Genomic DNA, 72,089 nt, shown 5'->3' on the forward strand with positions numbered 1-72,089 from the left:
GGCTTTGCTCATTGTTCATTCCCCATAACCTGCTGCTATCCTATGAATTTCAGGGTACCTTCCTAAAGACAATGTGCACCCAAATCAAAGTACAGAATTTGGTCCAAACTTAACCACAGGTGTGCAAGGATGGACATGGCTTACTAATAGTGGAAACACTTATGAGTTTCTCACCATATGCACTAGGTCACATCCATATCATCTATGTGGCACTTCTCTGCCTTAACTAATCCCTGTGCTGAGAGGACCTGGGGATCTGGCCATGTTGAGAAGGGAATATAAAAAATTCTGTCCTTATCTGCTGTCTTCAACATAAGAGGTAGAGGAATGGGGGTGGGAATGCAAAGAAAAGGATATTTGATCAGTCCTGCTATGGGTGCCTGGTTTAGAACCTAGTCAGATCTATCCCTGGAATAGGAGGTTCCCAGCAGTCTTACTCTTTCTGATGCAATTAACTTGTCAAAGAATTCCTAATGGAGATGCTATTCTCCTTGTGTCAACAATTAGTTTAAGCAATTTCCTGTCTCAGTCAAAGTTCCCTGTTGTAAGTAGGCAATTACTCTCTAGTCACTGACACGGTGAGAGGTCTCCTTGCTACTAGAGGTTTTGAGCCTTATATTGCTGTTTGTGTACAGGACTGATCTTCTGTTGGACATTTTGAGCACAGTGTCCCCTTAGGCTCCTCTCAACAAGTCTGAGAGTTAGAGATAAAGCTTTTAGTTTTAAAAAGTTGAATACTCTCCATTCCTAGCCACTTCTCCAGACAGACTGATGACCTGAGCCGGCTATCCAGCCATTCAGACTAGCTTCCACAGTAAGTAAGATTGCAGTGGAATTTGAGAGGACACATATAAGACAATATCATTGTCTGCCTGCCAATATAGATACTAGAGAATTGATGAGATAATCAGGGGTATATAAACTACACACACATGCTCTCAGGAACCAACACCACAAAGAATCTCTGAAACACTCATAGGAAACCATAATCAAGTCAATAGCTCTAGACACAAACCATCATTCCTAGCAGGTGAAGAAATTCTCTGGTGGTTAAACATCAGACAGTGAAATGGCACTCTGTATCGTGACATAACAGTCTCCCAAAAGCAACAGCTTCCTCTGTGATACCTTCATTTCCAAGTGGATAATCCTTTCAAACAATAACGGAATCCTTTCAATTTTGTTCACGACTGTGACCATATGTCAAGACACCCTCAGTGCCCACTGGCAAAGGATTCACTGCTATGTAACAGCAACTCCCACCAAGCCTGACAAATTCACTACACCTAACACATTGCTGTCATGATATATATAATCTATAAAGACTTGTATCTATTTCTTACTTATCTATGTAAAATATCAAATGAAAGACAGTAATACACCGGTCATCAATACTGTGAAATGTACGTATTAACGTTGTATAAGGAATTATGAATTCTTACTGATATTATGCTTTAAAGTCTGTAACTAAACAAAGGGAGACAGGTTTTCTTACAGAAGAGGGAGGACAGTTATCTCCATGTCTCTAATGTAAATTGAGCATGGTGATGCCAGAGACAATGGACAGTTCATTTGCATCAAAGTGAAACAGGAGAAGAAAATTAGCATGAGGATGTGAAATCAGCAGGGGAAGACATAAGCGTCTGAAACCCAGGGGGTCATTTGACTACGGTGATAAAGACAATAAACTTTGGGAATGTAAGGAGAAGCAAAAAGAAATGTTGGTTATCCATTACGGAGGGAACAAAGAGGTAGTGCTTTTTCATTCCATGAACAGTGGATCCCAGGCTGTGGGTTGTTGAGGCAAAGTGGCTGGAGGTGAGTAAACTTCCCTAGACTAGGATTGTAACCTGTTAAATTTTAGTCACTAGAAAGCATGATTATACTTTTGTTTTATTTGTAACCATTTTCTGTTTCTATTATCTCTGCATAGTAACACAAACCTCTGTTCTTTATTAATAAACTTATTTTTGTTTTATTATAAATTCATCTCTGTGCTGTTATATTCAAGTGAGGTGGGCATCTGCAGCTGAGCCAACAGGCTGATGTGTATTCTGTCTCCTTGGCGACAGCAGCTGTGGTATTTCTGTGGGCATCCAATGACAGGGCCTGGATACTGGAAAGAGACGCTTCTGGAGAGTTTGGGAACTCCCCAAAGTACACACCCAGGATTAATTTGCAAGGTAAAGTTAGGAATGGCAGAGTCCTAAAGAGTTTGTGGCTAATAAACTGTTGTGGCAGGGATCTGTCACAGAGTTCAGCACCAGCAAATTCCTCTTTTGCTAAGGCAGTGGGGTAACAGTGTGACTTACACTTCTAGATGCCCCAAGAAACCTTCACAATGACAAAACTGTTGCTGTAGAAAGAGAACTGTGGATTTTCTGGCAGATTCTAAGGATGTGTGCTGTGAACTGCAGTAATTAAAAGTTCCTTGGTTCTGACTTTGTGCTGTTTTGTCTTAATCCTATTTTTTAGTTGGTGCATTGCTATTATCATTTTAAATTACCTACAAAACCATCCAACATGAAAATGTCAGCTAATAAGACCAAAGGTTTTTTCGTAGGGGCTTGTGTAACCATTTGCTGGAACAGAAGAGGATTGCTCGAGAAAAAGAAGAGGAAAAAATATAGACTTGGAGTTAGATGAAGCGTAATTATTTTAATATTTACCTTACAGTGACAATAAAAAGCCCAAGTCAGGAACAAGAAAATTTTGCTAGGTGTTGTACAAAGGTATAAGACGACAGGCCCTGCGCTAAAGAGCTTATAATCTAAGGCAACATACAAGAGATGGGAAGAGAAGGGTACAATCAAATAGTTTTATACCCATTTACATTTCCAGATTTTTTAAAATAAAGTGCAATTACCCCCATTTTCCAGTAAACCCTGTTCCTGGGGGGGGGGGGGGGGAGAGAGACAAAAAAATTACCCTTGTATGAATTACCGTATCTTTTTCAAATGTAAGGTTACATGGGTAAACTTGCCCAGTTACTTTGCTGTAACATGCAAATTCATACCCTATTTATGTATTCTCCAATTCCTCTTACGGGGTCCTCCATTATCCAGGCCCAGATTCTGCAAATGGTTCAGTGTAGTCTGGGTAATTCTCTGGGCTTCAGCGAAGGAACGGGCTCTGAGAAGGCAGTTGTCCAAGCAGGAATATAACATGATACCTTGAGAGCACAAATGGGCCACCACTACTAAGAGGACCTTGGAGAATACCCTGGGGGCTGATGAGAGGCCAAAAGGAAGTACTGGTAGTAGTCTTGGCCTAGCGTGAACCTGAGGTATCATCTGTGACTCAGCATGATGGAAACATAAAAGTATGCATATTGTAGGTCAAAGGCTGAGAACCAACCTCCTTTCTCTAATGCTGGAATAATTGTTGATAGAGTTAACATCTTGAATTTCTGGGGCTTCATATATCTGTTGAGAGCTCTAAGGTCCAGTATGGGTCTCCAACATCCTTTTTTCTTCAGAATTAGAAAGTAGTGAAAGTAGAAGCCTTTGCCTCGTAGATGTGCTGGCACAGGCTCTATGGCTCGTATGCTGAGATGGTTTATCTACTGATGTAGCAGATGCTCATGAGAAGGGTCCCTAAAGAGGGACGGGGAAGGGTGTTTGGGAGGGGGAATGGAGGAGAAATGGATGGCATATCCATCCTGGATGATCCATTCCCAGGTACTGCGGAACAGGGTAAGGTGGTCTCCAAAGGGATGGGTGGGTTTTCCAGCACAAGATGGCAAGGAGAATGTTCTACAGGCTCATTGACCAACCGTCAAAACTGCCTCTTTGAGGCTGAGGGCTGGAAGGAAGTTGTTTGAGATCCCAACTGCTTTCACCTGGGGAAGCTAGGCTTCTTCCTCCACATTCCTAAGATCTCTTAGATAAGGTACAGGGATGAATACTGAGGGTATTGTGATGAACAGAGCTTGAACGGTGGCTGAGGGCTGTACTTTCTCTTGTAGGCCAGAGTATAGATCCTGAGGGACCGAAGTGTTTCCCTAGAATCCTTCAGCGTGTGACGGGATGCATCGGTCTTCTTGGTAAAAACCTTCATCCCTTCAAAAGGAAGGTCCTCCACCGTAGTTTGGACCTCTTTAGGGAAGCCAGATAAATGAAGCCATGGAGCCTGTTTCATCACAATAGCTGTGAAAATCAGGCATGCTGCCATGTTAGCTGCATCTAGTGCAAACTGGAGGGATATTTTAGCTGCCAGTTGACCCTCATTGACCATGGCCTTGAATTGGTCTTTGTGAGACTTAGGAAGTTGTTCAATAAAGGAACCAAGTTTCACGACATTTTGGTAGTTATATTTTGCTAACAAGGCTTGGTAGTTTGCTACATGGAATTGGAGGGTGGCTGATGAATATTCTTTCCTACCAAACAGATCCATAAGTTTCCAGTTTTGGTCATAAGGGGTGGATTTGAAATGGTGCTGATGGCCCCTCGAGTTAACTGTGTTCACAATGATGGAATTGGGAGGTGGGTGGGAAAAGACAAATTCTGTCTCTTTTGCTGGCACATAAACACTTTTTGTCCATGTGAGTGCATTTTGGTGGGACAGATGTGGGGGTCTGCCCTATGAGTTTGGCTGAGTCCAGGAGTACCTCATTCATGGGGAGGGCCACTCTGAAGGAGGTGGAGGAATGTAAAATATCCACCAGGCTGTGGTGAGACTTGGTTACCTCCTGCCACCTTCTCTGCCAAGTCCTGGAATAATTTGAAATCATTAGCCGTTAAATTGTAGTGGGACCAGGACCTTAATTTCATACTAGCCCAACCATCCATCCACTTCTTTTTAGTGGCAGTCTCTAAGAAAACAGTTACTTATTACAGAATGATCCAAAAGCTGTTCATCTCCTCCCATGTTCTAATTGCAAGTCATAAACCTCGCAAAAGAAAAAAAAAAAGTCTTCTTTAATTTAAACTACTGTTACAATGGATAACAATCCAGAAACATGTTACATTAAATTGCTAAGGGAGGTGAGGTATCCAACAATGGTTTTCAGAATAATAAAAAAAATAATAGGGTCTATCAATTAGAGAAGTGCCACTCTGAGCCTATGTGCTGGCATGCCACAATTTTTTTTTTTAATGTCTGGCATGATGTTTTACAAACTAAACTCAGCAAGATTACAATTCTACCAGAAGGTGCTTCAGATGGTTTTGCTAATAATTTTGATCAGCTGAAATAGAGAAAAAACATCATTTCATTAATTTGGCTTTTCAAAAAACTGTCAAATCTAAGCAGGGCCATTAAAAGACCCCTCCTGAAAACACCCCCTCAACCCAAAAACAAAACTTTTTTTGCTTCCAAAATAGTCTGTAAAATCAGCCTTTGTTTCCAAAACTAACTTTGGTCATTCTTTGTGCATTTCCCTCACTAGAAGGAAGTACATGTATCTTCAGAAAATTCATTGAAAGCTGGCATAGCTACTGCTGCAAACATGTAAGTGCTAACCACCATATATTGGCTTTTGTTTTAATAGCCTTTTAACCAACTTTGTTAATGGACTGAATGCAATTTAGATATGGAACTTGGCTAAAACGTAGCTTCAATTGGCTATTAAAATTTAAGAGCCAACTAAGATAGCTAATTACAAAAAAAAAAGCTCCAGTGATAATGCTAAGCAGAATTAGTAATAGCAAATGACAGTCTGTCTAGTCTTATTCCCAAAGGGAAAGAAACTCTTAACTGAGAAGTCAACCAGACAATGTGCAGAAAACCTAATTGCATTACTGGTATTATGGCATCCCAAGTCTGGCAGCTCACTGGGACAAAACAGTGAGTAAAGTCTGTCAAACTTTACTCATGAAAGCAAACGGCCCTTTTTTACATATCAGTTGCAACAGATTGCAGGAATTATTTCATTCTGGGATGTTGGACTTTACTGGGAAATATTCCTGCAAAACTACCAGTAAAAGGTAAGACCATCAAGTCAGCATCTAAAAAAATCCTGCATCCATCCTGAATTAGATTCTCCCTCCAGATATTTTACATTAGGAAAAAACAACAACGATCTGTCTGCTAAATGTTCAGCACTAAAAGTAGTATTCTCTGCTTCATTATCAATATCCTCATTACACCATCAGCTGAAGTGCAGACTAGTTCTCCTGTGAAGATTTATCATGTATGGTGGCCACTTTGAAACATAGGTAGTGGAGTCTTTAACATTCCCTACTCAAGTGTCTCCTGCTGTGCCTGTAAATGTCAGTCCAGTTTTTTCACGGCTGTGCGCACAGATTAGAAACAGCAGGAGAGCTTGGGAGTATGACTACAATACCAGTAAGGACACTTGTCTTCATGGCACTGCTCAAGTGATTCTTGGAATGTAGGACCCTGCTGTTTTCTAATATTTACACACAACTGGAGTCATCAAGAGCAGTTAAATGCAGTCTAAAGGCAGCTTGCTTCCTTTGTGTTACAGGTTTTATATTCAAATGGGATGTCAACAAAATCTACCACCCCACTCCCTCAACTAAGTGGTATATTTTCCCCACCTTTTTGCCATCCAAGCGTAACTATCACGCTAATTCATCACAACCTTCCACTTAGCTTTCCACTACTGTCGTCCACACTTTAAGCATCATGTAAGTTTACATGTAGCACCTAGTGAGATTCTTGACCTCTGATCATGCTTTTGCAGTCTAGCTTTTTTGTGACCAGACAAAAGCAGAGGGCCTGCGAAGTCTGGAGTCTAACTTCACTTTAATCTTTTCAATAACCACCTCATCTCAGAGACAATTTTTGTTATCAAGAAATTAGCACAAAATAATATATCTTAATAAAATGTCTTCGTAAATGTAAGTTTGGTCTTGCTAGTATCAAATGGAAGCACAGGCCTTGACTGCTGTGAAGGTATGGAAGAGAGATCTGGCATATCAATAAAATCCGCAAGTGTCTCATTCAATTTTTTTTTTTTTACATGTTCAATAATCAATAAAGAATAAATACATGAATAAAGCTAGTTCTACACACACCAAAATAGCAATGGGATCGTAATTTCTATTTTCTTGCTTGTAATATTTCTCTGTAGGGATTTTTGAGTGCTGTGCTTTTGAATTATTACTTTAGCTTTCATTTTAACTTTTGACAGTAACTTTAATTTGAAAAAAAGTTTGAAATGTGAAGGCTACTACAGCCTCTTACCTTCACTTCTGGAAAATAGCTCAGTAGACATTGAGGGGGAAATCTGAGGCAGCCAAATCATTAACACATGGTGGTACTATACTTGGAAATCTCTAGCCATGTTTCCATAATCCCTATGCACAGCAGAGTTCTAGGAAAGCCTCATGTTTATTTCTTGCCTCAATGCTTTGGTAATGCCAAGTAAGAAGGCGGTAGGTGTTCTTCCATTGGTCTATTTAACAACCTTGTAATTTTAAAACATCAATTTTCTTGTTTTAGAAAAAAATCTGGTGGATCAGCTAATCAATGAACACTTGGCACTTTGTATGTTAACATATCCATTTATTTCATTGTATGGGAAACCTGGATAACTACTTTATACAAGCACTTAAATTGCAAGAATAAATTGGAGATATACAGCATGCTATTTTATTTGTTCATAACTACTACTTAAGTAGTTTATCAAACTTTGCACATCACCATTAAGAGAACTTTTCTGAATTACCTCAGTGCAAAAAAAGTGTTAATTTTCAGTATGAAGCATACCATTTATTCCATTTTTCCAAAAAAATGCCTCATGAAGCCAAGAATTACCACAAGGAAGTTCAGCATAACAGTGGTGCTTTTTAAAAAAACTGGAATTTCAAATGAGAATGTCATCTCATCTATAAGCAAAGGTAAAACATCATTCTGATGTGATAAGTATGAGAGCCAAGTTTTTATTGGAACGTGGCTAGCAGATGAAAAAATGAATGTGTACCCTCTTTTGCTTCCCTATGATATCAAAAGGAAGCCTGAGGTGTGTTTGGTGGCTGGGGCAGGGGAGGTTACATTAGAAATTCTGGTCTTGCCTGCTCACTCTCCTGGAAGAAAATGGATAACTGAAGAATTGATATAAAGACAAATACCATTCTAATGAAACTTGATTAACTAAAACTCACATATATTATGAAATTTAGACAGGTCAGAAGATGGTTTTCAGCAATGCACAAACTGAACACAGTTTAGCTATAAGACGAAACAGCTAACATGATTGCTGAAAACTATGTTCAGACTGTTAAATGTTGTGTGTAAGCCAGGCTTGAGAATGGAAGGGATTTTTATTCACCATTTAAATTAATTCAAACACTGAATGATTCAAAAATCCCTTTCCCTCCCCTCCAGTTAATGCTAAGTCCAAAAAGTCTTCATAAGAAAAACAGGGAAGGCCAATTGAGACATCACTATTTTTAAGATAACAAGAAGCAGAAAAAAATCATTTGAATACAGTTTCAGGTTTTCTTGCAGAACCATAAAGGAGCAAAAACACACTATTTTCTCTTCTCTTCAGGTTACCTTCAAAAGCATGAAAAAAAATATATGCAAGTAAATACTAAAACCAACCTCATTTCAAAATTTGAAAACTTCTGCATTTATAGGTATTCAATTGTACATAGAGTACACAAATACACTTTAATAAAACATTTATTCTTCAAACCAGGTATAAACTGCAGCAGTCATTTTTCAAATCCTGTAAAAATAAACATTAAAAAGGGAAGCAAAGATTCCAGTGCTACAGTAACCAAACAAAGCGAAGCAAAAGGAGAAGAGCACATTATTCTGATTCATCTACTTCACGACTCTCTTTTTGGTTCTTGTGCTTTTTGGTGAGCTCTTCTTCAGTGTTTTGGTGGCCTCTGAATCTGTAGTTTTTTAAAATGGAATAAAATTGAAGTAAATTACCTTTACTTATTAAAGATAGCAGGAAAGTTTTATGAGATAATAGTTTACATTATTAGCATTTTTAAAAGATAAAACCTTAAATAAATAAGTTTGGATATACACAACAAATAAAAGAGCTCTCAATCCCAGTGTGGGCACTCTTTATAATCTCTTTAAAAGTACACAACATACAATTAAATACAACTCCCACACTTATTCCCTGACTCCATCAATTACTTCGCAATACTCTGGTAACAGAAAAGGTAACAAACACTGCCATCTAAACAACATTCAAATTTCCAGACAAAATTCTTTAGTGCCATTTTTTCTTTTTCATAAAAAGTTCAGTCTTAAATGACAGAAAAAGGCAAAGATGTTTTCTCAGGCAGAGGCTCTAGCTACTGTTTGAAATAAAGCAGAAAGCAAGCTGGACAACCTGCCTGCAGGATGTAAAAGGAACGGAACTTGATGTAAAATCACTGAATTCTAAGTGACACCTTTCTGCCTGATGGACAGAGGTCAAAAGCAACACTCGTGTGTGCCAGTAGTAGTCACATGACCGGAAAATAAAATAGAAGAAAAATAAACATAGGTTATCTTTTACAGAAATGCAGACACCAACCAAAAATCTATATTGTTTCAGCTTTTAAGTCTCTACTAAAGCCTTTTCTAACATGGCCCTGCCTTCCTCCCTGGAGTTCCTACAAAAAATGAACTATATGCTTCTGAGGCTTTTTAAAAAAAAAACAGAATTACCCACCTTGTTTCAATTCTGTTGACTGCTTACTGTTGCATGTGTAATTAAACTAGGTAGACTTGGGCTTGTGTTCACTGGTAGTCGTTTTCAGAGAATAGCTGATCGCTCATCAGAAAAAGCCAGTGTTATCAAATAAGGTAGCTTTGTCAGCCCATGAACTAACCAAATGGTCTGCCATACTGGATCAGAGCAGTGGCCATTTATTTCAGTACCTTGTCTTCTAACTGTCAATACCAGCTGCTTCAGAAGCAGGTGCAAGAAATTCTGACGTGGGAAATTACGGAATTACCTGTCCATATGTATCCTTCTTTTCTACCCCCCTCAGTTAAATCCTGGAATGAGTTTATATCCCTTCCAAACTTTTCAAAAAAGATTGGACACATGTTTAATGAGAACATCAACGATGACGATAGGTATATTTTGTAACCTACAAAGCTCTTAAACTTAATGATTATCTTACAAGAAATAAGTTACACGGGATGAATGTTCTGTAAAAACCAGTTCCTTTTATTAGTTTATTGCCTTTTGATTTCACAGAGGTTTTCTTACTCTTGTATTGAGATGAATGGTAAACAGCAGTGCATGAAACACCCCTTCCAGGAGGAAAAAAATAAACTGATCTTTACCCTTTCAGTGGCAGATACTAAAATCCTATCCCAGCTTCAGCTGAGCTGCTTTCTTTACATGCAACACTCCATTATTCAACCGAGCCCCTTACACAGAAAGAGGGATGAGAAATGGGAATATTTTCTTCTGCTCAAAGAAAGGACTGGAGGATGGAATGCTACAGAGAGGAGCCATCCATCCATATATCTAGAAAGGGCTCTCCCAGCATGAAGGTGTTAAGTGAAAAAAATAAACCTTTTGGTTTTGGAGAGAAGAGTAATGAGTTCTCAAGTGCACTTCTCAAGGATTTCTAAACAAAGCAAAACAAGGAGGCAAGAAGAAGTTTCTTTGCCATGAAGTTCTAAACACCTATCTCATAAGACCCTAAACGGGGGGGGGGGGGGGGGAGTACATACTGACAAGAGTATGATTCATTGTCATAGCAGATTAATAAATGTAACATCCAAGAATGTATCTTGCTGTAACATTTCTGAAGAAACTGCAACACTTTTCCTGAAAATGTACCATAGGGAAACACCCTGCACTGATAGTAGTGACTCAGTTGTGAAATGCAAGCTGGTCCCAATCAAGGACAAGGTGTCTAGAACGTAGAATTGAATTAAGCAGGTCTGAGACATGCAATTGTACAGGAGGATACACTGCATGTGCAAGGGAAAGCCAGATGTTCATATCATCACACATTCTGTTCTCTCTGACACAAAGGCAACAGGTACTGAGGGCACTGGACAATTTTAAGGAGCCCTAAGATGTATTAATGGTGTTTGTATGGAATAGACACTTCTAGCAGAAAACTTCCAGCTGGGAAAAAGACTGAAATGGGATTGAGAGCTTGCACAGGGGAGCTGAGGAGCATTAGCAATATCCTTTTCCCTGGGTTTCTTGGGGAATCCTTTATCTTGGACCATGATCAGAAATGGTCCCACCAGGGAAAAATGGAAGGGAGCTGAAGAGAAGAAAGTGAGACCCACAGGGCTTTTATTTACTTTTATATTTGGGAAGGAGAAACAGGAAAAGGAAAAGGAGGCAGTAACAACAAAAGCTGAAGGAGCAGGCCTGGAGTCAGGTACCAAAGACTTAGGGAGAGCCAAAGCCAAAGAAGCACTGGACCCAAAAACAGCACCAGAATTAGATTTATCACTGGAGACTGACCAACTGCAATCAAATCAATAGGGCAGAAGGAATACGGATCTGTGGTAGAGCCATTTTTCCTTTAAAGAGAGGGAGTACAAGACATATATGGTCCCCTGAAGAGTTCTCCCCAAAAATCTTCCTGCAAGGAGAGCCTGCACAATTAACAGAGGAAGCCTTGAGGGGTGATGCTTCTCCAAGGCTCTTTAGGCATTGGAAACTGGTACAATCAGAGTAGGCTCAAGAGACTGTATTTAGTCTTGTCTCCTCTCTTGTGGTCATCTCCTAATGCTTTTAACAAATTGCTACAGGAAAAAGAGGAACTAGATGAAAGATGAATTAACTCCATGATTCCAGGAGAGGAAGAAGCAAAACTAAAGGGCTGAGGAGTGGAGTCTGCTTTTCATTGTTCTTTGCTTCTGTGTTTCCTAGTAGGTGATACTGTAACACAGGCAGTCTGGAATTTTTCACAAGGTGAGGATGTCGGGGGGGAAAAGGAGCAGTACATAAACAAACAACACTGTATGATTTCCTGATCCTACAGCGGTATATTCCATAGGAGTGAGGTTGAAGTTTCAAGTGTTTTATTATAAAATGAACTAAAAATATGAAGTTGCTTAAATCAAACTACTTTTACAATTGTAAACCAAAACCTGTATTTCAATTATTTTGTTGAAAACATCCCAACAAACAATTCTGCATACTCGCATATATCAATAACCACACATAGTACCTAATTTAAAAAAAAAAACAAAAAACCAACCCTTCCATCAGGCAGTGAATTCAAATATATTGATTAACAACATCTTGAAAAGGTTTCATTTCACTGTAAGTCCTTCAGTGAGTCAGTGCAGTATTCCCCACCCCTCAACAGTAAATTTCACTCCCAGGACCTTAACACCAGGTTCAGACTGCAAGTACTGCAACACCCACTAGGCGTACTGCAATATATCTTTTGGCCACAAGACAATTACTGTTTAAAATAGAGAGATCGCTATTAATTTATTATTACTATGAAACAATTCAGCTGAATGTGAAAAAATTTCTATTACACAAAATATTGACGGATGGAAGATTCTCAGAAGTCTTGCTTTATGTTACAGGATCAGATCATATGCAAAAAAACTATTATTAATTTTGAATAGAAGGTAAATACAAAAAGGCTTCCATATTTTATTAGGTCCAACAAGAGTTAGCTATGTTCTCTGTTCTAAATTAAACTGAATTAAGTCATTAGTGTCTTAGAGAGTGCTTAGAATGAGAGGACTGATAAGCAAACATATTTTCCCAAAAATACAGAGAAAGCAGACTCCCATACATTATATACTGGAAATAAACCTCTGTTTATTTTCCTCTACAACTGTATATTCAAACCAGTTTTCAATAAATTTATTTACCCCTTTTAAATTGTATATGGAAGACATTAACCAGGAAAAACTACGAAAAAGTGTTAGAGTTTTATATTGACTCAAGTGAGTCAAACCTTCTTCCTCCATTTACAAGGGCCTTTAACACAAGACATCTCTTACACCATGCTTTTTTCTCTTCAAATCACTCTAAAATGCTCAGGTATATTTGGGTCAGCACATAAAAGAAAGACAATTGTTTCCTATCACATTTAAATACAGTGGCACAGAATACAGCAGACAGTTTGTTAGCAAGTATTTCTTGCAGGAAGCACAATATTTATGCAATCTGCACTGGCTTCCTATTAATTTCCAAATGTAATTTGGATGTGCTGATCTTAACCTATAAAGCCAAATCACTTGAGGCACTATAAATTTTAACTCTGAATGCCCTTTTTTAAAAAAAAAAAAAAGGAAGCTAAGTTTCTTTTAATTGAAATAGGCAGTTAACATACATCTTTTAATTTCCAGTTACTTATTTATTGGTATAACCTTATTTGCAGGGTCATTAATAGTTGTGTGTATCTTCTCCATTACCTTTTAATTATTTATATTGCAGTACTGCCCACCGACCCTATTCAGGATCAGGGCCCCACTGTGCTAGGCACCATATATATACAAGGACATGGAAAAGTAGGAAAAAACACAATATTTTTTTTCTCCATATACAAGGGACTGGCTGGTTTTGACTGACCTACTGCCTCTACTCCAGTGTCAGTTGTGTAATATTACTTTGAAAGTACACGTTAAAATCCTAAACTCCAGGAAAATGTGTGGATTTTAATTGTCAAGAACAATGGAAGAAATGAAAGCTTTTCATGGGTGTTCAGGCTGACTTTAAATCTAAATTTTAAAAGACTAAATGCATTGATTTGAGAATTCCATGCTATCATCAGTTTTGTGAGTTTATTTAAGAAACAGAATGCAGCTAATTTCCTTGTTGTATGTTTCCTTAGATTGTGATCCCAAAGTAAGATGTCTTTAAGAGATTCATTCATTTTAGAGTCCTCAGTAAAGAGTGTAACACTGAAGCAGAAATATTGAAAGTGATTGCCAGTATTGTATTAACCATACTCAACTATTAAAATTGAGAAATATTTGCAGTTGTAACGATATTTTAAAAACACTTCTCATATTATGTGCATTTTAAAGGTGTGGTTTCCAAACAAAGTAACATTGCACCACATAAACCCAGTTGGTTAAAGATGTAAGGCATAAATAAAAATAAGAACTTGCTTTCTCCCTGCCAGACCAGTCCAATCCAATCACCTCCTTTCAGCAAAAATTTTAAAAGCTTTCAGAATACAGTCATACACAACCAACCTCCAATTACTACAACTGAGTTGTGTACATTTCTTGAAACAGACGAAGTGCAAGTTAAAAGACCCATTCTGCAAAGCAGAGAAATAAAATTTTTACAGAAACATCTCATAATGTAAAATAAATTATGTTTGAAAACCATTTTAAATATCGCTCTTTCCACAACTTGATTGCTTCTTTGCAGAGCAAGCACCCCCTTACTTGCTTATGAAATGCATAGCTGACACACTGTCTGTCAGTATCTGCACTATGGAATGCTGTAGGACAGGGAGAAATGCCATGTGTCCTTCCATCATATATGGCAGAGCCAAGGACATTCATTCTGTCTCTGCCCATTTAGAGCATGATGCATCGCATTGTTCTGTCCTTCCAATCAGAAGCACCACTCCAGGGCAGGAGGGGGTGGGGCAAGGCCATGGTAGCTGCTATTATCATGATTGGCCATTAAAAATTCTTCCTTGAGCTGCAAGGAATGGCCTGACTTTCCCATCACCTCAAGGTCCAAAAGCCTGCCTAGTACCATCTCCTCATCTAACCCTGACACCACCATGGCACTGCTCCCCAGCAGGGGCCAGAGCTACCCCAGAGAGGTGAGAGACAATGGGGGAGCAAGGGTTGTGGGGAGAATGGGGAGGGGAGCAGTGGGTGATTGACTGGGGAAGCAGGGGAGGGGTGATGATATTGGGGATGGGGCCAATGGAGAAAAGAGCTAATGTGCGCATGGTTGGAGAAGCAGAAGTGTTGATGGGGAAGGGGACTAGATGAGGGGGAACAGTGCAGGCCAATGTGACAGGAGGAGTGGAAGGAATAATGGAGCATCACACTTATCAGCAACAAAGCTGAGACTCAGAAAATGACAAGGCAGAGCTGCCAGAAAGTAGTTTTTGGAAGCGCTGGAGTATAGTTCTATTTTGGATTTCAGGTACTGGTGCGATGCTCCAGCAGCTCTACACCCCAGTTTTCCAGGAAGCAGACTGATCTGAGCCACAAATAGAGGCTTCAGATGAAGTCTGGCAAGCAGTGTCACATATGTACTGTTAGGCAGGATTTCCAAAGGACTTGTGAAAAACACCCTGAATCCCAGGTCACGAGCCTCAGTCTAATTACATGTTAACCCTGCTGTTGGAAAAGCAAGGGTTAGCGCCAGAGACAGATATTACACTTAGCAACAGGACAATGCTTTTAACCAGAGAGAGCAAGCCCCCAGTTGGCATCAAGGGGAAGACCCCAGAGGGAAGCCCTTAATGAAAGTTACATTGATACTTTCCCCACATAGTACAATTGATTAATTCAATCCCCATGTCTAGATATACAAGTTAGTACTGTCAAACCTGATTAGCATCCAAAGCAGTACAACCCTCTTCCCTGTGTTCCAGTCCAATCTATGTGTTAATTCAGAAGCTAGAGTGCAGAGTGAGCCCAGAGGGAAGGTCCTTGGTTCTGTTGCACAGATCTCAGCAGACTTCCAAGGGCATTGAGTTTGTCTGGTTTGTATGCTGGGTTCCAAACTCCGCCTTTCTCCCATTTGTAGTGTTTGTTCTCCTTCCTCTCTCCAGAACACAAGTAAAACTTTACACAGCTGCAGTTGTTCCTTTCAAACCCCATCCTCTTTACTAGCTCATTGGCCCAGAGTCTGTCTAGTGGTTTACAACCAATCCCTTGTCTATTTTGGAGTCACTTTTCCCTCTTTCCAAGAGGCTCAGTATCCCCATCACCAATTAGCGGTCTTCATTCCAAAGTGATGCTTGTCTCCTCATATGGGAGCTAGGCATACTATAGCCAATCACTTGCAGCTCCCATCCCCATAGTAGTAGAATACTGTAGTAAAACTATGGGGTTGAGGCCCTCCCCCAGCCCTGGTCAGAGTCTCCCCTATGGAGGAGGAGGTGGCTCTCTACCACCCCATAGTATACATGATGATAAAGTCAGGCAAGTCCATACCACTGAAGGTTGTGATTTCACAGCAGTCACTAATAACTTGAGCAAAGAACATAAGAACATAGGAAAGGCCACACTGGTTCAGACCACTGGTCCATCTAGCCTAATGACACCTCCATCTGGGACAGTTCCTCAGAACGGTTAAATAAAATGAACAGTTCAGGTATGGGAATCATCCTCACATCCTCTGCAGTGAGGACCGATGCAAAGAATCCATTTAGTTTCTCTGCAATGGCCTTATCTTCCTTGAATGCTCCTTTAGCACCCCAATTGTTCAGTGGCCTCCCTGACTACTTAAAACAATCTGCGTGTGCCTTTTACTGGTTACTCTTCAAATTCTTTTTTAACCTGCTTAATTGTACTTTTACACTTGACTTGCCAGAATTTTTGCTCCTTTCTATTTTCCTCAGTAGGATCAGACTTCCAAAGAATGTCTTTTTGCCTCTAACTGCCTCTTTTATTCTGTTGTTTAGCCATGGTGGGACTTTTTTGGACTTGTTTTTTAATTTGGGTATACATTTAATTTGAGCCTCTATTATGGTATATTAAAAAAGTTTCCCTGCAGCTTGCAGGCATTTCACTCATGATGATCTTTTAATTTCCATTTAACTAGCTCCCTCATTTGTGTGTGGTTCCCTTTTCTGAAGTTAAATGCCACTGCTGTGGTATAACAGGACCTTCGAGCTCCTGCCTCTGCTCCAGTCCACAAAGTACTCAGAGACCCCTGTGCTAGTTAAATATCTTGTGCATTTTATTTATGAAGTGGGTTCCTACCCACCTTCACAATATATACAGCTCTGGCCTAGCAGTTGGGGGAGGTGGGGGGGGGGAGCCAGCTCCTGTAAGAGGTAGAGAAGAGCACTCTCTCTCCTCCTGCTGCTTCCCCCTTTTCCTGTGCCTCTTTGTAGGCTCTGCCTAACACTCCCATCAAACTTGCTGCCTCTGGGACACAGCCTGGTGCGCAATGGAAGAGGATGACTGCCATCTCCTGGTATCTCAGGACCGCTTTCTGGGTGGGTATTCTGGCTGGTGACTGTAGGAAATAACAGTTTTTAGCCGCTGCAGAAGCTGCTACAGAAATGGCTTAGGTGCAGATCCCTAGGGATCTCAGTATTGCCCTCAAATCCTTGACTAAATGGAGTGCCTGATCTGTCTGATTGCAGAACAGCTCCATTCCCTTGAAGGCTAAATCCTCTACAGTTGCCTAGACTTCTCAGAATCCCACTGTCACTTGTAGCACAGTCTTTGCTATCATCTGGCTCTCTTCAATAGCATCTCTGAACACTTCTCTATAGTACTGTGGTAGCTTAAATAGGAAGGAAAAATATTTTGAACAGGGCCTTGTCTGAGAGAGAGAGAATTGGAGCAAGGAAGATGAATACAACTTCTGACCAAAAAGGTCCAATTTCTTGGGATCCTTATCTTTCAGAGTCCCTTTGGTGGAGCTGGTCTTTTCCTGGACCGCAGGTACTGCTAGTGATCCTAGTGCTGGATGCCTGTAAAGGTGTTCAAAGCTCTTAGGTGATACTTGGTACCATTTTTATATTTCATTGGATCCAGTAAGCCCTCATTAATTGGAAGGGAAATTCTTGATAGCACTAAGCTGCTGTGAATGATGAATCTTGGATCGTCGTCTCAATGTCCAAGGTTTCAGCTATCCTTGAGAGCAAGTCTTGAAAGGTTCTAGAGTCATCAACGGCGAGGGTAGGAGCAGAAGCGACTGCCTTAGGAGAACTAAGAGACTCATTTAGGGGAGGGCAGTCTCCACTTGCTCATGAGGGGCTTCCTCCATTTCTGGTGAGAGGCCTGGCCATTGAGGTCGATAATGATTGAGACCTCCTTTTCCTGGACACATGATGTGGGTCTGCTCCTTGACAAGTGGGAAGGTACCTCAGCTGGCCCAATAAGGCCAAGGTGGAAGATTAAAAGTACTGGCCAGATTGATGTTGACTTGTCTACTGCCAGTAAGGATGGAACATTTTCACAACTCCCTCTAGGATCCTTTTATGATCTGATAGGAGTGGGTTCCCTACTTGATGTAGGGGAGGAATGAGTTGGAAATGGTGAATAGAAGTACATCTCTTGGAACAGTGATCCTACTGGAGTACACCCATTGCCAGGGCCTCTGGTGAGGTGCCTGTCCTGGTACTAAGGAGAGAGGAGATGGCAGTACCTCTAAGGCAGTGGTTCTCAACCTATTTACCATTGTGGGCAGCATATGCAGCTCTGTGTTACGTAGGCCACATCCACACAATAGAGATACTACTTGTATGGCCCTAAGGCTATCACGTGGGCCGCAGCTGCATGCTGATTGGGCTGCAAGCGGCCTGAGGGCTCCAAGGCATACCTCAGTACCTGCACTGGATCCAGTGTCAAAATCAGCACAAGTACTGCCATCTCCTGCACATTCTTCATAGTTGGGACCATGCTCCGTGCTCTTAACGTCAAGGAGGGCTTAGAAGATTTGTCTCAGAACATTCCTCCAAAGTCCTCCTGAAGGATGAAACCACTACACACTCTTAGCTGTATTTGCACTCGGGTCTGTTGCTTGGCACTTTGTGAAGACATGGGTCCCAGAGTCTGTGCCAATGCACTTGATGAGAGGCCATCGATGCCAGGGTGCAGGTGTCAATGTGGTCAGTGTCTTCATGGTCTTGGTGCCCTTTCTGATGATTTTTTACTGGAACAATGATAAGGTGCCTGGTTTCTGCAGCACTTGCTGTGGATTGACTCCTTAATTTAGACTCCATGGCTCTCTTTTCTGCAGGATTGAACATGACTTTCATGGATTGCTCAAGGAGGTGTAATTTGAAAATTGAGAAAGACAAGGCTCAAATGTGGGCCAAGCACGAAAGACAGATTGAGCATGTGTCAGGGATGTGCCCGTCCCCAAAGCAGAAAAGTCATCTGCTGTGCTTGACAAATAAGGGCACAAGATCATTTCAAAGAGTTTAACCCCTATGGGTTGAGTCCACCTTGAGGACCGCTGACATGAAATGCCTCAACCCTGAGTGGGATCATACCCTAGGTTTTTATTTATATTTTTGGAACATCCAAATCAGTTAGAAACATGGAATTGAAGAGGGTTTTCTTCATCGGATAATTTGTAGTGCATTAGAAGCTCAAGGAAGAATGGTAGGTGGGACACTTGTCAAGTTCCATTTTGCTGGCATGCATGCTTTGAGGGAACTGAGGGAGTGTCACAGCCACTCCATCTTTTAAGCTCTCACATGAAAGCATGAAGTGGCACAGAACACGTATGGTCCCGACAGACACTGTTACTCAAAAAAGATTCTGTGTTCATGTGCATAGGGCACAGGTGTACCTTCAGAGAGATCCAAACTGACACACACAACACACTTAATACTTAACTCAAATTTTAGAAGGCAATGCAATAAGTAAGAATATACATCAGGCACAAAAGGTATCATGAATACTTTAACTAGGAAAGGAACAAGAATGCAGTTTCCAGGTTTGGATCAGGTTTAGGCCAGTACCTGGGGCTCAAGTTACTGGCAAGTCCCAACTAGTGTACAGATTTGGTGGTCACAAAAATCTTCCAAGATTTTTGATTCAACTGGCAAAAACCCTCGCCAAATCAGATGGGGTGGTGATATTTCTATCTCCTCAGTTAGAAGCTGAACTAGCCTTTCCAATTTTCAAACTAACACTGAATTGATAAATGTGCTTTTTGCACTTTTATTTTAAAACTGATTACTCTGACCTGGCAGAGGTCAGAGTCAAGGATTAGAATTCAACTCTACCTCCCAAAAATCTGGGGAAGGTGGGTTTAAATTTCAGTTCAGGTATGAGAGTTATTACCATCTCATAACTGCAGTTCCTTAAACTCTTCCTCATCTTCACTTATAGGCACCTCAGTAACATAATACTAGGCTCAATTAATAAATTCTACTTGAAGTATAGCATCATTTTTTCCCCCGCCTTCCTTCCTTCCCTCCCTTCTGCGTTTGCCATAAAAATCAGTCTTGCTTGTCAAAAACTCAAATGTTTCTGACTTCCATTGCTTTATTATTTGTATATGCTTAACCATGACCACTGCACTTTTCACTTTTATTTGAAAAATATGATCTGAAACAAAAATTCTGCAGAGTAATTCACTATTTTTCTAATTAGATGAATTCATTTCTCATCTATGCAAGGGATGCATAGCACAGGCTAAAGACAGAAACAGTGTGAATATGCACTATACAAGGTTTCCCAGACAGCTTTACCAATGAATCTTAATTTATAGTAACACTACTGTACTAATATGTTTTTTCTAAGAAAAGATAAATTATTCAAAAATGCATCAAATTATTTCAAATTCTATTTTCATAATTCTCTATCCTTAAAACTACTTCTTTCTTGAACTTCAAATCCACTCACTGTTCTAAGGTGCTGCTGCTACTAGCTTCTGGCTGTAATATGCTGTGATGAATTGATCCTGAGGAGTCAAGATTTCCTGATAGTGAATTGGACAAGACAGGGGAAGAAAAAAAAAAAAAAAAAAATGAAAATGAAGGGGAGAATGACCTATGGTAAAAGGGGCAGGGAAAAACTTTCAATATTTATCAACTAACAGTCCCATCAGCTTTATATGATATGTATACATAGTGAACATATTCATATAATTGCTGCATGTAGGTCAGATAACTAAACCTCAATTTTCCTAAAGTTATCTGCCATTAAAGCCAAAAATTTTAAGGTAGGACTTTAATTTTCAACAGCGAGGGGGTGAAGAGCACAGATTATTGGAAGAATTGCTTTTGACTTACTACAACGAGCAGGTCTCTTCTTTCGTGGACTTTCCACCTCTTCCCGGTCTGTTCCAATACTTTCCTCTGTGGTGGCTGTTGCCGCTGCCTTTCTTCTCTTCTGTAAAAAAAAGTAAAGAAAAGGAAGTGGTTGAGACAACAGCAGAAGTTCCAAGTAGACCGACTAAATAAGAGTGAGGAAGAAGCTATTTACATGTGTTATGCCATGATTCTAAGTCATCTAACGTCATTTGTCACAATTTCCATAATGCCTGATCTGAACATTCACTGCCCATTTGCAGAAGGCAACTGACTCAAAAATATTAATCCAAAAGTTAGATACGGTACTGATTACAACATACAATTCAGTTTTACCTCTTTACAAAAAGAAATTAAAAACATTCTTAAAATGTGAACTATTTTAAACAACAACAATCCACATTTCAAAATCAAGGCCTCAAATTTAAATGATTACTAAAATTAAATAATTATCACAGGAGAATGATCAATCTGAATATCCTAAAATAACAGAAAATGTTCTTGCTCAACACTAAAGTTAATTATAATTTTAGCAATTAACATATACAGTATTAAGTCAAACTTTATCTGAATCCATGTTTTTGCTTAAGGCCTTTTTTTGTACAGTTAAAAAGTATCTAACACCCACAGACAGCACATTATTTTTCCTAATGGTAACTACAGGTTCCCTTCCAAAGAGAGCTACAAGGGAAAACTGAACTCTGTTCAAGACACATTATCTTAAAAACCTCTGAATATATAGCAGTTATTATCTGTGTATTAAGTATTCTTAAGGTGGCTATGGAAACCTTTTCTTCTTAAAGCTACATCATTTTGTAAAGGATGTGTTGGCCCACATACATAAAAGCATCTTTGCTAAACATTGCGGAAGTTTAACTTGCTTTTTTAGTAACTGAATAAGAATGTATTGTTTTACTAAAATATCTTTAAAAGGGTTACAACTTCACGTAGCTGATAGTAGAAGGGGAGAGCACATCACATCTTTCCTTTCCAAAGTGTTGCTTCATGATTACCATCTAAACCCTGCTGGGCTGAACAGATTGGTTCGATAATTACATACAATAACTGCAGTGGGCAGGTAACCTTCAGCTGGCACAGGGCAGCTCCCCTGTGAGAACTTCCATATGCAAACTGCACTGATGGAGTGCATTAGGTACATCTTTCCTGCCGGTGCACAGGCCTGATTAACGCCAGCCAAGACTCCAAGGTTAGCATGTCAGCAGATTTGTGATGCATTAGGCAGGAATAAACACAGACACTTTTGTTCGTTCTGACCAAAATTAAGGAGGAATATTTCAGCACTGTATTGCCTTTATACAGGAGATAATGCATTCCTCTTGATTATACTGCAAGAGATTTTAAACACTCATTGTTAATACAGATATCAAGTACATTCTACACAAAAGCAAAGTACATTTATCTTGTTTCCAAGATTATTTAATAAAAAAAGACTCGCTTAATCTTGATGCAGGTGAATCGCATGGCAACAGAAATCAGACAGTATTCATCTCACAAAAGCAATACCTGTGTGTTTGACACAGAATGTGAGAAGGAGGTACGAATCACTGTGATCCATATTTCTACTGTTTCTTTTCCAAAAGCTATGGAGTGCTATCAATGTTATGGAGGCTTCCCCTGGAATACAATGTTGGTAGCTTCTCGTTATGACAGAGCTTGGGCATACCAGCTTCCAGTAATCAGAGATTTAGGGTCACATCAAGCATGGGGTTGCATCTCTGATCATCTTGACTAACAAGCCATTGATGGACCTATCCTCCATGAACTTATCCAGTTCTTTTTTGAACCTAGTTATACTTTGAGCCATCCCATGGCAACGAGTTCCACAGGTTGGTTGTGCATTGCATGAAAAAGTACTTCCTCTTGCATGTATTAAATCTGCTGCCTATTAATTTCATCGGGTGACCTCTGGTTTTTGTAGTCTGAAAGGGTAAATAACTTCTCTGTTCACTTTTTCCATACCATTCATGATTTTATACACTTTTTATATCCTGCCTTAGTTGTCTCTTTTCTACACTGTAAACACTCCATGGATTTATACAGTAGCATGATGATATTTTCTATCCCTTTCCCAATAGTTCCTAATTACTGTTAGTCTTTTTTGACTGTTGCTACACACTGTGCTGAAGTTTTCAGAGAACCATCCATAGTGACACCAATTCTTTCTTGGATCGTAACAGCTAATTTAGAACTCATCATTGTGTAGGCATAGTTGGGATAATTTTTCCCAGTGTGCATTACTTTGCACTTAACACTGAATCTCATCTGTGTTTTGTTACCCAGTTTTGTGAGATCCCACTAACTCCTTGCAGTCTGCTTTAGACTTAACTATCTTGAATGATTTTATATTGTCTGCAAACTTTGCCACTTAACTGCTCACCCCTTTTCCAGATTAATGAATATTTTGAACAACACACAGTACTGCGGAACCCCGCTATTCACTGCTCTCCATTCTGAAAACTGACCTTTTTTTCCTACCCTATGTTTCAGCCAGTTACTGATCCATGAGAGGACCATACTCTTATCCCCTGTTTTTTTTTTTTAAAAAGACTTTGGTCAAAGGCTTTCTTGTCAAAGGCTTTCTGAAAATCAAAGTACATGATATCGACAGGATCACCCTTATCCACATGCTTGTTGACACACACAAAGAATTTTACTAGATTGGTGAGGCATGACTTCCCATTACAAAAGCCATATTGACTTTCCTAACAAATAGTGTTTACCTATGTGCAGTAATTTTGTTCTTCATTATAGTTTCTACCAGTTCACCCTGTACTGGAGTTAGGCTCTCTGGCCTGCAACTCCCAGGATCTCATCTGGATGCCTTTTTAAAAATAAGTGATACATTAGCTACCTTCCAGTAATCTGGTACATAGGCTGATTTCAGTGATAGGCTACATACCACAGTTTGAAGTTCAGCAATTTCATATTTAAGTCCCTTCAAAACACCTGGATGAATACCTTCTAATCTTGGTGCCTTATCACTGTTTAGTTTATCAATTTGCTCTAAAATCTCTTGTATGGACACATCTATTTGGGACCATACTTCAGATTGGTCACCCAAAAATAATAGCTCTGATGTGGGTATCTTCCACACATCCTCTGAAGTGAAGACTGATGCAAAAAGTTAACTTTTATCTTCTTGAGTGCTCTTTTAACACTTTTGTCATCTAGTGGTCCCACTATCTGTTTAGCAGGTTTCCTGCTTCTGATACACTTAGTTTTTGTGACTTTAGCAAGTTACTTCTCAAATTCTTTCTTGGCTTGCCTTATTATAATTTTATATTTTACCTGCTAGAGTTTATGCTCCTTCCTATTTTCCTCAGTAGGATTTGACTTCCAAATTTTAAAGAACGCCTTTTAGTCTCTAACGGCTCCACTACTCTGCTATTTAGTAATTGTGGCATTATTTTGGTCCTCCTACCATCTTTTTTGATTTGGGGTATACATTTAGTCTGAGACTCTATTATAATGTTTTCAAGTAGTCTCTGTTGCTTGCAGGCATTTTACCCTTGTGACTGCTATTTTTAATTTCCATTTAAACAGTGTCCTTCTATGTAGGTTCCATTTTTAAAGTTAAATGTCACTTTGGTGGGTTTGGTTTTATTTTATTTTATTTTGGCATTTTCTTCCCTAGAAGGATGCTAAATTTAATTACAATATAGTCACTATCAGTTCAGTTACAGTTACTTGTTGGACCAGATCCTGCATCCACTTAGGACAAAATCAAAAATGTGGGTTAGAGAAGCAGACTGCTCCAAGAAGCAGCCATTTATGGTGTCTAGAAATTTTCTCTCTGCATCACATCCTCTACATCACATTTACCCAGTTAATATGAGGACAGCTGAAATCTTCCATTATTATTGTGTTTTCTGGTTTTGTAGCCTCTAACCTCCCTTAGCATTTCAGTGTCACTGTCACCATCCTGGTCAAGTGGTCAGTAATATATTCCTTCTGCTCTATGCATTATTCAAGCATGGAATTTCTATGGATGGATTTAAGATTTTCACCTTGATTTTTTTTTTTTTTTTTTAAACACAGTGCCACAGCTCCAACAACAGAACCTACTGTGTAATTCTTACATATTTGTACTCTGGTATCATGATGTCCCATTGTTTATCTGCATTTCACCATGTTTCTCAATGCTTTTTATATCAATATCCTCATTTAATGCCAGACATACTAGTTAGCCCATCTTATTATTTAAACTTCTAGTATTTGTATATAAGCACTTGTACATTTTGTCAATATTTAGTTGCTTGCCTTCATGTGTTATGTTTAAATGAGACTCTGATGTGACTGTTGCTCACTAGTTCATACTGTTCTTTACCACCTTCTTTTCTATCCTCTATACTAGGACAGAGTTCCCCCTTTAATAAATTCTTCAAGGGATGTCTTCGCCTGAAATGTCAGGCTCCTCTACACTTGTCAGTTTTCCCTCAGATGACTGGTTATACAGGGTTTTCTAAACTATTTTAATTTTATGTGCCAGGAGCATGGTTCCATTTTGGTTAATGTGGAGCCCACCCATCCCTCCTGTATAGGCTCCTCCTTCCCCATAAGGTTCTCCATTCCAAATAAACCTAATCCCTTCCCCTATACCATCATCACATCCATGCACTTAGACCTTGCACTTCTGTCTATCTTCCTGGCCCTGTGCATGAAACTGTAAACATTTCAGAGAATGCTACCATGGAGGTCCTGGATTTTAATCTCTTACTTTGCAGCCCAAATTTGGCCCCCAAGACCTCTATCCTACCTTTCCCTATGTATCATGACCAGCAGTTCCTTCCCAGCACTATCTACAAGGCTATGTAGATATCTCAGACTTGCCCTCCCCATTGTTGTTTCTTACCCTTGGATGTACATCTATACCTCCCATCTGTGATTTCCATTCCATGCATCTGACGAAGTGGGTTGCAGCCCACGAAAGCTTATGCCCGCAGGAATTTTAGTCTTTAAAGTGTTACAGTATTCTTGTTTTTTTCGGAAGGTCAGTTACCTTTACATCCAGCAGGCAATTCACCATGCATTCTACCAGTCATCAAAACACAAAAAACTTCCAGGAAAGGCGGACTTCCTTGGTGAGAACCAACCCTCTCGTGATCCAGTGAGCCTTCTGGAATAGCGTAAGACAGGCCCCTGGCAGTAGGAGTGGCACAGTCCCTTCCATTTCATCCTGGAGCCTCAGCTGAAATACTGGACCTAGAAAATCTAGCATAGATGCAAGGGCTTTCTGGCATGTTAGGTTACTGCAACAGAAAGTACACTTTGGCACAGCCAAGTCAAACCTGAGTGGCACTGTGACCCTGTGCATCAGGTTGCAATTCAGGGAGCCAGGCCCAGCGCAGTGGGACAGGACCTGCTGCTGCAGGGTGACTAAGAGGCAGGCTTGCTTTCCAACTCTACCCCACTCCCTATAGGACCTCCTCTCTGCACTGGGCCAGGATTAGAATTGCGGTGCTAGGGAGGAGGGTGCTACTGTGGGTGGCTGATGCCCTGATTGGCAGGGTGAGGAGGTAGCGGCAGAAGAGAAAGATGCTGGCCTATCATTTTGGGGCCCTCCCATGAATTTGGACCCTGGATGGGTTGCAAAAAAAAAAAAAAAAAAAAAAAAAAAAAAAAACCACTGATAAAATGCAGTTGGTGGATCACCTTAGTAAAAAAGTTGGGAACCACTGAGCTATAAGACCTATATTCTGCACTAAGTGTAAACACTTCAACAAAACCATGGCAAATGAATGAAAGCTAACTAGGCCTATGGCACCCCACCAGAAGAACACACAAAAAGGGGCACAATAAATAAAAACCTCAATGCATTCAAACAAACAAAATAAAAACCCTATAGTTAAATAATGTCACCACCTAGGGAATGGTAGAAATTGGACCTGGCTTAAGGAAAATACATTAAGTTTTAAAAGCTAGGGCTTGATTCAATGGGAATCTACAGTCTTCTGTGCTGGACACAAGGACACAAAAGACTCAGAAGGTCACAGATATCGGCTCTGCAGCAAGTCAACCTAATTCAGCAAAGAAGTCAACCAACCAATAGAAACATTTTGTTCAACACACATGTCCAAACCATGTTGATCCACAGAGGGAGGAGAATTCATATGAAAGAGCTCTCCTTGCTGGGCAGATCTTTACACCTGATTCAGCAGAAAGATTGATAATGAAATGATGGTCATGCAATTTTTAAACCAGGGGAGTAGTTCCTATACAAAACCATAACTTAGAAAAGCTTGAGGTATTACTTCAGAGGACTTCAATCTCCTGCAGCTTTGGATTTGTTTCATACTTTCTGCACATGATATCTTAAATGCATGGCTGACTGACCATCAATTAATATTAGATAGGGAGAGAGCATGCATGTACTATACATTTATCATGACCTCTTCAATCAATACTTGTAGAGCACCATGTGTATATGCAATTCTGGTTGACGTTAGAGGAGCCAAAAATCCCATCCACAAACTTAATGGACTCCCCTTGATTTCATTGTCATGGGTGGAGTCGGCATTTTTTTTTTTAAATCAATTATTTGTTTAAAGGTCGCTGTTTACTATTTTGTAATTAGATTAAATCTAACATACTATTCCACTACAACAAGAAAGTGAAAAATTCTTACCCTTTTTCTGTGTTTGTTTAGAAATATGTTACTGATTAAAATTGCTGTGTACAACATAGCTCTGTACAAAATATATTTCAATACCTAGATGAATCTCTCATAAATCACAGGGATGTAGGGCTGAAAGGAACCTTGAGAAGTCATCTAATCCAGCTGTCTGTACTGAGGCAGAACTAAACAAACCTAGACCATCCCTGACAGGTGTTTGTCCCAAACTGTTCTTCAAAATCTCACATGACAGGGATTCCTCAGAATCCCTTGGAAGCCTATTCCAGAGCTTAACTACCGTTATAGTTAGAACAAAAAGTAATGGTCTTAATTTGCATCAGAGGGGTTTGGGATTAGCTATTGGGAGGGGAATTTCTATCTTCAGCAGACTTGGAGAACAATTGATCCCAGTCCTCTTTTAATAGCCGTTACTATATTTGAAGATTTTTTACCAGGTCCCCACCCCCAGTCTTCTTCTCAAGACTAAATATGCCCAGTTTTTTAACCTTTCCTCGTAGGCCGGGTGGTTTTCTAATCCTTTTATCATTCCTGTGGCTCTCCTCTGGACTCTTTCCAATTTATCCACATCTTTCCTAACGTGTGGCACTGAGAACTGGACACAGTACTCCAGCTGAGGCCTTACCAGTACTAAATAAAACAGGACATTTATAAGCCATGTCTTACCCACGGCACTCTTGTTAATGCACCCCAGAATATTAGCCTTTTTCACAACTGCATCACATTGACTCTTAGGCTACATTTACACTGACGGCAGCAAAATCGCTGCCGCCAGATCTATCTTTCAGGATCGATTGAGCAGGTATCACTGACCGCTCAATCGATCAGGAAGTCGACTGAGTAAGTCCACTCCCTCAAGTAGCATAGTGCTGAGTCGATGGGAACACTCAGCGCAGTGTGAACAGCGCGCAGAAGGGAAGCTGAGCAGTTGACATCAGTTACGCAAACTACTCTGTGTAGTTTGCGTAACTCCCGTTGACTGCGGCCGAATCGCACGGTCAGTGTGAACCAGCCCTTATTCAATCTGTGATCCACTATAATCCTCAGATCCTTTTCAGAAGTACCACCACCTATCTAGTTAGTCCCCTTTCTGTAATTGTGCATTTGAATTTTCCTTCCTAAATGTAGTACATTCAACTTGGCTTTACTGAATTTCATCTTGTTGAATTCAGACCAGTTCTCCAGTTTGTCAAGCTCATTTTGAATTTTAATCCTGTCCTTCAAAGTGCTAGCAACCCCTCCCAGTTTTGTGTCATCCACAAATATTATAAGCATACTCTCAACTCCATTATCCAAGTCTTAATGAAAATATTGAATGGTACTGGACCCAGGATGGACCTCTGCTGGACCCAACCTGATATGTCCCCACTAGTTTAACAGTAAACCACTAATAACTACTCTGAGTAGTCTTTCAAGCAGTTGTACACTCACTTTACAATAATTTCATCTAGACCACATTGCCCTAGTTTGCTTATCAGAATGTCACATGGGACTGTGTCAAAAGCCTTATTAAATCAAGATATATCACGCCTACTGCTTCCTCCCTACCCCCTAGACCAAAACACTGTCAAAGAAGGCAATTAGGTTGCTTTGGCATGATTTGTTCTTGACAAATCTATGTTGGCTATTTCTCATAACCCTATTATCCTCTATTAAACAATCAATTTGTAAGCACTTAATTTGTTCCAGCATCTTACCAGGTACCAAAGTTAGGATGACTGGTCTATAATTGCCTGGGTCCTCTTTGTTCCCCCTTTTAAAAGATCAGTACAATGTATGACCTTCTCCAGTTTTCGCTGGGATCTTACCTGTCTCCTCCATGAGTTCTTGAAGGTAACTGCAAACAGTTCCAAGATTGTTTCAGCTAGTTCTTTAAGTACCCTAGAGTAAATTTCATCAGGCCTTGCCAACTTGAATACATCTCATTCATCTAAATATACTTTTACTTGTTCTTTCCCTAGTTTGGTTTGAATTCCTTCCCCGTTGTTGTTAATACTGTGTTGAGTATCTGGTGATCACTAACCTTTTTAGAGACAACAGAAGCAAAATAGGTATTAAACACCTTGGCCTTCGTGAGGTCATCCATTATTAGCTCTCCTTCCCCACTAAATAAAGGATCTACACTTTCCTTTGTCTTTCCCTTGCTCCTAATACATTTATATATGGTCTTATGTGCCTTGATAGATGTAACTCATTTTGAGCCTCAACCCTTTCTGATTTCATCCCTAACATGCTTGTGCTATTCTTCTGTATTGCTCCTAAGCCATTTGTCCATATTTCCACATTTTGTAGGACTCCTATCTGATTTTCTGGTGATTAAAGAGCTCCTAAAGTAGCCATATTGGCCTCTTACTATACTTACCTTTCATTTGTTTGAGACAGTTTGCTGCTGCACCTTTAATATCATCTCCTTGAGAAACTGCCAGCTCTCCTCAACTACTTTAACCCTTAGATTTTCTTCCCACAGGACCTTACATACCAGTCCTGAGTTTGCTGAACTCTGAGTTTTTGAAGTCCATTGTCCCCATTCTGCTTCTCTCACCCTTTCTTTCCTTAGAATTATGACATCTATTATTTCACAATCAGTTTCACCCCCATTGCCGTCAACCTTCAGTTTCGCAACCAATTCCTCCCTGTTAGTGAGAATCAAGTCTAAATGGCTGTCACCCAGTTACTTGCCTCCAACTATTGAGTTTTGTCATATACAAGCAATACAGTAATGCTTGTTTTGTAACTTGGCTTCAATTTTAGTTATATTAATGGCTCAGTATCATTCTTCATAGCATATTGCACCTTTTCCACAAAAATTAGGGTGCAATTTTCATGAAATGATGAAATTTACATCTGTGAATAAATTTGCCAGTGGGTTTTTTGCATATGTATAGAACTATAGCTTTCACTAAGAATTGGTCCCACTAGCATATAAACATCCATAGATCCAACACAAGCAGTTGTAAATTGATTATGTGAAATCTATGCACCTATGAAGTTAATATGCTAGCATCCTTTTCTGAAATGTGTGAATTATAAAATCTCCTCCATGGTGTAAATGTATGGTTGTACCTTTTACCAATTGGAAAGATCTACTTGTGCAAATGTTCTACACAACAAGGTTCCATATGAGAGAGCAAATTTAATCTACTCAAACATCTGTGGAAGGATTCGATTTATGTCGATTAAAATCGATTTCACCATACACGCAAACAAAAAGTATTTCCATTAATAATCAATTAAATGTACAGATAAGCAAAGAAAAATGCTGTTTGCGAACTTAAGAGTTTGATTTAAGGATATTTACTTTGTATCTTTTGACATGTGATATTGAAAATTTGTATTGTAAAGCTTTATAACTTAACTTTTTGAATCTCAATATTTACGGTCATTAAATAATTGTCTGATTCCCTCCCCCCCCCCATTTCCTAAATGAAAATTTAAGTGGATAAAATAAAATACACTTAACATTATTATCCATCAAAATTTAAAAAAAAAAAAATCTGTCAAGCCTAAATAAAAGGATTAATATACCCCTAATCTAGTAATTGTTCATAAAGAACATCTTTTTGTTCTTATCACCATGGGCTCCTCCTAGTCTATGGCTGGATCTCCTAGGTGGTATGATAGTACAAATAACATTGTACATAATACATGAATTCCAGGAGCAAATTGTTGACATAAGGATGCTAATTTAAAAGTAAGTATTTAGGACTAGGTATGTAAGGTAAGAAACCTGAAATGAAACCAAAAGGCTAACTAGACTTCTCATTTTACCTTACATTTTGGCCCATCTGGATTATTTTAGACTATGGAAAAAAAGTGTGTAAATTAACTGAAATATTCATCTGTTCAAATGTCATTACGACTAAATATACATTCTGTTACCAAAGGTATTATTTATTGCATTTAAAAGTGCACCTGCTAACATTATGCTATATTAAAAACTTTCAAAGCAATTAGTTAAATTAAAATTAGCCCACGTGTCTGCTTATGAAATATACTGTAAAGCAAACAAACATTTGAGACTAGCTTTCCTTACTTTCCTATTTGAGCTAATTGTGACATCCATTTTCCCTCTCACTTTATTTAGTTCTTTTATGTAGTTTTAAAAAAGATCCATTAAAAAGTAAAAAGAAGAAACCTTTTGTACAGGCTTGGTTCGCAAGTCTCCATTCTGTGACAAACTGAAGTCCAGTACTCCATCATCCTTTTGCCCAATGGCCTTAAGACCCTGCAAAAGTATTTCCCGGAAATGCTGATAAAGAGGTTTCTCGTCATAGCTCAATAACTTCATCTTTTCCATGTACTTGGCTATTTCATCTGAGGGAACAGTACATACAATTAATTTCTATGTAAAACAGTTGGTAATCAGTAAGTTTTAACTAAAAATGTGAGAAAATTATGTATACAACCTTTTTGTGATTCTTTGACATGGATATTTAAACACAATTATGGCTGTTTAAATACAGTATATTTTAGAAATGGGGGGGGGGGCAATCATTGCAGGGCTCATTAACAAATGATCACAGCACCACTTTTCTACATTCATTACAATGAAGAAAATATTCAACTTTTAAAAACTATTTTTGAATATGCTTATCTCCTCTACAGTGAACCTTTTATTCAATTGATATTTCTTCCCTGCATTTAAGATCATCTATATGTGAAATAAAAGCCTGAGCCTAGAACTTTGCCAGGTAGCTCAAGGAAAAAAAACTAATTTATTTTATTTTAATCAAAGACAAGGAAGTTTCATCATTTCACCTTTAAAACTATAGTTGCTAAAATACTAATAAGCAGGAAACAGTCCTTTACTGACAATTAGGATTGGGTGATCCAAGAGAATTTTTTCATTTCTAATTTCTGTAAAAAAGCATTTATAGTTAACGTCAGGACTTTAAAAATCTGCTAACAGACTCTCATATGGCAAGTAACAAGCTCTCACAGACAAACACTTTTTAAGAATTTAAGTTGATTATAAAAATTAAATTTCTAGCCCTTACGGTTGTGAGGTTTCCAAATATGGAATGAGTGTGAGCCAGTGCAATGCTGTCTTCTAGTCCACAAACTAAACTAGTGACTGCTGCTGTTCATACTTTTGCTAAGCTTGAACAGAAAGAAAATGTACCTGTGTTGTAAGTTTTAACTACTGCTATTCAAAACACTGGTCAGTTTACTTTGCTGCTGTTTAGGGAAGCCGAAGCAGGTACTGGCTCTACTCCAGCAGTTCTCAACCCACCGCCCAATGAACACACAGTTATGGCCCAGGTAGTAGATACATATTGTGTGTGGATGAGGTCCACATAGCACAGAGCGCTGCATATGCAGCCCACAATGGTAAAGAGGTTGAGAACCACTGGTCCTCATTGGGGAGAACTTGAAGGTTATGTCTATACTGCAGCTGAGAAGTGTGACAGAGTGGACAGACTCTCATTAGCATGCTAAAAATAGCAGTGTAGACCCTGCAACATTGGCAGCAATTTGGGCTAGCCTCCTGGGTGCAAACCTGCCAACTACCTTCATCTGAGATCAAGTGGCTAACCCAAGCCACGGGCTAGTGCTGCAACAGCCACACTGCTATTTTTAGGCACACTAGCTCAAACTGAGCTAGCATGAGTCTGTCCAACCATGCTGGGAATCACCTCCTAGCTGCAATACAGATATACCCAAAGAATATCAGAGATATTGCTCCCAGATGGGCTGAGTGCTGACAACAATCTGACACCCACTCAATCTTTCCAAGCAGCTGAATTGTCATCTGTCTGTATTTGTATTCAACTCAATACAGAAGAAATTACTACAAATACCCAAATATTAAAGTATTACTGCCACATGAAAATAGGAATTTCAGACATACTGTGAGTAAATTCCTGGGTCTAAATGAATCTACCTAAACCCTATTAAAGTTAGCTATAGTATGGTGGAGGTGGCCAGCCAGGTTTCTTTGAAGAATGAATCAATAATGCTTTATTTCAATGTGCTTTATCTTTTTTGAAGACTAAGGATTAAATGATTGTCTAATAGAATAAAACCCCAAGTACTAATATGTAAAATAGCTCTTCCTACCTGGTTTTTCTGTCTCAGGAAAGCACTTGTTCATCAATTCTGTAATATTCTCTCTATATCTGAGAAATAAAAGTGGAAGAATTGATGGTTTAGACTGTGGATAAATTAGATTTAACAACAATAGCCAAACAGTTTGTTCATTCACATCTGATCTATATTTCTTTCAAAACATATATTCTAAGTCTGATATTAAAACATAGCAAAGTAAGAAAAAATGTAAATATTGACATGCAAATAAAAAAATAGCCTTTTAGTACTGTATAATCCTTTTCTTGCAGTCCTTTTGTTTTGATTCAGTTAACTTTTATACTTGTGTAGTGGTTACAGCAAGTAACTGGAAAATTGGAAGGCTCAGTTTTATTTCTACCTATGTAACTGGCTTCTTGCATGACAGTATCTATGGCTTCAGTCTTCCTTTCTGTGAAAAAGGAATACTTATACACCTTTGTAAAGTGCTTTGAGAGCTTTGGATAAAAAGTGCAAAGTAAGTGCTTTAAATGCTGCAGGATTCTTGTGATCACATGATCTTCACTTCACTCTGGACACTCAGTCTCAAACAAGAAACACTGCTGCCTCAACCTTTCTCAAAGCAGCAACTTCTCTCCTCTTCTAGTTGCTGATCTGATAAAAGGCAGCAGTGCAAGGAGGAGTGATGGGGAGCCGCAATAGTTCTGAGTAGCACTGGCAAGAGCTGACATTGGCCTTGCATGGATGGAAGGAGGAATTGGTATATGATGGTTTAAAAGAGAACACATTCTGAGCCACAGTTTTCTACCTATATGTAATTTGGAGAGGTTGGTGAGAGAGATCGACCAATCGTGGTGAGTTGGTCAGGCTTTTGCATTGGCTGACTGGTATATTCACCCTGATCCACAAAGGTTCTGGACCCATGTTACTTACTGAAAGAAGTGCATTTCAGTATCTTTTTAAAAAAAAATTAAAATACTTGAAACAAACAAAATAAATATCAAAGCTCCTCCACTATTCCTAATATTAAACTAAAGTAAGAATAAAGTTGGGTTGTCTCCTAGATAAAACAAAAAAAGACAAAAACAGAAAAAAGAAAATAAGATACTTCAGATAACGGATCCGTCTCTCAGGGTCTAGGAGCTAGGACTGTGGCCAACGAGTTTGATGGAGGTGTTCTACTGATAAAGTGCTTCTCGATAGTGGGCCTCCTTCTAGTGCAGGGACAGATTGGTCAAAAGCTTAACTTCCTCTCCCCCAGGTGATTAGGCTCAAGTGTTCTGGAATGTCAGTCTTCCATTTGATGGTTTCTCAGACTTCCCCTTGATTCTTATAGCTTGCAAACTTCGCTTCCTCATTCTAGCATTGTCTCCCTCCAAGGTTTAATTATCATCTTGAATGGTGGAATGAGAATAAAAAAGGAAGGAAATGTACACAAGGGGGGGGGAGGGGGGGGGAGGAAGAGACATGACGACACTAAGGAGGCAGCCAAAGGAGAATACAACCTACAGTTTTGGAGTCCATTACAATTTTGGAATCTCCATTTCAGCCTGCAAGAGTAGACATAGTATTACCCAGCCCCTCACAGAAGAGGAAGACAGTACTGCTACACTGAAATATTTTTATTCCAAGGTTTGGTTTCAAATAAAAAAAATATAAAAAGTTCCTTACCTAATTTTTGAATCTCTGACATAGTTGGGGTCTTTTAAATTGTCCTCCCATGGTAGATGGCCACTGAGCCAATGAATCATACAGTAACCTAGAATTTCCAAGTCACCACGTCTTGATGGAGCTGCAAATATATATAAATGCATACAGACATTTAAAGTTAAAGTTTGTAAACACGGTAAGACAACTGGAAGCCAACGTTCACAGTAATTAACAACCATGGTATGCTTTGAGTTTATATCAGAGGGAAACAGGAAGGAAAGGAAACAAAAAAGTATTGCCTCAATAGCTGAAAGACTGATAAAGGAATTTGAAATGAATTTCTCTTTTTTCTGCTCACAGATATGACATGGTGCAGTTATCCCAACACTTGAAATTTTAAATCCTCACAAAATATAGCGAGTTAGTGAACCAGTTGACTTTTCTGTTCAATACATTTTTACCTCCCACTCCCCAAAAAACAGGGAATAGAGTTGAAACCTGAGCTTTTAAAATTATTCCACAAGTAGAAATATTTCAGATTTCCTGAATACTGAAATGCTGCTTGCAGAAGATTCTGAAATCTTAGATGTTGACACGATTAGGAATTTAACCAATTTAGAAAAAAAGAACAGCCATACTGGGTCAGACCAATGATCCATTTAGCCCAGCATACAGTCTTCCAACACTGGTCAATGCCAGGTGCTTCAGAGGGAATGACAGAACAGATAATAATCGAGTGATCCATCCCCTGCCACCCATTCCCAGCTTCTGGCAAACAGAGGCTAGGGACACTTCAGAGCATGGTTTTGCATTCCTGCCCCTCCTGGCTAATAGTCATTGATAGACCTAGCTTCCACGAACTTATCTAGTTCTTTATGAACCCTGTTATAGTCTTGGCCTTCACAACATCCTCATTTGCTTACACATGTTCCACAAGATACTGATTAAAATGTATTAAATGTATCAACAAGCAAATCCCCTTTAAATTCTGTTAGTCAATTTTTAGCCCAGGTGAGACTTTACATCCAAGCAGATTTTAAAGTAACAGCTGAACAAATTAGTAAATGCTTTAATTCTGTTGCCCAGCAAATTTCAGGAAAAAAAACATAGCTTATCTTCTGCTATACAGCTGGAATATTTTGTTTTCTAAGCACATTGTTAAGACTCCATAGTAAATAGGTATCTATTTAAAAACGTCCTCTCTAAAATGTTTTTATTTTTAATCACAAACAGTCTTTTATAGAGCAAAGTGAATTAAAGTTTTGATTACTTACCCACACCCCTATGTGCATCAATACTAGTATATTCAATTGTACCATCATGACATCTTTTGGGGTCTTCTTTATATTTTTTGTGTACTCCTTCTGGACAGTATCGATATGCAAGGCCATAATCAACCAAGTACACCTATTAAATCCCACATACCATAATGTGATTAAAAGGACTATACATACAGAGGAATTCATATAAAAATAAATACTAATGACCACTCTCAGAACTTCTTTAAAACAAAAACTCCAGAAGGTCAGCTCTTTGGATTAAAAAGCTCCTTTATTCTTTCTTAAACATGAACACGTATATACAATGTTGAAAACTGCAACAAGTTTTCAGTCATTTAATGCATTATATGAAAAATGACAAAACCAGTTTTAGAAATCATTTATTGCTGATCTAGTGGCAAAGCCAAGTAAAATGTTCAATTCTTATCTAAGAGCAGAGTGGATTACAGTGGTCTATCGGACAACAGTAAAAGGGGCTCACAGTACTGATATCAGAGATTGAAATATATTTACTATACTGTATTTCTTGAGTATTCACATAAAGCTAGTCTTGCTGCCCTATTACAATAAAAGGAATACTACAAAATAATAAATGCTAGGTACTACTCTTCATTATCCCCTGGCTACTTCTAAGGATACTGACAGTATCTACTTTGTGAGGTAAAGCATTTGGACAGGGAAATTTGTAGCATTATGGAAATTAAATGTACATTTTCCAAATACTAAAGGGTGTAAAAAATTAGAAAACTAAAAAGGTATTTCTGGAAAATCAATTGATTTGAATAATCAACATGTTGAGACCAAATTTTCCAAGTAACAGAACACTTATATTTGATGGATCCTTGAACAAAGGAAATAAAAAAGTGACAAAGCAGACAGGCAAACATAATTCATTGGTGCACTATATAATTTTAAGCTTCCACCCCCAAATAGCTATTTGAAATTCATTTTGTATCACAAGCACTCCTCCTGAATATTATTTAGGGCAAAATAGCCAACTTGATAAACTGCCAGCAAATTGCATAAAAAAATGTAGAATATTAACTAAATATAAATGTCAAGCAGAAATATCACTGCATATATTCTTAAAAATAGGATTTCTGCTAAGGTTCGCAGGTTCAAAGCATCTCAGTTTGTTGCCAAACAACAGGATTAAAACAGGAGAAATGAAGCACAGATATCAGAAATACCTGATTAGGATTACTGTTGCTCAGGAGAAGGTTTGAGGCCTTGATGTCTCCATGCACATATTCATGGTCATGGATATATTCCAGAATATCAAGCTAACAAAACACAATGTACAACAATATCAGTGCAGTACTCAACTCCAGCCAGCAGAGGACCACTATTCAGCACAAATTGACTTTTAGCAAAAGGCTACATTATCAAGATGTATTTTAAAGATGTTTCAAGGAATTACTTACTATTCTCAAGCTTAACTGTAACACAGTTTTGTGTGCAAACTGCTTTGCATTTTCTTCATAAATTTTCTGAAGATCTCTCCCAAATCGGTCCATTACCATAAACCTATAGCTGAATTCAAAGCAAGGGGGGAGGGGGAAGGGGGAAAAACCTTACTTAACTAAAGTTTGTACAATATTTTATCCATGTATTGAGTCTACCCATTGCACTAATTACTGAATTCAAGCATGTTTATTTTTAGAATAAAAATCAGCTATGCATGCAAAACATTTATGAACATTTGAATTTTTTGTACTGTACTTCAACCCTAATTATTGTTTTGTTTGCTTTATATCACCTAAACAAAAGGTCCTCCGTCAAAGGCCTGTTCCTGAAATCCAGCTAGTAATGTACTTTCCTACATGTGGACTTGTTATGCTACAGTAGTGTTTCATTCACAACAGGAAAGGGCATGTATTAACTGCCTGTTAAGACCAACATTTTTTCCCCCAAAAAAGTCACTTATATTTCACTTAAGTGGTTACTTTCATAAGTTGGCTGCCTTAAAAATAATATTACTAAGATTTAAACTAGCATTCTACCTTAAAATGACGCTCTCCTGACAAAGATGTTTTGAGATTCATCTCTAAGGTCACTATAGTTTGACTTTAGTATAAAAGCTCATTCCCATAAAAGCCCTGCACATGAAACATTATGAATACCCTGTCCTCTGAAAAACTAATTTTGATTGAGACAGTTACGTTCTGTCATATTTTCTTTTGCATCCCAACATTACCTAAATTAAAGTTCTTTACATTACTGATGATTTAAGGCCCTATTCAGACAGACATGGGACTCCTGGTATGTGAGGCCATAACTACCAATTGCCCTGTGAAGTGACCTAAACAGGGAAAGTTAGCACTACTGTGCAAGGTCTACAAGATCCCGGATGTTACAAGTTCCACAGCTACTTATCATGGATCTCTCATCACTTTCCCAGCTGATGTCATATAGCGTGCAGGAGTAACCACTACCATCTTGTCAAAGCATTAGCCACCCCCATCCCACCCCATTAACTCTCAGCTAAGACAATATTTGTAATTCCAAAATTTCCAAGACTAAGCTTTCGCTGAAGAGAAGATCACAGATGGAATTGTTTGGGGGGTGTTATGTCCCTGATCATCATTTGTTGTGTGAGGGGTAGATCAAAGTATAGGAGTCTCTTCCTTGTCCCTTCATCACAATTGGCATGGATAGAGAAATGGAAAGGTAGTCTTCTGCTGGAGTGGCCTCCTCTTTTCTCCTTATTTGAGAGTCTCTGCTCTGTAAGCCACATAGAACTGCAATGGCCACATGACCCCTTTATGACTGTATCCTAGTTGATCTCTCCTACTTTTTCTAAATCTAATTCTAATGTTGGGCAGGATAATCAGAGAGCTACAGCAGTTGCTTAGTACATCCCATATCATCATCATTCCCATGGACCTGATTTGTCACCTGTGACACCTTTGGGAAGGGTATACTTTTGGTAGCCATATAAAAAAAAATTAGTTCTTTCCCAAGGGCCCCTATGGGTATCGCAGCAGCTGGAAATAGCCAGGACATAAAATCACCCAAGCTATTAAAGAGCTCCTCCCCACACCAGGAATACCCCCAAAGCTTTTGTGGAGGGGAAGGGCAGGCACAAAGGACTGATTCTGCACCATTAGAGACCAGCCATAAATGCACGTCAGTATATATCTGAACTAATGCATTCTTCAATCTCACATGAAACAATGTATAAATTTAACTTCAAACTTTTGAGATAAAATAAGAATTGGATTGGCTATACCAGCTCAGACTAAATTAAAAGACTTTCTGTCCCATGAGTAAACCAACTGACAATCAGAAGGCTAAAGTGTAGTAAAACAATGCACTGCCTTCTTTGTACATGTGAATTAAAATACTGTAATTCTGTAAACAGATTCTGCAGAATTAAAAGAAAAAAGTCTACAACTTAGCTCATAATGGTCAAAGATTTATGCATTAAGAGCTGGACTTTGAGATGGATATATATTTTTCAAGACTGAAAGGCAACTCCTAATACACACATATAATGTTGAATTATGGTATACACTTTCATATTACTACATCTGCTAAATGAGTAATGAAAAAGAAATGGCTCAAAATAAACAATCAGAAAAACAAATACAAACATGACTCAGAATCTGTAAATGGTGGAGTCTATTCTGTATGCATATGCTATTTGGCATACATAACTTCTCAATGTCAATGAGAGTAACAAACACACTGATTTAAAATTCACCTTCATATATTAGAATTTATATAAAAGGTAGTGGTTCTGGGTGAGAAAAATCTTAATATGTACTAAACACAATATGTACTTTACCTGTTTCCATTTTTTTGATGCAAGCCAGAGCCCCAGTACTTTGGTACACCTAGGTACTTCAGTTTATGGGAACTAGTCCATTTCTGAACTAAAAATATAAATAAAAACAAGTTTATGAGTTTCTACTGCAGAAGTCTTGTAGACAAGATTTATAAATCATTTACAATTTATGCATGTAAGATCTGATCATTATCTGATAATGAGAAGCCATGAATCAAGTATACTAGACAATAAGTAGGCTCTACTTACTACCTCTGGCTAATTCTGGTAACAAAACATATCCTAATGTGAACAGGTAAGTACAACCGATGACATATTTCAGCAACACAACCAATATCGCTAAAGGAAAACAACATACCAAAAAGATAACTGCAAGACTGTGTCTTATCACAGCAGATTCAGTTTTTTTCCAAACAATGCCTCAACTATATTTAACTTCTTTCAAATTACTAATTTTTCTTCTACTCTCATTAAAATCTTGTTTGGTTTTCACCACTAAGAAAATCCTGTTTGTTCTTGTGATGTTATAGACCTAGTCCTCAAAGGTTTATGACCTTAGATGTGAGAAAGAGGACAAGAGCATGGGTTCTACTTCAGAAACTTATTTATATGCAATTACCTTCACTAATTATCCCACTTAGAAAAAATATTGTGTCATTGTAAAAAGAAACATCCATTTATGATTAAGGAATACAATTAAGTAATGTAAATGAACACAAGAAGGTCTTTTTTTTTTTTTAAATGGATCTAAACAGACTCTCTTCATGAACCAACTAACACATTTAACGTTAAAGGCTACCACTTAGCCTTTATTTTATTAAAAACTCAACAGAATTTATTATTTATAGGGAAACATGGTCTTTTAGTTCATTCAGAATGTCTGATAGACTGCTTACTTTGCTCTGGTTTAGCAGCTCGCATGTAGAACTTTAATTCAGTAAAAAGAGGTCCATTCTGGCTGGGCTCCTTTAAAACAATTTAAAATTAGTTAGCTTTAGCTGTTTTAGTTATCAAGAATTATAGCTCTTAAAATCCATATAAATTGATATATGTTTGTATGTGGGTGTATCACTCTTCACCACCTGACCCTGGATAGTTTGATGCTCCAGAAAGAATTCATTCCCTGTATAATAAAAATGGTCATAACAGAGACTGTTTAGAAAGTACTTAGTTTTAGGAGTATCAGGAAATTATCCCTCCACTCCACTCAATAGAGGTTAAAGAGCAACAAGTTAATGGAAAATATGCAGAACTGTTTACAGCAGTGCTTTAGCAGACATTATTAAGTACACTTTTGTCATTATCTTTAGGTTCTCTGAATTAAGGGTATTATATGCAGAGCCCCAACATTTCAACAGATCATTCTCATAATAAAAGTCTCCACTCTTGAAATGGTTGGACTGTACAGTATAAACAATTGATCTCTAAATATTCTTGCTTAGAGTACACTGTCTTAGCTTTAAGTGATTGCAATTGTATGTACTTACAAGATAATGCCTGTTAGTATTAGCTCTTATTGAGGAAGACATTGAAGATATGTCCATGCTGCAATCAGGAGGTGAGATTGGAGCATGTGTAAATATACCTGAACTAGCTCACAAAAACAGCAGTGTAGCTGTGGCAGCAGAGATAGTGGCACCCAAATACAATTCCACCCAGGACCCTGGGAATATACTCACGTGGCTGGCCCATGCTGCTGCAACTACACTGCAATTTTTAGCAAGCTAACTCAGGTATGCCTACACATAATATCTTTTACCCTTTAAATTACAATACATACTCAACTCTTAACTCCATTTTCCTTTGCTTGTAACTATTCATACATGAAAACTAAGCAAGAAGCCTAAAGAGAATATTACCATATGATATTAGTAATGACTTGAAGATATGTAGTATGAACCTTACATCATTTTTATAATTGTAACTTTTAAGGGAAGATTCAATAGTACACCAGAAAAAGGCAAACAGCCAGAGTGCACTGGCCAGTTAACCTGGACCTACAGCTGCTTGCATGACCAGAGCAGTGCAAAGCAGATATCAAAGAAACGTAGGGCTCGAAAGGACTTCAAAAAGTCATCAAGTCCAGCCCCCTGCACTGAGGCAGGACCAAGTAAACCTAGAACATCCCTGACAGGTGTTTGCACAACCTACTCTTAAAAACCTTCAGTGATGGGGATTCCCAACATCCAGTGGAAGCCTAGATAGAATTTTTTTCCTAGTATCTAATCCAAATCTCCCATGCTGCAAATTAACCCCATTACTTCTTGTCCTATCTTCAGTAAACCTGGAGAACAATAGACCACCATCCTCTTTATAACAGCCCTTATTATATTTGAAGATTGGGGGGTAGGGACCAGGTAACACTTCTTTTCCTCAAGACTAAATATGCCTAGGGGTTTTTTTTAAACCCTTTTTTCATAGGTCAGGTTTTCTAAACCTTTTATCATTTTTGTTGCTTTCTCCCAGATTCTCTCCAATTTTCCTACATCTTTCTAAAAGTCTGGCACCCAGAATTGGACTCAATACTCCAGCTCTGGCTTCACTCATTGCTGAGTAAACCAAGACAATTACCTCCCACTCTTACATACAACACTCGTTAACACACTCCAGAATTATGTTAGCCTTTTTCACATTAACCCCCAGATCCTTCTCAGCAGTACTACCACCCAGCCAGTTATTCCCCATTTTGCTGTTATGCATTTGATTTTTCCTTCCTAATGGTAGTACTTTTGCACTTACCTTTATTGAACTTCACCTTGTTGAATTCAGAATTTGTTAATGATGTTTTGGATTCTAATTCCATTCTCCAAAATGCTTGCAGCCCCACCCAGCTTGGAGTCATCCACATATTTTTAAGCACACGCTCCACTCCATTATCCAAGTCATTAATGAAAATATTGAATAATACTGAACTCAGGATGCACCCCGCTAGGTCCCCACTAAATACACCTCTAGATGCTTACAAAATTGATTGTTTAATAATTTATTCCAGTATCTTTTCAGATACTGAAATTAGGCTGACTAGTCTATAATTTCCCAGATCCTTTTTGTTCCCCCTTTTTTAAAAGATGGGCACTATGTTTGTCCTTCTCCAGTCCTCCGGGATCTCATCTCCCCCTGAGTTCTTCAAGATAATTGTTAACAGTTTTGAGATTACTTCAGCTACCTCTTTAAGTACCTTAGGATGAATTTCATCAGACCCTTAATTTACAACTCTTTATTAGTTTAGGGGTCTGCTAAGAAGACTGACATTATGTGAAGGATGGAACAAGAAGTTCCCAAGTCCTGCACCTTCAAGTTTCTCAAATGGTCCTTAACTCATTTCCCCCAGCAGTACCGTCTTGGTGTACAGTGGAGCCAAGGCAGCAGTGCCTTGGGTAGCCTTTCAAGTACTGATATTCAGGCTAGCAGGCAATCATGGAACCCGTAAAAAGCAATGACAGGGCCAAGTAATCTACTACTAAGAACTCTCTTTCATACTCATTATAACCAACAAAACTGTCACATGCAATTTTGCTGTAGAAAAAGGGCAGTGGTTGATTGAGTTATCTCAAATGCCACAACAGCCCCAGTCACCTGAGCTACTGACCTAACCACTAATTATGATTGTATAGGCAAATATAACACAATAAGTAAACTTGATTATAACAATTTCTTCAAATATAGCCTGTGTACAAGATTTCAATTAATTTTAACTATATATTCTGAATCTTGTTCTGTGACGAAGATCATTTGGGACAAAAAACGTTGACTGATGCTAAATTTCTTAAAAGCACCTATTTTAAAATTCATTTTAACCCAAGTTAATAGATTTACTTACAAGTTCTCAGAAAATTCATTCTATACTCAGAGTAAGTACCGTGAATTTGGTAAGCATCCATTGTATTTTTCATGCATAACAGAGGTTGATTCCTGCTTTAAGTGTAAAGGAGAACTCAGCCTTAACTATGGAGCTGCAACTAGTGCCTCCATAATAAAATTAATTCTAAACACAGATGAACATCATTATCTTAATCATAATACAGCATCATGTGCTTTCAATTCCACAGTGATTGGCACCTTATAAAATACTTAGATTTCAAACCTAATGTACTCAAAGTTCATGCCCAAGCTTTAAGAAATTGAAACTAATATTTGACTAGAGGAAATATCACACACTCTTCCATTATGGTGTCTACGTCAAAACTCAAGACATATCTGCCACTTTTTTCTTGAACAATATTTTAAGAATTAATGAAATTGTGCCATCTAGAAAAAAAATCAGAAATGTCATTAAATATGCTTTGCACCCACTTTAGCCCAGTGATATCTGAAAGTTCATACATTAAGAAGCATTTCTTCATTAGGAAAAAATTGTGAAAAACTTTAAAAAAGTATTCATTTTATACTGCTTAGATACCAAAACCATAAGAATTCTATGCCAGAGGACTAAGCGAATTTCTATCCAGCTTTAATAGTCTAAACATCTGAAGAACATTGCTGTGTGGACAAACATTTTGTTTAGCTGATGAACATTATTAATCCTTCAGATATTAACCTCTTTGCCTCTGCTATGAGTTAACTTGGCTCTCAGGGCACCAGAAAAAATGCCATTAGAAGTTGCATCGTAGTCGAGAGTGGGGGCAACATGTCATGGATCATTAATGCAAGTATAAAAAATACCTGTAGAAGAGGAAGTCAGAGTGCATGGACTGTGAGAGCAGAAAGAATACTAAATATTTAACAAGTGAAGAAGAAAGCAACAGTACTAACACTAGAGTGCTAAGCACTTCCCATTGATACAAATACATCCTAAATATATGGACTGGAATAAAAGGAGGTGAATAATTTTCAGGGAGCTTAGCAATAGAAGTACTACAAAACACAGTAAAAAGGCAATTCCATCATTAAAGCAGGACAAAAATTGGTTACAATACCTTGTATTTCCTATAACGCAGAATGCCACTTTGCAAACCATCATTTCTAACAATAGGCTCACCACCAAATGTCAAAAAATAAGTATATTTTATAGTTCATATGATGTGACAGTGTCCATTTCCAAAGTTATGCACTGAGCAAAGCAGATTAATTTAAACTAAAACAATTTGATTTTTAAGTTGGAAAAAAATCTACTATAATATTTATATTTTTCATAGAGGGCCAACTATTAGTGCAGTAGATTTCAGTGCTGCTGTACAAATGAGCAGATAGAGGAAACTGAACCTAGTATGAGTGTCTGAGTTCCATCTTGTCTCAGGGTGGGGACCCACTAGAGAGTCAGTTAGAGATCTCATTCAGCACCAGTTTTGTCCTCACATTAGTCGGTGCAGCCATGGGGCCTTTCTAATTTATACCCCTACCATAAAAATCCTGAAGGACTTTACACTAGTGGAGAACTGGTGTAGCAAAGCTGTGCTCTGCCATTCCCGTTTTACACTCAGTCTACTCTGGCCTCTGGGAGGAAGAAGAGGCTACCTGGCACAGGAACTGCCTATTTCAGTTTTGAGCTAGAAGGAAATTCTCCAACAGCCATTTGCTGACATTTAATCCACTTTGTGCTGCCTGAATGGTGTAAAGAATTGTGCTGCATGATCTGGATCATTGTATCAACTACGAGCTTTATGCTGGTGACTCTGAGATCTGCCTTTCCACTTCTGATCTGTCTGCCTTCATTCAGACTCATGTCTCAGCCTCTCTTGATGTCTTGCCATTAACCCTCATTTCTTCCCTCCATTCCATCACTTTTAATAACACCATCATTCTGAGTGTCATTCAGAACCATAACCTCTAGGTCATTTTCAATTCCTTCTCATCAACTGCCCTGTGCACCCAGGCTGTGTTTAGATCTCATCACTCCTTCCTACCCAATGTTTTTAGTTCCAACTTTTCTGTCCAGACAGCCAAAACTCTAGTCAAGATCCTAACATCTCATCTTGTTACAGAAACCTAGTCCTCTCTAGTCTCCTTAAAACACAAATATGATTGTTTCTCTTTTCCTCTCTTTGTAGATCATGTACCTATTTAGCGTGTAAACTGTTTGGGACAGGGACTGCGTCTTATGTGTTTATACAGTATCTAGCACAATGAGGTCCATGGGGCTTCTGGGCATTACCACAATTGTTATTTAATGTACATTAATGAAGCTCGCACTATATGACCACATTACTTCTAGCTGAAGGGATGTTTCATATTACACATGTTATAGGAGAGAAGCCATTTGATATCTTGAAATAAATAGATTCAAAATTTCTCTTACCACTTTTATAACATAAGGTGCATCGCTGCCAACCGATTTTGAAGAATTAACATCAGCTGTTAAAATATGAAGTGTTTATCAGTAGGATGAGAGGCAACTATCTTAAAACAACTACAGCTACTACTCGTTACATCATTTGGTTAGCTACTCTGCAAAGTAATTAAATATTAACATGAATATAAATTGTTCAGTAGCTTGGTGGCAGAATTGTGCAGAAAAATCAAGTTACATTTCCAGTCTTGATTTCTCCCACGGGGGACAATTTACTAAATGATAAGTGAGTCTCCCCACCCCTTGCCATTCAATAGCACGATCTCCAGTCACAGTAAGGCTTAATTTACAGTGTGGCATACACACAGGAGGCCATCGTTTATTTACCTTTTAACCAAGATACCACATATATCCAAAAAATATTTTGTACTATCTTCCAGCTCTCAGCTTGTCTGCCATTTTAGAAACTCCAGATATGTTAACTAGGGATTCCATGACAGGCAATTTTAAAATACCAGATCCACTGGTACAAATGTGTGCCCTGGCTCCCTGTGTGAGAAGGGGCTTAAGCACTCTCTGGGAGAAAGCAAGGTTAGTCTTGCAGGAAAAGGCAACTACTAATATTTGCAAGTGTATAACACGAGCAGAGCTTCACCTTTAAATGGGTTTAGAAGATGAACGGGCAAAAACATGCAGCAGTGGAGGACCATTATGGCACGGCTATTACGCTACTTGGCAGTTGCCTTCTTTTCAAGACAATGCTTAATCCCCTCTTACTGTTGCCAGTTCATTTTATGAGCACTATGGTCTACCAAATGATTTAGTAATCAATGAGTGACTGCCACAGAATTCAGTGCAACTATATCACATAGCTTGGGAGAAGAGGGAAGGCATCTTGTTTCACACTTTGGACGTAAGGTACCACATAGTCAAAAGGGCCCTTGGCTAGAGTGTTCATTTAAAGTTCCATCCTCTCAACAATGGTTAGTGGAATGACAGCCATGATATGGGGACCTCCACACTGCCTATTTACTCGGAAAACAAATATGTGCACTATTTTTCACATGTTCTCACACTCAACAGACAGCACTACAAAATTAAATTTGTAATGATATCCTGACAGTGAAATTCTTGAACTTCATAGATACTGCAGAAAATTAGATATGTAATATAAAGCACTTGACCCATGTCAGTTCAAATGCAACCCAGCACAGAAGTGGAAAGCCATCATCTGTTGGCTGGTCAGCATCCTATATGAAATGAGTCAATAATCTCAGTTTAGTATTTAGGTGCCAAGTAGCCTCATGACAAATACCACCATCAGAACACAGACCAAAGATCAAATTAGCATGGAGACTGAGCTATCCTCTCACCCCTATAGGTAGGTCCTCCTAAGTCAGAGTTGAGACACCATGGCAAGGCAGCATGGGATGGCTGAAATGCTGGTGCCCACACTAACAATCTGGCATCTCCCACGGGTACTAAATTTAATTTAAAAGTGCATGAATGTCCTTTCAGATGGTAAACTAATTAAAATGAGAAAAGGGGGAATTATTAAATCTGTCTACAAACATTTGAGGGATATTATAAAGACAGATGATTTAAGTGGGAATAAAGAATGTCACTTCAGCTAAGAAAAAATATGACCTGTCATTTGAAGTATTTGGGGTTAGAGTAAGAACCAAGAAGGGCTTCTAAACACAGCTTGATGACTGTATCTTCAATGTCTTCTAATAACTATTTTCTACCTACATTTCTCCATTCTGCAAGAAAGAAAAACACTCAACTGCAGCTCTAACCAAACAGTAGTCAACTTAAAAACACTCAGTCTTCTTAACCTAAAAACCCCAATTCTGTGGGGGGGAGGGAGGAACACTTCAAGACCTTCATTTTAAAAAGTTTTAGTTTGGTTCACAGAAGCTTACCAAGATATAGGCATCCAAAGCCACCTTGCCCTATAGGCATGCCTAATTTCCACTCTTTTTTTGATGTGTCTGTTAACACCTCTCCAGGAGCAAACTCTTCTGCAAGCTTCCTCTTCACAGGACCTTTTTTTCCAGACGTCTTCTTTATATATGGCATTTTCACTCTAAGAAGTAAATGCCAGGTTATACACTGAGCAGGTTTTCTTTCACATCCCTATTCTACTCCATATGCCAGTTTTTTATGCTTTCTTTTGCTCATAACAGACTTCCACATAGCAACCATGGGTTGTTTAAATTGCCAAACTGTTACTACAAAAATACTTTGCAAGAAATGTGCAAGGTAATCCTGTTGGCATGAATCCTAGGTGAAAAGCAGCACATATTCAGGGATCAGGAAAAAAAGCTTCTCAGCTGATTACAAGAAAAATCTGAAAAAAGTATTAAAAAAAAAAAAAAAAAAAAAAAAAAGGAAGCTTCAGAACAAAAGATTTTGTATTAGAGGGTTTTGCATAATTTAATACATACTGGAGAATTATAGAATCTATTCCATTTGATAATTAACTATGATCTGACAATATGAAAAATCTCTTTAGCTGTGATACAAGCATCTTTATCAAGCCTGTTAAATATACAAATATGTTTCATACAGTCCATGTATTTAAATAATTGCTATTAGATATAATTTGCTATATATACACACACCTAAAAAAGAACTCTCAACTTTCTCTTTAATCATGTTCGCAGTTTAGTTTGCGATTGGCATGATGACAGAAAGAATCATTGTGTGATTGGCGTGATGCCTGTAAGAACCATTCAAGTAGTCAGATCTCTATGTAACAAAAATGCAATGGTCAACTTATTGTATCCCAGAACAGCATTTAAAATAATTCAGAAACCACTAACAGTGCAGTAAATAACCTCCTATTTCAAGGTTCTGAATATAAATCTTATTTCTGCCTCTTGACCTTCAGATTCCACCTTGGGAAGACAACTCTTTGAAACTAATAACTTAATGGCTTCATCACAGTCAAATAAATGTGTCACCCTCCAGACTGACCCAGATCTTCACTAGACAATAAACCCCTTTGGGTTCTCCAACCCTGGGATCAAAAACCAAATTTTCATTGAATCAATTCTTTCTATCTAGATTGTTTGGGCATGACAACATGTCAAGAAATGCATATATATCTTTGCATGTGAAAGGCCTTCTTAATTTGTTTTACATAGAATCTGATATTTGTCTCTTCCTTATGAAAAAGAAAACACCCATACACAGAGCTTATTGTTTTAAAAGTACAATTTGACTTGGGTTTTATAACCCTAACAATGTTCAATTTGGGAAGTTCCTGGACAGCAGAATAATTATTTTTATTTCTTCTATGTAATCATAGTCCCTGACTATTCCTATGATGTAGGAGCCAGATACTATTTGCCAGGAAGTGGAAAGTGACAGCTTTGAAAATGATTAGCAACTGTTGAGAAACTGCCCCCTACTGCCCTCCTCCAGGACTCATCTGGCAGGCCTCTGCAGATGGATACTGGTTACCATTCAAGCTGAGTGCCACTGAATGAAAAGGGATGCCTGGTCTACTATTCACTCCCCTATTTCTATGGAAGGACCAGGGAACGGAAAACATACAGAGGAGATTACAAAGAGGGAGCAACAGAGGATATTGGGGGAAGCAAGGCTTGAAACAATTGCTTGAATTGACCTACCTCCCTGCAGCTTCTTCTCTGGCTTCCCAGTGCCACCCCTTCTTCTTCGCCGTCGCTCACTGACATTTTCCTTCCTTGGTTTTACTGAACTTTTATTCCCTATTCATCAGCTTCCCCTCCTGGCTGCTATGCACTTTTGGTACCCTCCTCCAGCTCCCACATCACAGAAATAGAGGGCCTTGCAGCAGTAGCAGTAGCCCCAAGCACCACACTCCCTCCCTACAGCTCCCTGCTCTCAATAACCACTTGTCTTCCCCCAAACATCTCCCTGTCTTGCCAGGGTCTGCAAAACTCTCCTAGAAGAGAAGGCAACAGGTACTGAGCTCCCACCAGCTGCTGAAAATCACCTTTGGAGCTGCCAGCGCCACTTCCTGGCAAACGAGAAATGCCCCCTACCTAATAAGTCTGCAACCAGGAAAAAAGGTGACCTAAAGGAAAAAGAAAACGTTCAAAATAATAAAATGCTTTAATTCCTCACTCCCAAAGTTAAAGAAACAATATATCACTCTACTCTTCAGGAGCCTCCTAAATGTGCCAAGTTTCATTAGGTAGAATTACATTTGAATACTCATAGCAGATGTAGGCGCACCTGCCCCAGAACCACAAATATGACATCACACCTCAAGGGAAGAAAAGGGTACCTCTACAATTACTTCTGAAGAGCTATTTAACTATACCCCACACCTATCCCATCTGAACCTTCTAGTATCCAAAATGCAAACATTTTTAACTCTGAATTGCTTTCCAATATTTCTAGCTATTTCTGTAAAATAAAATTTTCTGACATATAATCCAGATGCAGCTTTGAGACACTCCACCTCAATTTATAAAAAGAAGTTTACCCATAATTTGCACTTTGTCCTCTTGAAATGTTTCTCTTGGTACCTCAGTGTCTTTCTTAATGAGATACAATAGCATCAGGTTCATGTCAAAGTTTTTCCTCCATTTATAACCGAGAAAAATCTGACTTGTACAAATTTAAATGTTCCTTGAATTAGCCTGGCTGGCCTGCGTGAGGGAGTAGTCCAGAGACACCCAGAACTACTGCTCCTTTGCCACCGCCATATAATGACCAGAAAATATACCAGAAAATGCTTTATTGTTGCCACATCTTCTCCTGGGATTTTTTCTTTGACAGCATTTTACAAGTAGAGGTGATATGATCTGTTCATATTTAACATATGTTATTAGCATTATTAAATAAAAGAGGTATGAATCTACTTCACCCTTATAACCTCACTGTTAGTTCTGCTGCTGACAAACCTGCTTAGGGGGAGTTGAAATAAACGGTTCTCTTTATCCAACACGGTCAAAAGTTACACACATGCAGGCATTCAGTCAATAAACTAATTAATTATTCTGACATCTCTTTAACCATAAAAGTGAAAGCTCAGAATGGACAGAAGTTTGAATGTTCCCAACTGAGAATCCTGCCCTTAACAAATACACTAGATACATATACATGGGTTCTTGGCTGTCTACATTCATACCCATCTGTTAGGATGGCATTGTGCCTACTCACAAGTTGGTCAAGCTATCACTAGGCCATAGGTGCCAAGCAATTAAAATTTTAAAAGGGCAGCATGCACAAGACTAAGCACTCTTTTGCAGAAAACCTGTCCTCTGGAAGTACTGAAGCTCTGGCTCCACATGCTTCCACATCGGAGATCAAATTTGCAGATATGTACCTTCCCAGAAGCCTTCACAATATAAAAACAGGAAGATTCAGGGATTGGTAGGCAGCTACAACTGCTTCAAGAAATATATTTAAGAATGAAATTTGAAGAGACAAGGTAAACAACAGAAAGGAAAGGAAAGATCTTTTATTGCTACTTTTGTTATTGTACATAATTTTCCACCCAAAGATTGAACAGTCTGTTAAATGTTGTGAATAACTACACATTTAATTTAGATACATCAGCAGACTACTACTCACTCCATGTTTGGAGGAAGTTCTTTGTTTCAAACCATCTACTTCTCACTAGGATACTCCTAACCACCAGATATTTTCATATTTAAAAATAAACATTCATTCCATATGATCTTAAAATGCTTAACATAATGATATACAAAAATCTTTCATCTCTAGGGAGGAATGCTGCAGCTATTTTACAATATAGTACCAACTGAATTTATAGGGCAGGAAATGAAGTTTATAACAAAATGAAAGTGTAGGGGGATGTTTAGGTATAATCAAATACAATTTACTCAAATGAGAAGTTGCCAGAATACCAGCACTAAAATTGTTCCTCTTGCACAATACATAATAAGGACAGAACATCAGTTTTATCTCTTATCCAAACAGCACAATGCCCCTAACACTACACTAGATCACAAGTTTAGTACAGCTTTAGAAGACTTTGAATTACCTAGATCATAGCTTTTTGTTTGTTTGTTTTTGAAATCTCTCACAAGGGGGGGGATAGTCACACAGCCTGGGCTCCTGCCTGAGCCTGAACATCTACACAGTGATTTTTAGCTCTACAGGCTAAGCCTTGTCAGCCCAAGTCAGCTGATCTGGGTCAGTCAGAGCCATAACACAGGCATTTTATTCCAGAGTAGACGTACTTTTTGAGACGAAAAGTGGTTTAGAGCCTAGATATGCTAGTCTCTCTCTCCTTAATAAGTCATTTCAACTTCCTCATTCTGTGAATGTTACCACTCCCCCCCACACCATCCCCAATCAGTAAATGGAAATATTTCTTATCTCACAGGAATATTGTGAAGTTTAATTGCATTAGTGATCACAAACTGCTTTGCAATCCTTCAATATAGGGTGCTATGTAGATGTCAAGTATTATACTATGCCTTAAGTACTAAACAAATTTGCTTAGCTGTAACCTGACAGGAACATATTTTTAAGGTGCATGATTGTATCATTTTATGGGGCTGAGTGCTCAGAACTTGCATAGACTGAACAGTTTAGATTTTGCTCCTAACAAATAAAAAGAGTACAACAGAAACAGAGGTTTGTTTCTCCAAACTCTTTTCCAACACCTCTTTAGTGAGTATAAGGTGATTCTGCTTCTCCACATGCCATGCTTGAGGCATGCATACAATTTAGCCAGGACTTAGCATAAAGTCTTGCCATCAGTGAAGTTATCTTTATAAATGCAATCTGAAACAGTATTCCTGTTACTGCTGTTGCACTCTTCAATAAGCTTGAGTAGACGTTTTCCAGTTTGTGTTTTCTTCCATTCTCACTAAAAGTCAAATGAATATAAAATCAAATTCATTTTAAGGAAGTATTTTCTGGGTGTGACAACTCAGATTGCTGAATTCCTTCCTGCTCTGGTTCTTTTCTTATTTTCTATAAAGTGTCATTTTTAGACTGTTCATCTCAATACAACCATTTTTTATTTTTCAGCATAGAGAGGACAGTGCTGCTGACCTGTGATCCTTTTAGTCAATAAATAGGCAGTTCCACCTAGACCTGAAATCTGCACATCATTAATACTGCTTAATCATAGCAGAACTTTCCAAGTCTGCCAGCAAAGAAATACCTTCCTCTTCTCCACAAAAACGCTTTCTTTTTTAAAGTTCCTAAATACTTTAAACAGTTTGCAAATTTAGGACTTCTTTTTGTTTTATTCAAAACAATGGACATAATCTTGCTCATGTCAGAGAGAAATGCACCAAAATGGCGACTGATGTTTCAGATATTTCCAGTGTCAAAACAGGTAGTTTCTACAGCAATTGAAGATCTAATTTATGCAAGAAAGTTTTTTCCCCTCCCTCAGGCCTTCTGTTACATGTTTAGAATATCGCTGCACATCTCAGATTAACTGGGGTTATTAAAAATCAATTGGTAGCAAAGTAATTGCTTTAGTTAAAGATATTTAAAAGTTCTCGCCTCTCAGTAGTCATGTTCAAACTAGACAGAGTGATCCTATACTGATAGATTTTAAAATATTTTATAATGTTTTATTAAGGCAGCAGAAAGCTGGGGAAACTGGACACAGATCTCTCCACCTAGAGGGAATTTTATTTTTGAATCCCTCAATGCAGCATGTTCAGACCTGCCAAGTCTAGTTCTTTAAGAAACAACTCCACCCTGTTCTGGATTAATTTTAGATCTATTTAAGTATCTTCTCCAGACAGAATTACCACTTTGTACTTCAATAACATTTAAAATCTCCATCAACTTTCTGACTTTCATTCATGCAATTCTCTGCCTGATAAAGCGCCTCATATATTTTTATCATCGAGGAAGATGCCTAAAAAGCCAGCTCAGAAATAACCCCAAAATCTCTTCATCTGTGGACCACACTAGACACCTACCCAACAACAAGGGAGTCCTTAAATTTGAGGTATTTGGGGTCATTTTGCAGGTATAAGGCCTGCTGTTTTGATATTCATTTGGGGCATCATATGACAGAGAGGATCAATGCTGCTTCTCACCAGGAATTAAGTGAATAGCTTATTCCTGTGAAGATAGGTACAAGTCTGTCTCAAGCAGCCATGACTATGATGTGGGAAACTTAACCAGGAACAAGGCTTTAGCTCCCATTCAAACATTACAAAAACCTTTCTCACCATCAGAAGAGATTCAAAATTCCCCTATGAGTGATCAAGAATGTGAGGCATGCATCAAGGTGCTCCCCTTGGAAATTCACAGGGACAGCAGGTTTGAACCTACACTTGTGCAAGTGGAGTCCTAAAGCCAGTAGAAAAATGGACCCATCTGCTAGCCAACTCATTTCCACAATTTCCGTTGAAATAGGAGGGACCTGTCTAAGCCTAACTCACACTTCAATGTCCCAGAACACTCTGTCACTGATTTGAAAGTTGCCATACTCCTACAAAAACAACTTCAAAAACAGACTTCAAAGAGAAACTGCTGAGTTTGAAATCATCTGCAAACTTGACACAATCAAACTGGATCTGAATCGAGAGTTGGAATGGTTATCTCATTACAAGAAATAATTGTTACTTTTCACACATTCTCACCTCCTAATCAATGGTTGTGAATAGGCCTCAACTACTCTAACTGAATGGACTTTGCTTTCATCCATCTTTCCCATTGTTACTTCCCTTGGAGATGTATATATATGCCTCCTATGTGATTTCTATTCCTTACATCTGACGAAGTGGGTTACAGCCCATGAAAGCTTATGCCTGCAAAAATTAAATTTGTTACTCTTTAAAGTGCTATAGGACTCTCGTTGTTTTTGCAGTATACAGACTAACACAACTACCCCTCTGGAACTTTTCACTTAAGCAGGAATTTAAGGACACAATTTTTAAGGCAAAGCTTATTTTCTCTCTCTCTCATCTTCATCCTCTTAAGTGATGATGGGTTTCAAATGGTCCCCGCCCTCTAGTTCCCTGTGACACTCCTCCACACCCCTCCCCCAGAGAAATACCCTTCAGTCTTATCCCCAAGTGCCGGAACGGTCCCCTCCCCTGTGACCCACACCTTGGCGTAACCCGCCTCCAACCCCACGGCCATCAAGGGCCCCTCCTTGACGGCGGGGGACGGGCGGAGGTTCAAAAGCGGTGCCCTGCGGGGTTTGAGGGCGCCACAGCTGAGTAGGCTCCGACAGATTAAGGGCCGGACTGTCCTCAGCAAAGGTCTCCCCGGGTGGGGCTGGGGAAGCCGGGCAGCTCCTGGGGATGGGGAAGGAGTGAGCCCCGCCCCGCCCCGCGCGAGCCGTGATCTGCCCTCTGCGGGGAGGCTGATCCTCGGCGGGAGTGAGCGGGGCCAAGCTCCTTCTCGCCGGGGCTCCGGTGGGCAAAGCGCGGCACAGCAAAGCAGCTTCGCCGGCTCCCTGCTCGGGCCGGAGCCCGCCAGCACCGCGGGAGGGGCAGGCTGAGGCCGGCTGCGCCCGCCTCCTCAGAGCCCCGGCTTCAAATACCTCCTGGGTGCCAGGGGCCGAGACCAGCCGCTCCTTCCGCCCCGTCCGAAATTCCCGCACTGCCAAACCCTCAGGCAGCCCGCCAGCCCAGCCACACACCTCCCACTATCGCCCTACCCTATTGGCTACCTACCCGACAAAGCCCGCCTACAACGGGACAAAGCGCCGGCGGCGTTCTTTATCAGCCGCCGTCGCTCCCTCCAGGGGCCCGGTGCACGCTGGGAGTTGTAGTTTTTGCTGGCCTGGCGGCGGCGGCAGACTACAGCCTGTGCTCACGCTGGCCCAGAGCAAAGCAGTCGTGGCCCGCGAGCCGCAGACTGGGCGCGAAGGGAGCCGCGTTCAGGAGAGCCCGTTCCGAGCAGTTCGTACATCTAATGAGTAAAACCCCAGGAGGCAAATGGAAACTGCAGGCAAGGAGGATGCGTCTGCAGAATTGCCACCCCTCCTGCAGTCACAAATCCTGCCAGTGGCTTAAAACTCAGTTTTTAAACACCTCCGTGGAGGGGGAGGTTTCCTCCTTTTGTGTTTGAGCATTTAAGGGTCATAGTTTAGGATTTTCCAGAAGAATGAGGGCTAGAAACTTTTTCTAAAGAACACTGAGCTGCTCATGTAATCACAGGATTCTTGGAGCCAGAGATTTAAGAAAAACACCAGAGACCAGGAAATACCTGCAAGAGCTGGTAACATTACCATCCTTCTTGGTACAGCAAGAGCATTTAGGTTGCAATGGATACCCATCCTTGAAACATGTTAACACTGAACTGAGCTAAACAATAGGCTCAAGTCATAGTTGCCCTGCAGCCATTTGTGCTAGCTATGCCAGTGCAGAGTGGCTGCAAAACAAAGAATATTCCCCAGCACGCATCAGGACGCATCAGCATTGCCCATCAGGTGCAGAGCCACTGAACTGCAGCACAGGATGCATTACAGAGCAAGTCAGATGTGATCAAGGGGCATTCTAGAGATGGAAGGAAGCAAGGCAATCTTGCACCCTGACTATTAGATTAGGGCAGCCCTGTTGGTGGCCTATCGCAAGGCTAAATGCAAGCCACTCTCCTTCCATGCCAACACCAGGCTCTGCTATGGCATATGAATGAATTTCATCACGTAACTGGACATTAGATAATCTTATCAGGTTTTTTCACCTGTGATTCTAGGGTTACACCAACCTCTGAGAAGTTCACAAATAAATCGTTACGGTAATTTGTTTCATTCATTTGCTGTGCTGAGGAACCTTTTCATTCAACCTTGAAGTCAGTTTATGTTGCGGTTAAATGTTTTGTTAAATAGGGTAGATCTATACTGACAGCAGCAAAGTCCCTGCCGCCAGAACAATCTTTCTGGATCAACTGAGCGGTCAGTGTAGACCCGCTCAATCGATCAGGAAGTCGACTGAGTAAAACCACCCCCTCAAGTAGAGTAGTGCTGCGTCGACAGCGGCACAGTGCAGTGAAGACAGCGTGCAGAAGGGAAGCAGAGCAGTCGACAGGAGTTACGCAAGCTACTGTGCGTAGTTTGCGTAACTCCCGTCGACTGCCTCCGAATCTCCAGGTAAGCGTAGACCAGGGCATACAAATTCTACACAATATTCTTTTTTTCATATATGTCAAATCACTTTATGGAATTAATTATACAGTTACAGAATGATATAAAGTGATAAATAGCAAAGGAAACAATTTGATTTGTTTTTCAGAAAGCAGACTTTTTACGGGTCAAAGCAGATTGACCTCCTCCCCCCCATGTTGGTTTTGTATGAGTCAAATCTTCAAATCTTGATCACCTGGGAGTTCTGATCCAATTGTCATCAGATATCACTACATTTCATTCTTTTGTTGTCTAAATACACCCACGCTTGCTTTTACCAAGCTGTGAACTTTGAAGACAGACATAGTAGGAAAATTAGAATTCAAGCAAAGCCAAGAGGGAGAGGAAGAAACTGCTTTTCTTGTTTGTTTGTTTTTTCATCTCAATGATTCCTTAAAGAGATGATTTGATGGGTACTCTTTTAATAGGCTCCATTCTTAGGGATGTCAAACAGAAAGATTAGAATGGGTTAAGACCTATCAAACTGTAATATGTCCCTCATTATAGTACCTAGACACCCATTCCCTTTGAAAAAAGTTGCTCACATATAATCTATTCTATTTTGCAACAACCTGTACTACTTTGAATTCTACACCTTAGTGCATGTTTAGCAAGCTCATAGAAAAACCAGAGAAGTAAAAGTAAAGAAAGCAGAAGATGCTATGCACTGTAGCATTTTCCCATAAGATCATTCTTACAGAAATGGTGGAGGGGCCAAATCTGAGTGAATGGCATCTGAGTGAATGGCTGGGGGAGTGGTAGATACCCTGGAAGGTAGGGATAGGATACAGAAGGACCTAAACAAACTGGAGGATTGGGCCAAAAGAAATCTAATGAGGTTCAACAAAGAAAAGTGCAGAGTCTTCCACTTAGGAAGGAAGAATCCCATGCACAGCTATAGACTGGGGAGCGACGAGCTAGGCAGCAGTTCTGCAGAAAAGGACCTGGGGGTAACAGTGGATAAAAAGCTGGATATGAGTCAGCAGTGTGCCCTGGTTGCCAAGAAGGCTAATAGCATAGGAGCATTGCCAGAAGGTCACGGGAAGTGATTATTCCCCTCTATTCGGCATTGGTGAGGCTGCATTTGGAGTATTGTGTCCAGTTTTGGGCCCCCCACTACAAAAAGGATGTAGACAAGTTGGAGAGAGTCCAGCGGAGGGCAACAAAAATGATTAGGGGGCTGGAGCACAGGACTTATGAGGAGAGGCTAAGGAAACTGGGCTTGTTTAGTCTGCAAAAGAGAAGAATGAGGGGGGATTTGATAGCAGCCTTTAACTACCTGAAAGGGGGTTCCAGGGAGGATGGAGCTAGGCTGTTCTCGGTGGTGGCAGATGACAGAACAAGGAGCAATGGTCTCAAGTTGCAGTTGAGGAGGTCTAGGTTGGACATTAGGAAAAAGTTTTTCACTAGGAGGGTGGTGAAGCACTGGAATGGGTTACCTAGGGAGGTGGTGGAATCTCCATCTTTAGAGATTTTTAAGCTGAGGCTTGACAAAGCCCTGGCTGGGATGATATAGCGGAGGTTAGTCCTGCTTTGAGCAGGGGGTTGGACTAGATGACCTCTGAGGTCCCTTCCAACTCTAATATTCTATGATTCTATGACACCGTGCATCAGGTCTCCACACCTGGAGTACTAAGCTGGGTCCAGCCCTGCGGGACAGGACTTGCTCTCCAACCACTCTATCCCACCCAAGGGCCATTGCACCAGGCTAGGAGAAGTGATGTTTGCATACAGCCCCATGACACATCTCGAACCTTCCCATAACCCAGTGGTGAGTCAAGACCACACTGAGCTAAAGGGCACATCCAAAAATACCTTAAGTAATGAGTGCATAGGAGCTAAAGTAAGTTATATTGCCTCTCCTAAGATATTGGCCTGAAGCCATCTCTGTCTTCCAATAGCATCAGAGCTAAGTTATCTCCCATGTTGCCAAAATCAGTTCTGTCTTGGGCAAAGGGGATATGGCAACCTCTGGTTCTCAGTAACTAAAGGAGCAATAAGATTCTGCCAAATGGTCAGGACAAACATTCATGTCCTGTGTTTCCATACACTAATGGGTGTCCTTTCTGTTGTTCAAACAAGCTGGAATCACTTGCTTACAATTGTGTTACTGCTACAGTTCAAGATTTTTCTGGCTAATCCAATGCAGGAAATGGCCACACAAATTTTATGAGCCACATCATACACATTGTCAGTCCTGTTCTTACTATATCTCAAAGGAAACAAGTAATGACCAAATGTGACCAACATGCAGAGTGTGAGCAGTATTTTTAGCAACCATCCTTCAATGTGTCAGGAATGGGGGCTCTTTAGTGGAGTCAGTAATAGAAAGCTCCAAGTCACTGGGTTGAAAAAACGTTGTTTGCAACTTTTTTTCAAATATAGCTAAAAGAATGATTTTAGACAATCTTTTTGGAGGTTTTGACTGTCTTCCTAAAGTCTATTAGTTAATGAAGACTCAGATTCCACACCCCGGAAAAATGCATAACCAGATACATGTGCCTATATATGAATGGCATTAAGCCGAAAGAGTAGTTTGTTTTAAATATGTAACAAAGTTGCAAAGTGGTTCTGAATTAGGGAATGGGACACAAGGTGTTTTGCATCTGTAAGAACAAAAGATTTTTGAGCATGTTAAATTTTGCTTGAGATGGATAACAGAGGAGGCAATATTCAGATTCAGATTAGAATTGTGGATTCAGTGACCAAAATTTCACAATATGTTCTTGCAAAGTTTCAACCTAAACTGAGCAATGTTTCACAAAACCTTCAGATCTCAGGACTAAGATTTGCATGAATGGCTGTTCTCTGGAGATCTAGCTGTTTGTCGGCCAAAGAATAGGTCCCTGAAATCATAGGAGTAGGTTTGGATCCAGGTATTTGAAATTATAAATCCCAGTCCTTCCTGTTCCTCCTGAAATTCAAAGGTGTTAGAAACTCATCAGAACATAAAAATGGCCAGACTGGGTCAGACCATAGTCCATCTAGCCCAGTATCTTGTCTTCCGACAATGGCCAATGGCTAGCTGCTTCAGGGGGAAGCAGAACAGGTAATCATAAAATGATCTATCTTATCACCCATTCCCAGCTTCTGACAAACAGCAAATTTGCAAATCCTTAAATGCAAATTTTGGTCAATCTCTAATTTTTTCATAGTTGAATTAAAGAAAGTTCTTGTGAAACATGTGATTTTATGGTCTGAACACAAGACTGCGAGCTGAGAACTCCTGACACGGATTCCCTTGGACTTCTCTGTCCCTGGGACCATTCCCTTAACTTTTCTGCTTCACTTTCCTCATCTTCATAATGGGAACAGCTCTGACATATCTCAAAGGGATGCTGCAATAATATCTATACAGTGCTATAAAGATAAATATTAATATGATGTTGAATTATGCTTAAAATTGCTTGGATCATATAGGATTATAATCCTGGCCAAAAAATACGAGAGCTCAGAGGTGCGAGCAAGGCTTGTGAGGAGACAGTGATACAGCAGGGTCTGTAGTGATTCTTAATTGGCAAATACAACACAACACTGGGTTTTCTGATATGTGCACTGTTACTTTGGGTAGGTCTGCACTGAATAGTGTATGCATGTCCGTGTACCCACACATGCGGGCCCATGCTTTCCAAGCTTACCTGTGAGCATCCAAACCGCATTTCAAACCATGATACTTCCATTCATATTTATGATGTGTTTTGTCAATGCTAGAAAAATGTGGTTTTTGCATGTTTTTTCTAATTTTTTCTCACTTTTCCATTTTACAGTTTTCCTTAGCAAAAAGAATGTATAAAAGAAGAAATGAAGAGTTTGTTAAAATATATTTATTTTTAAAAGAATAATAAGCATACTGTAATTAGGCATGGCAGAATTTGATAGGTTTTTTAATGTTTATTTTTAAGCTTTTTGTTCACAGCTATGCAAAATTATGGTTTAAGAATATTTTTCTATTTTTATTTATTTAAATTTTGACAGTTGTTGGAAATGATAGGGGAATCAGATAATTTAATGACAGTAGATGTTGAGGTTCAAAATGTTATAAAGCTTTATAATGGTTAAAACACAAATTGTCAACACACAAATATACCACGTAAACATCCTTAAAACAAACTCATGATAAATGCTGTTGACAACTTACTACTTTGCCTATCTGAAATTTCAATATTGGATGAAGTATTTTTTCTTCGGTTTGTGTTTGTATGGTAAAATAGACATTTACAGACATTTACCAATAAAGATCTAATACTTCCAAGCATAAGTATAGTACAGTAGCAACAGGACACTCTAGAGCCTTTGTTCTTGGTCTATAAGCATACAGTTTTGAGTATGTAAAGCAATCTGCCCAGTGACTTCAGACTTCATGATGCATTCAAGGTGTATATTACTAGATCAGGACAATATCTTATTGTGTCTGAGTGCTATTAATAACTAGTTAGAAACACAATTGTTCCTGCCACATGTTTAAGGATTTCCCCATGTGTTCTTTCATTAACCATAGCTAGCAAATTAGACAAATTATTGCATTTGATTATATCTGAACTTAAAGTTTGTGCAAGGTAAAGAACTCTGTTACCCATGATAAAAAAGCCAGATGAAATTGACAACGTTGCGTTGAGGATGAATGTAGCTGATGTGAAAACAGAGTTGTTAGACAGTAGTTTGACATTTTTATTCAACACTAACAAAAAAAAATTTTAAGGTGAAAGAGTGCTAACACCAGGATTTAATGACAGATATTTTTCTTCAAAGGAAAGTGAATGATGGAAATGAATAATTTGCATTTCTCCAGTACCATCTATTCAAGCTTTTCAAAGCCGTTTACAAATAGTGACCTAAGCTTCAACATCCTGCTGAAGCAGGCAGATATTATCCTCATTTTGCAGATGAAGAAACTGAGGCATGGAAAAGTTAAGAGATTTGCCCAAGTTTACAGAGAAAGTCTGGCAGAATAGAGAAAAAGACTGATTTCCTGACTCCCAATTCTATATCCTAATCACAAGACTATTCTAATAGCTCAACTCTAAGCATATTAAGTTTACAATTAAGATGCTAAGGGAAGGAGAGACACTCAATTCTTATAACTGTTTGAGAATGTTCTGCAAGAGATTAAGACTTCATCCCCACTACAAATTAAATGAGCTTTTCAAATGCCTTCCAATGGGTCACATATTCTTCTCTGCTAGATGGACCAGCGGAGGAGAAGCAAAATGGGGAAGAAAAAGCCTGAAGGGAACCTGTACCTCTGCAGCATACTTTTTGTCTCTTTCAAACACTGAAAACCCTGTGTGTGAGATTTGCAAACTTGTGACGCCACTGGTCAAGAAAAGCATCCTGGGGGTCAGGAAATGAAAGGATATCAGTCATACTCCCCTCAGTAGAACCTGCTTTACAAGCAGAAATCCGAGCAAAAATTAAGGCTGGTAGAACCAATAATGAATCCCTTTCACAGAGATGACTCCCCTCAAAAAGCAGAGCAGACTGCAAGAGTGATAGCAGCAGCAGGGTGGCTCTGGTGGTAGTCCTGCTATTGGACGGGGGGGGTAGAATTAAGGGAGACGTATTCATTTTTCTGAAGGGAACAGAGCCCTTCACAGGGACAGTCTGCTGTCTCCATTATCACACCCTCTATCCATCCCTCCATCTAGATTTTTATATCACACTCGTATCTCATTACTGTTCTGTATGGACTTCCAAAAGACTACATGTATTCCCTTTCCATACAGGACTAAACAACTTGCCCAAGGAGATATTGCAATTTATATCCACAAGTATCAGAGATGGGGGAGCAGGTTTCACCCTCCTGTGGGTTTACTTGCAGGTAGGTAGCATGGGGCCCCAATGTTAGTACTAATGCTAGTTTTGCCTTGATGTTGGCTTCAGCTATTCTTGCTTGGCTTCTTTTTAGGATCTGCTTAGGAGAGAGATTATATAGCAAACAATGTATCCAAAAACATATTTTATTCTGATAATAAGGAATGTCTCTTCAAATCTAGCCAGTTATACAGGCTCAATTTACAACATTAAAAAAATTAATATCCAAATTCCTTTTGGTTACTTCTTGCGCAGCATATTATTCCTGACAAAACTGCACATAGATGCTAAAAACAATGTTTATTTTATCTTGATCAAATAAAATGTCCTGGAACTGAAAGCTAAAAAACTGAGTCAAGATATGGGTGAGTCAAAAGTCAGTCTGATAGATCAAGAATCATCTCCTGGAAAATTCTATAAACCCTCAATTTTAGATTGATTTTGGTTTGACTTTATAGTTCTTAGTGACCTGTTAAGTTTCTCATTATGCTACCTGAAGAAAATACACAGTTTAGAAGGGCCAGCAATCTCCAAAAATATTGAGCAGAAAATTGAATAATTTTTGCTCGCATAAATTTGAAATGAATCATTTTTTTATTTTTTGGGCAGGGGGCATTGTCCTTCTTTCAGTGATTTGGTTCTTCTGCAACATTAGTAGTATTCCACTTCAAAAATAAGATTTTACTTCTTACAAACCTTACAAAACAACAAAATGATCAATTTTAATTATATAATGTAAAATTATTTTTAAAATGGGTGTGGAAATAGAAACGCATATCCATTTTGTAGATATAAATAAAATACTAAACAGGTCTTTAAAATATTCTGTAAGTGCAATATGGATGAGTCAGTTTTTAAACAGTAAGTGAAATTCACGCTACCCCAGTGGTTCTCAACCCGCCCATGGCCCACTTGCGGCCCAATAGGCACACAGTTGCAGCCCATGTGACATCCCCAGGGGCTGTACAGATAGTGTATATATATTGTGTGGATGTAGCCCACATAACACAGAGAGCTTCATATGCGGCCCACAATAGTAAATAGATTGAGAATCACTGCAAACATCTTCTTCACTGATTTGCGTGGAATTACACTAGGGTGGCTGAAGTCAGAGTATGGCCCAGAATATATAAAGCAAGTGAATAAAGACAGGGAAAGAGGGATTGGGATACAGGGGTTACTGCATTACCACAATGCTGGTGTGGAAAAGAAGCTAAAGGAAGACTATTTGGAAAGTTTTTCTTTTCCTTTGTGTTTTGTGATGCTAACAGGCAGATGATTTGAAGTTCTTAGAGACTCATTTTAACTGACATGAGGCTTCCAAGACAAGACTCTGTTTGAAGTGCACTAAATTAATCCAAATTAAAGGGCTTTCGTGATTTTTTTTTAAAAAAAAGAGTTTGTATGTTTACTTTGGTTGCGGTCCAAAGTTTATATGGATGGCAACACTGCATTCATTCACCTACCTCAAAGTGAAATGTCTTCACTCATCTTAAAATGGACATGTTTTTATAGAGGTGTGTGTGATGTGTGTGTGTACATACATACATTATATATATGCAAAAGATTTGTTATAGTACAGACAAACACAAACAATACATGGGATCTTACTATAATGGTACAAAGAACTTCTGTTTATCATCAAACATTTCATATATCTCATTACATGTGAAAGAATTATTATCTATCCTGTTGCAGTGAAACACTTTTTCCTATAATGGAATTTTACTCTGGAAATTTATTTTGGTATTAAAAGGTTCCACTTTATAATGTCTATGGTTCAATCAGTGATCTAAAAGGCACTTAAATGCTTTGAACAAGATACATAAAATGCTTTTATTGCAAAAGCTTTGCTGTATCTACCAATTTTACCATTGATCTCTTTCCATGTAAGGCAGTTCTGGAAGCTGCCCATGCTGTATAAAAAAATCACATGGTGGCTTTTGATCTCCAGCTGGTGATTAAAGCACATTATGGAGGTTTGAAATTTTCTTGTGGCCATTAGCATACTCCTAAACAGTTCTCTGTTAAGTGGTAGCAGTGTTCTTAATACATGTTATTTAAATAAGTAACCAGGAATCTATAAACTTCGTATTTACTGTGCTGTGTAGATCACAGGACACAGATCTCTTGAATGAAGTGCGTTTGGTTTTAGTGGTATGCTGACTGATCAAATAGTATCTTGTTGAGGTAGCTAGGCCCAAGCAAAATGCAGTGAAGAACAAAGAGGAATATTTATTTTTAAACCCTCATTTGATAAAACAAGCTGAGCCCCAAGCTTTGCAGGACCTTATGTAAATAGCCTGGTATCCTCCCTCCCACACCAGTTGCTGTTTAAGGATCTCACCATCATGTCTGAAGTCAGCAAACTGTCATGGTTTTGCCATGCTGGGTTTTAAAGTACAGACCTTATTTCTCAGCCTGAAATAAGAATCTTATTCATTCTTATTCAGTTTAAAAAAAATGTTTTTAAGAACATTTACCTTCCCTTCCAATCATTGAGGTTCCCTTTAGGACAATCAGACTCCTCCCCTTGTGTTTTTATGTATTTCCACGTCATTATGTTTGCTGTATTGTACTTATTATTGTTTACTGTTATATTATGGTAGCAGTGTAAGTGTGCTTGGTGCTCCACCAATTCATAGGAAGACATAGTCCCTGCCCCAAAGAGTTTACAATCTGAAAAATCAGATAAAGAGCTTGAAGACTTTTTCTGTGATTTCCCCCTCAGTATAAATAAAAATAAATGAATATTTGTTTATTCAGTTTTTATAAGTGTCACAACAGAAGTAAGGTCTGAAAGAGGGAAGAATAGTGGCCTGGAAAAGATTTTCCAGTTGTATGGAGCAGCATATGGAAAAGCACAGCAACCACTGTGGGAACAAACAGAACACCAACGCTAGCAATCACTGGCAGACGGAGAAGGGCACCCAGTAAGAGACATCTTTGTTTTGATCCTGTTATACAATGTCCCTAGCACTGTGGCAGGGCACTTTATAGTTATTTGTAACCAAGAAATCTCATGCTCACATCACAGCTTTTATCAAGCAGTCTGATAATACTTGGAGGAAAAAACAGAACTCCAGAGTAGACAAATTGAAGTACAGACAACATTTTCCTGATCATTTATGTCCTGAAATGAGCACCCTGGAATAAGCAAGGCACTGTACAGACATAAGACACAATTGTCCCTGTCCCAAAGATCTTACTATCCAAGAAGAAAAACAGATGAAGGATAGGTGGATGCAACATTCATGCATATATAACCAAATAGCATATCTGGCAGATTGGCAGCACCATGCAACTTTGCAGTTGGAGAAAAAGTCATCTTCCATTTAACAAATTCCTGATATCACACATAGGATGACAAAAACATTCACCTCGATATTTACATTGTACTCTCTTGCTATTGGAATCCTCACTTTACTGGTCCCTGGCAGGCTTTAACTAGAACTGCCTGGAGAAAAACTCCTTGCTGCTCTCCTGTACTTAAACCTAACAAGCAGTCCGTCCTGTTACACTGCTCTACAGCATACTTCTGGCTTTCGTGGCCAGGCTAATTTACATAAAATTTACATAAAATGTAAATACAATCTACAATTCACATAAAAACTGTTCCCCACCCCCAGTCCCAAATGGCACGATTTTTTTCTAAGAAACTGTACATAGCCCCACCACTAGGTGGCCCATTGGTTTAATATACTTCAACCTAAGAGTAAGAAATGCTCAACAAATTTTTTTTTAAAATGCAGTTAATTACCACTGACATTCTCTCCTTCGTTACACAAGCACACCCTGAGTTTAATCACATGCATTATTGTAATCAACCTGTCAATCACATTTTGAAATATTTCATTTTTTGACATAATTACAGTAGAATCCCTGCAGCCCGTCAAAATCATGGATATGGTAAGACTGATATTGTGTTACAAAATGCGATCTGACAAAAAAAATTGATGCTTCTGCACAGAAATTAAAGAAACACTGAACTGCTAATGGTTTTGCCCTGCAAATATGTTGCATTAGGTAGACTGTCATGAGTTAATATAACTGCCTGCCCACTCACTGAAGAACGTGCTTATTCCTGTCATTCTTTAAATGCCTAAACGTTGTCCATGTCAATTTTCTAAAGGCTTCTGTGGCTATATTTTGTTTAATTGGCATGATTTCTGTGGGGATCTGCTACTTTAAAAGGACTGGGTTTATAGCCTAGCAGAAGAAGGAAAAATTTAAAGAAGCAGCAAGGAAATGGGATGCTGGGAAAGGAGTTGGTCCAGGAGGGGAACTCTTATGAGGGGGTCCTCACAATGAAAAATTGGAAATCTATACTGGAATAGACAGATCAGCGTTTACAAATGGCTCGAGCTCATTATGAAACTCACAGAACAGGTGCTGATCATTCTTTCAGGAATTCCAGTTTGTTTTGGGATCCAATAGAGAGCACTTTTTTTATGTTTACACTACCAAACACATGAACTATGGACAGAGGAAGGAGGTGCTTGATGAAGGATACCCATTTGTCAGGAAGTGGAAACTTTTTCTTTTAATACAGAATTACATGTCTCTGGCTAAGGTGATTGGTAATCAGATATGGTAATCAGACATTAGTTCATATCTGAACTAAGCCAGTAATGACCAGTAGTTGTTACCATGTGATAATTCTTTGGTGGGCTCTGTGAAATCAGTCTGTGGTCCCAGTCCACTTTCTATGTAAACAGATGTCTCCGTTCACAAAAATAACTGTCACAATGGGCACTGGTTGTCAGACTTGCTGGCAGACTCAGCAATGAGGCCAGGGACTGAAGAGACTGGAGCATGAAGTACTCTCTCATTCCTAAAATCAGAGTTGAAGCACATGGTTGAGGCACTGGCGGTTGCTTGCAAATGTTTTCTATGAAAACAGAAGATTTCAGTTTGCAACATGGCCAAGTCGTCTCACCTGTCACATGAGCAACATAATACACTTCAATGAACCAATTTATCTAGATAATTCCAGAGAAGTATTTAAATAAAATAATTTAATCTAATTGGATATGAATAATTTCATCTTTTATGTAAGGCCAAATTATCATTCCTCTTTTAAATGTTTTTCTTCTTTTAAACTCTAAGTGACTTTATTGCTAGAGAGGTGCTTGATTGACAGCCCTCTATCAAGCCATAGAATAGGCATAAAACTTTGCAGGCCTTCCCCATACTGTACCATCCCTTACCTGAAGAGACCTCTTGTAATTGTTTTCAGTTTCCTCTCTACATCCATTATGTTCTTGGTCTTTCAGATGAGACAGCCAACATGTGGAAGCCCTTGCGCCAACTGTAGAGGTAGCTTTTATGTTGTGGACATATAGTTTTAACTAAAACTGATGCTGGCACAATTATTCAGAAAACTAATGTTTTATTTGGCAATTACCTCACCTCCTAAGAACCCTATTTATAAGATCTGTTATTGCTAGTTGAGTTTCCATACCCTGCATACAGACATCTGCTTGAGGCATTTAATGAATTAATACATGAGTAGCAAATGAGGAAGAAAGGATCAGTCAACTTTGCTCTTTGCAATAATGTGACTGCTGCTCACTGAAAGTGCATGTAGAGATTCTGATGGTGTCTTCACTACGAAATGAGTAGTTTGTGAGAGCAGGTGTATAGAACTGCTTCATCTCCCACCCTTCTCCCTCCCATATTTATTGAAAACCATTGCCTTTCTGTAGTGTACGAGGTCAAGAGTTCTATATGCATTGTAGCAAAGCACGCTACCTATCTGGTAGAATGAGCTATCTGGCACACTTTGTTACAGAAGGTGTCAAATTCTGTTGACCTTGTCTGCACCCACTTGAGGGGGACAAGGAGGAAGCATTTTGGCACCCCAGTATTAAAATGGCTAATTTTCTTGATAAGGACAAGGTCCTTGAAGGCATTAAAATGACTAAGCACACCGTAATGAAATAAATAAAAAAGTGAGTTCTGCAGTTTTTATGACAGAGTACTGGCAATACACTACAACTGTCCACAAAACATTTTTCATTCTCCATGGAATATCAACATACTGAATTTCATATCATTCCTATCTGTGTTCTTTCACTTGCTAATAATCAAATTGCAGCCATCAACCTTTTCATTTAAAAATACTTGCTCCAAAAAGTAAGCACAGCCATTTGAAACAATTTTGTAGCGATCTTGGAATGGAATGCAAGCTTTAAAATGTTGAATTTGTAAGACTGCCACTTTGTAAACATATTATAATGTATATTGGTCTATTTTGGCGAAGAGCAGAATAATAATGTACTTTAAAAACAGTTTGAAATGCATCTTCTAACACATAAAGCAGTGAAGATGACTAATATGAGAATATGGCATTTCACTGCAAACCTAATGAAAGCTTCTGAAAACCACAGTATCTCATCACCACACTGACTACATTGACTGCATTATAGTCAATAGTGTATTCACTGCAAAAGAAACTATGAGCATGAAGTATTCCCTCTCTCCTGATAAAAGTAACTTAACCAACCTTTTCAGCCTGAAGTTGATGTGTAAAAGTACATTTTTCCAGTTTCATGAATTTTATATAACTTATTCTTGATGATTTCTAGTAATTAAGCTTCTTACCCTTGATCAATGTAAATTATGCTTTTGCTTCAGAGTTTTTCAGGCCTTTTGAGAATGACCATTAAAGTAAATAGCAATATTTTAATGGATATTTTATCAGAAAAGCCCTCAAATTAGTGCCTGCAGCGCACAGGTTTTGATCACTTGAAAAGGCCCTAGAGGAAACAATTACTTGTAAAAAGATTAGATTACCTCACCTATCGGGGGTATTTTGAATAAAACATTTTATTCATTTAAAGCTGACAATTTTCTAAATTTTTGGTGTTTACTTAGGATTTATCAGTTTATATTACATGGGCAGTATTTTAAGCCCAGTTTTGCAGCTGCCCAGAGCAGAGTGCTGAGTATTGTCCCTTAGAAAGGCTGAGGTACTCAGGTCATGTTTTCCAGGAGTGACAAAGTGAAGAAGAAGCTGCTTATCCGAGATGTGGGAGGGAAGGAGGCAGCAGATGTGTGTCAGTGTGGGTAGCTCTGGCAGTGCCTGTTTGGTTGTCAACAATTCAAAATGTTTCCAAGAACTATCTTTCAAGCCAGCCTGGGGTCTGAGGGCCACTAAGCCCCTCAGCAACTGGACTGTGCAGTGGATCTGGAAACATTTTTAAGTTATATTTGATATGAGTATCTTAGTTACTAGAACCTGGAAATGGAGAATTTTCAGGAAATACTTGCAAATCTTTTCTGTTTGCCCAGTAGTGCAGAATGTGTAACCCTCAGCTCTGTTTACTAAAGAAAAGTTCCAATCACTCCATTGAGTGTAGGCCACTCAACAGTGGATATGAAAGACATTCCTCACCTTGTATTCTATGACATTTAGCAAATTGCTTCCTATGCACCATGCTGGATTCAGTGAAACTTTTTCAAATTAATAACATGGCTTAAAAACATAAGGCCTGATTCTCCATTAAGCTGTACTTTGAATGGTCATTTATACCAAGACAAAGTGAATACAAAGTGAGTGTAAATTGTTACCACTGATTCAGTAGCAGTTTACTTCTTCTTTGACCTACTGTAAATTTCTAAACAAGATACAGAGTACCTTTGGTTAAAAAAAAATGCAAAAAATAGGATAAAAACAAACACATAGCCAGAATCAACCCTGTAAAATAACATGTAAGAATATGCATAAATTCCAACCATCTACAGTATAAAAGCACTGAAGAACACACGAAGTCCAAAAGCAACCTTGTAAATATATATGAAAAGCTCACAGGAGAGGGTCCACGAAAGAGCCAAAAGAGATCTGCCTATTATTATTTAATACTTGTATTACCATAGTGCCTTGGGGCCCTAGTCAGGATCCCACTGTGCTAAGCACTGTACAAAAATAGAACACAAAGGGGAAGGCTGGGGTCTCTTTAGCAGCTGAGTGAAAGAAAAGACAGCATGTAGGAGTGAACTGCTGAGGGGATCAGTCCGGTAGCAGGGAAAGAAGGGTTGCACAGTCTTCCTGGGCATGAGACCCCCAATGGGAAGCAGTAAAGCAGAAAGGCAGCACAGGATCCAGCGAGGACAAGGAGAGCAGATCCACAATTACTGGAGACAAGAACTGATCAACTGGGGAGGGTTTTCCAATCATCACTGGAGGGGAAGAGATTGGGGCAACCAGAGAGAGGAGGTCATATTTATTCCAGGACTTTCTGCTACTACCTCTGTAGTATCTAAGCACTTACCGGCTGAGAAAGAAGAGAAGGAGACTGAGGCAGTCATGAAGGGTAGGAGGCATTCACCAGCTCCAGGGAGAGAGGTGTTCCTCATCCGATTTGTTTAGCATATGTGGGGACCAGGCGGTATGTGCCAAACTTGGCACCGGCTAAAATCTACCTCTCGCTATTGTGATGTTTTAGTTTTTTATGCATTGTTGTCCTTATGCATTACATTATAAACAATGGCCAATATATATTTTAGAAAGTTACTACATGAATTTGTAGTCTGTGAAAATAAACTAATAGCCAGGTATATTGTAGGCAGAGATTGTGCTGGCTGCCACACCACCCTGCCAGTGCACTCAAGCTTGACTTACAATTCCCTGTTATAACTTTTCAGTGTCATCTCTCTCTGCAGGGTGGTGAACAGATGATGCTGAACTTGTGTAGTGGAATGAAATCTATTCCATAAATGCTTCATATTGTTACTATTCAGATTCAAAGTGATATTAGCACGATG

The 72,089-nt window shown here is 39.0% G+C and overlaps 1 protein-coding gene across 3 annotated transcripts; it reads right to left on the bottom strand.

The window, feature by feature from the left end:
• Positions 1 to 7,452: 7,452 nt before the first annotated feature.
• On the bottom strand, positions 7,453 to 56,005 carry VRK1 (VRK serine/threonine kinase 1). 3 transcript variants are annotated; one of them, XM_067555087.1, is made up of 15 exons: positions 55,926 to 55,942; positions 49,054 to 49,151; positions 48,352 to 48,515; positions 46,436 to 46,491; positions 41,097 to 41,166; positions 40,201 to 40,288; positions 37,835 to 37,943; positions 37,601 to 37,693; positions 36,405 to 36,537; positions 35,152 to 35,272; positions 33,514 to 33,572; positions 31,589 to 31,767; positions 20,784 to 20,883; positions 20,395 to 20,470; positions 7,453 to 8,813 (listed from the first exon to the last, which is right to left on the bottom strand). In XM_067555087.1, exons 3-15 carry the CDS (start codon positions 48,506 to 48,508, stop codon positions 8,726 to 8,728), a joined length of 1,329 nt encoding a protein of 442 aa, XP_067411188.1. In that variant the 5' UTR covers positions 48,509 to 48,515; positions 49,054 to 49,151; positions 55,926 to 55,942; the 3' UTR covers positions 7,453 to 8,725. The 3 variants fall into 3 exon arrangements, with proteins under 3 accessions (XP_067411188.1, XP_067411187.1, XP_067411189.1); XM_067555086.1 differs by lacking the exon at positions 49,054 to 49,151 and having other exon boundaries at positions 55,926 to 56,005; XM_067555088.1 differs by lacking the exons at positions 20,395 to 20,470; positions 49,054 to 49,151 and having other exon boundaries at positions 55,926 to 56,005.
• Positions 56,006 to 72,089: the final 16,084 nt, after the last annotated feature.

The sequence above is a fragment of the Emydura macquarii genome, unplaced genomic scaffold (assembly GCF_026122565.2).
Source record: "Emydura macquarii macquarii isolate MOO-44397 ecotype Brisbane River unplaced genomic scaffold, CSIRO-AGI_Emac_v2 contig_1551, whole genome shotgun sequence".
Lineage (NCBI taxonomy): Eukaryota > Metazoa > Chordata > Testudines > Chelidae > Emydura > Emydura macquarii.

Coding starts and splice junctions, on each gene's coding strand:
- VRK1 (XM_067555086.1), bottom strand. CDS start 48,508: ATGCCATATATAAAGAAGACGTCTGGAAAAAAAGGTCCTGTGAAGAGG. Junction 20,884..31,588: donor GAACCAAGCCTGTACAAAAG/GTTTCTTCTTTT, acceptor TTTTTTTTACAG/AAGAGAAGAAAGGCAGCGGC. Junction 20,471..20,783: donor GAAGAGACCTGCTCGTTGTA/GTAAGTCAAAAG, acceptor ATTCACTATCAG/GAAATCTTGACTCCTCAGGA.